The sequence below is a fragment of the Mustela nigripes genome, chromosome 3 (genome assembly GCF_022355385.1).
Source record: "Mustela nigripes isolate SB6536 chromosome 3, MUSNIG.SB6536, whole genome shotgun sequence".
Lineage (NCBI taxonomy): Eukaryota > Metazoa > Chordata > Mammalia > Carnivora > Mustelidae > Mustela > Mustela nigripes.
The window spans coordinates 165,829,159-165,901,247 of NC_081559.1; positions in this window are offsets into that span (position 1 = coordinate 165,829,159).

A 72,089-nucleotide genomic window follows, 5' to 3' on the forward strand; every position below is an offset into this window, starting at 1 on the left:
ATTTACAAGTGATTATACGTTGCTATATACTCAACCCATGTGTCCTGGACTTCCAACACAAATGTGACTTTTTTTCTATTTTCTTTTGTTACCACGGACAACAATTTTGCTAAACTCTCTAACACATCCCAACAAGTATCTTCTTTCCTCCAATGTCCAATAACACTTTCTTCTGTCTGCACAACCTTTCCCTATGTCCCTGAAATGGTTTCGGCTTTTACTCAGTCTCCTGAAGGCCCGTTTAGATCCCACCTAACCCAGTCTAAAAGCCAGTGCTGTGTTTTTGTCATGGAGATTCCCTATTTCCAGCTTCCATGTTTCTCTATCACGTGGTTTTACATACAACTGTTCCAACCCATACAGGTCTAGCTGTTTCACTGGCTTAGAACAACTGCTTTATTATACTTACATATTCTGCGGGAAAGGCATTCGGTCAGGCACAATAATAGAGCAGTAACTCTTCTCTCCTTCATGCTGTCTGGGTCCTCATCTTTAAGGACTCAGAAATTGGGGGCTCTTCATGATTGGGTACAAGAATCATCTGGAAGGATATGCATTCCTAGACCTCGTGGTCATTGCTGACTTTTGGCTGAGTCCTCAGTGGAAGACCAATGACAGGAAAACCCAGCTGATCCCACAGTCCATATATGGTACACAATCTTCTCTTTTTCCGGTGAGTTCTACACACTTCTGCAGCCCCCTCAGTGTGAGCGGCTCCCCCCAGGAGAAGGAGCCATAGTTCAGCTAATGAGATTCACCGTTACCTACTAAATTTTCTTTTAGGTCAGTTCTTCTCTCAAATGATTCTAAAGCCAGTGGCATTTCAATATTACAAGGGGAAGATGTCTTTAATTTATAGTATTATTCTTTTAAGGCAGTCATTAATCTATAAAATCTAAGATTTTATTACATCAGATTTAAATGTGGTTGGATCTAAGAGGCTTCGTGCTTGCTTTATTCTCGCCAATTCTCATTTGCTTTATGTATATCCTTCATTTATTTTCTCAATTCTATAAGAGGAGTCTTTCCTTCTTTCTAAAGAGCCTATCTTTAAATGGAGATCTTGAGTTTCTGAGAGATTAAATAACCTGCCTATAGTCATATAATAATTGGTCTACTCAGGTTCCTCTCTGTTGAGGTTTATGCTTGGATCACATGGGAGAAACTATACTGTGAGAGATTTAGGACCCACAGTCTTTGAAAGGAAGTAGTAAAGAAATGGTTGCCTAGGTCGGTATTTTTCTTAACAAAGTCACATTCAAAACAACTTCCCATTGATATTTGTTGACATTCTCAGAATATTTTTTGAAAAAATTAAAGATGTTTGAGAAATTTTGGAAGTCAGGATAAGGAGTGGTTTAATTAGAGTAGGATTTTGTAAATGTAATTGGCTGTGTGATTTTATAGCACATAAGCAGGCATTTAACATACCTTTCACAGAGTTGAGGGTCTAAAACATCTTCTGTGTATGGATGTGTAATTTGAAAGAGGTAATACTAAGAATTTTTTTTAATATTTTATTTATTTGACAGAGATCACAAGTAGGCAGAGAGGCAGGCAGAAAGAAAGAGAGGGGGAAGCAGGCTTCCCCTGATCAAATAGTCTGATGCGGGGCTTGATCCCAGGACCCTAGGATCATGACCTGAACTGAAGGCAGAGGCTTTAACCCACTCAGTCACCCAGAAAAATTTTCAACATTTTTCCAAGGAGAGTGGGAAGTTACTAAGAATTTTAAAGAAGGCAGAGGCATCATAATTTTTTAAAGAGAATTTGATCATGGTTACTCAATGAATAGGGTGTAGAGAGCGTGAACAAAAGGAGGGAAACCAATTATCGTGGTCCGGATGAGCAATAATTGTGGCTTGGATATAGATGATGGGAGATGGAAGCAATTTGCAGAATCAGTAGTACTCAGTGACTGATGAGGGTTATAGGATATGAGAGAAGTCAGTGTGAGAAGGTCTCCAAGGAAACAAACCATAAGAGACTCTTAAGCTCACAAAACAAACCGAGGGTTGCAGCGGTGGGGGGGGGGGGGCGTGTAGGGGGGTAGGGAGAGGGTGGTTGGGTTATGGACATTGGGAAAGGTGTGTGCTATGGTGAGTGTGGTGAAGTGTACACCTGGCAATTTACAGACCTGTACCCCTGGGGCTAATAATACATTATAGGTTAATAAAATTTTAAAAAAAGAAAAAAGAATGTCTCCAAGGTTTCAGACATAGCAGCTGGTCTGAGGTGTGCCATTTACTAAACTAGAGATTATAATGAGAAGAGCAAGTTTGGGTGCTAGGAGTCAATATCATGAGTTCCATTTTGGGTCTATAAAATATCAGATGCCGGGGTGCCTGGGTGGCTCAGTCGGCTAAACATCCAACTCTTTACATCGGTTCAGGTCACGATCTCAGTGTTGTGACATCAAGCCCTGTGTTGGATGCACTCAGCACAGAGTCTGCTTGAGATTCTCTTTCTCCCTCTGTCCATCCCCTTCCTTGTGCACAGGCTTTCTCTCAATAAATGAATGAATAAATGAATGAATGAATGAATAAATAAATAAAATCTTTAACTATATCTTTTAATATATATAATGCCTGTGAGACATGCATTTTTGCAGGAATTTATATAGTTCAGCTCGCACCAGACTCTTCTATCTTCTTCCATTCTTTGTTGAACGTTTCCCTTCTGTGTGTCCTGCTGGCTTAACCTACCTTAAGCTACACTGTATCACTCTGCTTTAACAGGGCAAAGCATGAACATATTAGTGTATAGGAAAAGCAAAGTGCTGAGTTTGGTAATATTCAGATAATAATAAAGAAATGACCCAAGTTCACGTTTAGTAAGACCTACAGATGAATCCTAACAGGTCAGCCTTGTAGCCAAGCCTAGCAAGGGGAAGAATATGCAGAAAATAATGGCTGGGTTGGGTTATTGGCTTCGGGACCACAGCAGCTGGGAGGACAGTAGTAAGAGATGTTCCTCTGCTTAGCAATAATTCTGGAGTACGTTCCTGTGGCACAGAACTGCCATCACTGTGGCTAACAGCTTTCTTTCTCCCCTTCACATTGCTTCTTTGTGTCAAAGCCTTCTGAGGGTCTTCTTTCTCATTCAGAGGAAAGGCCAGTTTCTTATCCTGGATCTAAAGGCCCCGTGGAGTCTGGCCCCTCACTTGCACCTGTTTCCTGGCCTTCGTGTTTGCTCTTTTCTCAGCCTAGAACCCTCTTCCTTCCCCTCCTCCTAATGCCTCCACTCTCTCTCTTTCATATGGGTTTTCCTGATCCTCTGTGCGCTCCTTCCTCTACCCTTGTCTGCTTGTTTATCTTCTTATCACTTATCATCACCTGCTGTATATTTACTTTTTTGATTTTTCTCTCTCTTCCTCCTACTCACCCCTTCTAGAATGCAAACTCCTTTCGGGACAGAACTTGTTTTGCTCCCAACTGTATGTCCAGTTCAGAGAACAGATCCTAGCACAAAGCAGCATATAGGTTGAGGGAGATTTTGAGTAAATATTGGTGAGTAGATTGCTAGAAACTGTGAGGATGTGACCATGGACCCGAAAGCTGCTGCCTGCCCATTCTGATTAACAGAGTTCTGTTTGTGGGTTGTGTCACTAATTGTCATACAGAGGTTTCTTTTTTAACATTCTTCTTCTTCTTCTTCTTCTTTAAAGATTTTATTTATTTATTTGACAGAGAGAGACACAGCAAGAGAGGGAACACAAGCAGGGGGAGTGGGAGAAGAAGATCTGCAGGAAGCCTGATGCAGGGGCTTAAACCCAGGAACCTGGGATCATGACCTGAGTTGAAGACAGATGCTTAATGACTGAGCCACCCAGCTGTCCCATGGTTATTCATTTTTGTAAAATTTTCTTTGTTTTGAGGCCCTAAGCTTCGTTGACTTTTTAAAATGTCATTACAGAAGTTTGTGAACTGGTTCTGAATCAATAGGCATACTTTTCATTTTTTAGTAGCTCATTGATGTTCCCATTTTCATTCTTTGTGTCCTCGGTATTCATGCCCCATTACTATACACAGCGTAGCCAATAAATAAAGATCCACCAACTTAAAGAAAATGGTTACTTAGAAAAGACCTGAGACAAAACATAAGAGAGTCTTAATCTCAGGAAACAAACTGAGGGTTGCTGGGGGGGTTGGGAGGGAGGGTTAGGGTAGCTGGGTTATGGAGGTTGGGAAGGGTGTGTGCTATGGTAAGTGCTATGAATTGTGTAAGGCTAATGATTCACAGACCTGTACCCCTGAGAAAATAATACATTATGTGTTAATGAAAATAATAATAATAATAATAATAATAATAATAATAATTTTTTAAAAAGGCAAAAGTTCGCTTTCAAAACAAAACAGTCCTTGTCATCTAATTTGTGTAATTCTACAAAGTAACCAGCAGATGGCGGGATTGTAACAACATCATGTCTTATTTTCAGCCTGTCCTGAGACTCACAATACTGTTAGAGAAATGCCAAAAATTTTCGGAAGTGAAAATTTCTGGATTTTAGCCGTTTCAGTGCCAAGGTAAGGGACATCGTTCATGCTATTTCTTGTCCATAGGGATAACTACTGAGTGTGTAGATCTCACCTGTGACCCAGAGTAAGTCTCATTTTCGCACGTTCTGTGGAATTGACTACTCAGGGCACATCGTCTTTCAGGAGCTTAAGGAAATGACAGTTGTAGTTTTGTCACTTGCTTGGTTCACTATTTGCAAAGGCTCTTCATCTTTAAATCGTGTCTGCTTGGGTGGTCATTTGAGCAGCTTCTACTTCAAAAACTTGAGATTTATACCCTTTATTTAGATGATTTTAGGCAAAAACATACACTAAAAGTAGAATATACTTTTAAAATTTGCATTGAAATAATAAGACAGTGGAACACGAGAGAAGGCATGGTCTCTTAAGAGGGACAGAACGGAATTGTTATTCTGACTATTTGACTTCAGACAAAATACTTAGCTTCTCTAACTCTCAATTCTCTCATTTACGAAATGTCAATAGGAAACCCATTTTTCAGAGTAGTTGGGACTAATACTATATGGTTTTAGTTTTTTTTTTTTTCACAGATGTATGTTATATAGGGCACTGTATATTAACCCAGGAGCCTCACACTCACATTAGAACAACATATTTGAGAGATCTGTGTACTGGGAACTTTTTACAAGGGATCAGATAGATATATTTTAGATGGGCTTAGAAGGGAGGAATTATTGTTGATTTAAACAGAGGGATCTAGGTTGGGGGGAAAAAAGAGATGCCAATGAGTAAGACCAACCTGCTTGTCAGCAGCAGCTGCGTGCTATGATTTGGGTGAAATCTCAGTTATTGTGGCTGGTCCAGCAAACCAACTGTCTTGATAGGTCAAGGACTCAGCAAAAAATGATCCAAAGGACTTGGGAGTCACCAAAAGATACCTTAGAGTTTATACATGTCATAATCTGCATGGCATTGCACACATGAATCGAAAGTACAAAATGATCTGGTTTATGGGCTCCAAAAATATGACAGGCAATCAAGAATGAAAAAACAGATTCAAGCTCCTAGAGACAGATATCTTGGTGCCACAAAAAGGAAATGCCTTCAACTTGAGGCTGAGGGAGAAAACAAGAATAAAATCTAAGTTAGTGGCAAGACACCTCAAATCCAATGCTTTGTGGCTGTTCAAGAACTACTCGTGGGATTTGCCCTGGGAGCCTCACTGGATAACAGCACCCCTCTGCCTCCTCTACCCCTACACTGATGTTCATTCAGGGGCATGAGCCTCGGCTTGAGTAGTATATGTACATTTTGGAAATATTCCCATTAAAAAAACCTTTAGGATTTTAAGTGGTAAGCTTCATTTATTTGATAATTCAGCTTAATGAAACATATCAATTTTCTCCTAGTTCTGAATTTTAAATGGCTTCTGATTTACAGAAATAATTCATGCAGAAAAGTGTCATAGATTCTTAATTAACAGATTTAAGCCTTCTGATCCATTCATGTTTACATTAATCTAATGTTTACTGAGTTCATTTTATATATGAGACACTGTCGGAATGTACTCAGAGGTCTGATCTCTCATTTTTAACAATCATTTTTTTCCTTGAGAAGAAAAATGTCATCAATGTAGACACAATTTAGTCAGGACTCTGCTGTATTTTTCAACACTTTGGGACAACTACTTAGAGCAAGCCAAATGAGCACAAATTAGCTAACAAATACCTTTATCCCTTACCTTCTATTTCATTAACTGATGTAACACATGAGAAAATGTAAATATAACATACTGTGAATCTGTGGCTTATAAAGAATACAAAAAGAGGTAAAGGAACTATCTACCCAGTGAAAACAAACATGTAAATAAGTATTTTTTCTAAGTGGATATTATCAAAGGTAGGGGATAAATAACTTTTTTTTAAACATATAATGTATTATTTGCCCCAAGTGTACAGGTCCGTGAATCATCAGGCTTACACCATTCACAGCACTCACCATAGCACATACCCTCCCCAGTGTCAATAACCCAGTCACTCCATACCTAGCCCCCTCCCACCCCCTCAGAACCCTCAGTTTGTTTCATGAGATTAAGAGTCTCTTATGGTTTGTCTCCCTCCTGATCCCATCTTGTTTCATTTTTTCCTTCCCTATCTCCCATGACCCCCACCCTGCCTCTCAAATTCTTCATATCAGAGAGATCATATGATAATTGTTTTTCTCTGACTTATTTCACTTAGCAGAATACCCTCTAGTTCCATCCACATCATTGCAAATGGCAAGATTTAGTTTCTTTTGATGGCTGCATAGTATTCCAGTGTGTATATAAACCACAGCTTCTTTATCCATTCATCCGTTGGTGGACATCTAGGTTCTTTCCATAGTTTGACTATTGTGGACACTACTGCTATAAACATTCAGGTTCATGTGCTCCTTTAGGTCACTACATTTGTATCTTTAGGGTAAATACCCAGTGGTGCTATTGCTGGGTCGTAGGGTAGCTCTATTTCCAGCTTTTTGAGAAACCTCCATATTGTTTTCTGGAATGGCTGCATCAGCTTTCATTCCCACCAACAGTGTAAGAGGGTTCCCCTTTTCCACATCCTCGTCAGCATCTGTCATTTCTTGACTTGTTAATTTTAGCCATTCTGACTGGTGTGAGGTGATATCTCATTGTGGTTTTGATTTGTATTTCCCTGATGCCGAGTGATATGGAGCACTTTTTCATGTGTCTGTTGGCCATCTGGATTTCTTCTTTGCAGAAATGTCTATTCATGTCCTCTGCCCATTTCTTGACTGGATTATTTGTTCTTTGGGTGTTAAGTTTGATAAGTTCTTTATAGATTTTAGGTACTAGCCCTTTATCTGATATGTCATTTGCAAATATCTTCTCCCATTCTGTCAGTTTTCTTTTGGTTTTGTTGACTGTTTCCTTTGCTGTGCAGAAGCTTTTGATCTTGATCTTGATGAAGTCCCAGTAGGTCATTTTTGCCCTTGCTTCCCTTGCCTTTGGTGATGTTTCTAGGAAGAAGTTGCTGTGGCCGAGGAGGAAAACATTGCTGCCTGTGTTCTCCTCAAGGATTTTGATGGATTCCTGTCTCACGTTGAGATCTTTAATCTATTTTGAGTCTGTTTTTGTGTGTGGTGTAAGGACATGGTCTAGTTTTATTCTTCTGCTTGTGGCTGTCCTATTTTCCCAACACCATCTGTTGAAGAGACTTTTTTCCATTGGACATTCTTTCCTGCTTTGTCGAAGATGAGTTGACCATAGAGTTGAGGGTCCATTTCTGGGTTCTCTGTTCTGTTCTATTGATCTGTGTGTCTGTTTTTGTGCCAGTACCATACTGTCTTGATGATGACAGCTTTGTAACAGAGCTTGAAATCTGGAATTGTGATGCTATCAACTTTGGTTTTCTTTTTCAACATTCCTCTGGCAATTCAGGGTCTTTCTGGTTCCATATAAATTTTAGGATTATTTGTTCCATTTCTTTTAAAAAAAAATTGATGGTGCAAATAACTTTTTTAATAAAAGTATATGAAAATGTGAATACTTTATAATGGACTCAAGCTTTCTGTTTCAAGTATCTGTAATACTTCACTGGAAATGAGTGACAATATCCAAGGCTAAATTCATTCCTTTGGAAACAAGAAGAATTCCGCTTAGATGATACCTGAAAATATAACTCCAAATTCAGTCTGAGAGCTTTTTCTGCCTTCTTGTTGCTGTACTTAATGGTGACTCTTAATTTGTGGAGAGTTTAAGAATAGACCCTGTTATCATGTTGAGAAATACATTTGTCACTGCCTGTCTCCTCCTTTGTTGACTTTCACTTTCTTCAAAATGTTTTTATGGTTAGAGCAGAGCTGAGTTCTCTAAGTCTCAAAATATGTGTTTTTTAAAATGATGAGAAACTACAGGAGAAATCTGTCACTAAGTCAGGTAGCACTTTATGAACATGGAATCTAATAGGCTCTACACCAATACACTCAATGGTATTTGTATATATCAAAAAAGTAACAATCTGGTGTTGAGATGTATGAGAAAAGCTGATGTCCATTGCCAATATATATATTGAATATATATATAGAATATATATATATATATTCTATATATATATATATAGAATATATATATATATATTCTATATATATATATATATACATTCCATTAATGGTCTCAACCATTTTAGGTATTGCACCCTTCATATTATAAATGATTAAACTATCACACAAGCAACTTAGGTTCACCTTTTCCAAAACCACCTAGGTGGTAAATGGCCCAGGTGGAATTTAAATTTTTTTGAGTGATTTCAAGGCTCATGTACTTTCTACAAGCACTATTTGATTCCTTGTAATACCAGGCTGCTAATTAAATTGAACTCGAGTATAATAAAGTTCCATTGCCTCTAACTATGACCTTCGGTGCCCTGCATCAACCCTAGGGAGAAGCTAATTAGATAGTTTACCTTTTGACATTTCTTTCTAACACATCTCCCCCATCTTCTGCCCACCCAGGTATTCAGGTAATAACTCCTGTTTCCAGCTAGTTGCCCATTATCCTAGCTCTATCCCTTCCTCTTTCGTGTTTGTTTGTCTAACACATCCAGTAATTTTAAAAATTGCATGTGAGTACTATTTGGTTAAAAATTGACTTTTTTTTTTTTTAGAACAGTTTTAGGTTCCCAGAAAAATTGAGTGAAGGGTCCACAGGTTTCCTGCCCTCACTCATGCATAGCCTCCCTCACACCTGACATCCCACACCAGAGTGAGTATACATTCTTATAACTGATGGACCTACATTGACACATCATTCTCACCCAAAGTCCACAGCTGAGGGTTTACTCTTGGTGTTATATCCAGATTATATCCAAATGTATGATGACAGGGACCTCTGTCATAGTTTCACACAAGGACTTTCCACTGCCTTAAGAATGCTCTGTGTCCCGCCCACCCATCTTCCTCTCCCCAGCCTCTGGTAACTGCTGGTCTTGGTACTGTCTTCCTAGTCTTGCCTTTTCCAGAATGTCACCTAGCCCTTCCTCTTTTTTATCCACTGTATACTGCACTGAACTCAAGCCTCCTCCTGGCGCCAAAATTTGGGACACTTTGGCATGTCAGAGATGGAGAAGTTCTTGGACAGAAGGACCTTCTTCTTTGCCTATGAGACAGCTAAACTGTGTCTATACTATACCTGTCACTTTACCTATATTTATACATTAAAACTAATAATCTCTGAGGAATCATTTAATGGTCTTTTTATCAAGGAAACAAATACCTGGCAATTAAAAATATTAACCCCAAGATGATGTCAGTAACCAAAATTATGAGTAACACCATAATGTGTGTCTCAAATTTTCTTGTATGATCTAGTTTTGTTTTTTTTTTTTTTAAGAATGTTTAGATTGTATTTTAAGTCCACATGCAATATATTGATATTGGCTAAATTTTTGTTATTATCTACACTTTAAACAAGGCTCCCCCAAAACGTGAGAACTCTTCTTCCTGAGAATAGAAGACCCAACTCTTTATGGCTACCTTGCATACTAGAAATTTTGATCATTTATCATGTTTGTTATTTGTTTTCTCTGGCAGAATATAAATTCTATGAGGATGGTACTTCTCACTTGTTCCACTTATCACTGTAAGCTCCAGTCCTAGACCAGTGTCTGGTGCATGTATTCTCCGTGACTTATTTGTTGAATGAGTGAATTTCCCTTGCTTCCTTCAGTTATTTCCTATTACACCCATTTGCTCACTATTTTTCCCTCACTGGCTTTTATTTCCTGGCCGTACGTTAGTTTGCCAATCATCTTTTTCAGATGTGGGTGCCGGGGTAATAACGTCTAAGCACATAGAACTATCACAAATGTGTCACGAGTGTACCCATGAAGCCGCTGCATTGGTAGTTTGTGCTCTGCTTGTATTTACAATCCTTTTCAGGTCTGAGCTGCACTTTGACCACAGTTGAAATGGGAGCACACAGTGGATGGAATTACTCAAACAGATTTTGCAATCACCATGGCGATAGCTTGAGTGATCGCTTTTGGCTTAAAAGTTTGAGGCATTGTAACTATTTATATCAATGATTTACTTTAACTTGAAGAATATTTGGGGCCTTCATCTATTGGCAGAAAGAGGTGACAGTCAAAGCTACAAACCATCTGATCCCCCAAATACACTGCTTGATATTTGCCCTTCTGGCTGTCTTAGTTTACTCCTTACTATAAAGGATAGTTTGCCTAAGTGGTCCTGTTGACCATGTGTTTAATAAGTGCATATGCCTCTTAGCAACACTTGAACCATAAACCTGGAGAGAACAGATATATGGATATCTGTTGGATATATGACCATTTATGTGAAAATACTGCCCCATCTCATCTCATTTCCAGCCCTCAAATGCTCCAGGACCATCATCTGTTGCAAAATCTCTGTAAAACAAAGTTTCAGGGGCACCTGGGTGGCTCAGTTGGTTAAGCAGCTGCCTCTGACTTAGGTCATGATCTCAGGGCCCTGGCATCAAGCCCCACATTGGGCTCCCTGCTCAGTGGGGAGCCTGCTTCTCCCTCTCCCTCTGCTTCTCCCTCTTTCTTTCTCTCAAGTAAAGAAGTAAATAAATAATCTTTAAATGAAAGACATAGTTTGTTTCTCAGGTAATTAAATAAGAACAGAACCTCGGTGTAATAAACGTTCACACAAAAGATAAAATTTATGAATTGGATTGAACTAAGGAACATTTAGCTCTCCTATGCACTGGCATTTCAGAAATTACATTGATATCTTTATAACTTTTTAATCAAATTATCATTGGACTTTTACTTTTTGCCTATGATGTTTGCAGTTTGGTACCTAAATTGCTTGTATCCAATTGTACCCAATAAAGTGAATATCATTTAGGATCCAGAACTACTAATCCATCTCTGATTACAGCTATTTGGTGAAAACCTGAAAATCTATATTTTTAAGCTAACTCTTTTGTTTTTAAAAATCTTTGTTTTAAAATGAAAAATTTTGAATTAAAAGCATGTTACTTCAATGCTTTATTTTTGCCAATACAAAAATCAAAAATGAATATTTATTAAATTATGGACAAGTAAACCCAATATAGTTTGGCTTCAGCACAAAATAATAAGATTTATAAGCTTTGAAATGAAATAGTTTACTACCTCCATCCTTTCTAACCTTCACTCTAAAAGAAGTTTAGAAAATGAGAGAAATAAAAGTCCTGATGAGCTTTAAACTTAAAAAAAAAAAAAATCCCTACATTGGATATGTCAAAATTTCCCCTTTCTACCCAGTCTTACAACACCTCCAAATGCTATCTCCTTAAGACCTGTGAAATGAAAAATAAATAAATAAATAAATAAAGCAACTTTTCTTTAATATCAGGAAAAGTAAACCATTTACACTTCTCTATAATCGAATTTTGGAGAGTTAGATGATGATTTTTGACGTCATACAATTATGCTTCTCTTCTCTCTATCCAAATTCCACTTACCTTTCAGATAAATCTGTTGAAGAGTTTATTTTTTTTAAGAGCAGTGTAGATTTACCACAGAATTGAAAGGGAGGTAAGGAGATTTCCCGTATACCCTCATTCCCACAAATGTACAGCTTTCCCCAGTATCAACACCCCCACCAGAATGATACTTTTTTTTTTTTTTTTCCTTAACCAAGGGTGAACCTACATTAACCCATCATAACCACTCAAAGTCCATAATTTATCTTAGGGTTCACTCTTGGTTAACTCTACATTCTATGGGACAAAAAGATAATAACATATATCCATCGTATAATACCACATAGATTATTTCCACCGTCTTAAAAATCCTCTGAGTTCTTCCTCGTCTTATCTCTCCCCCTCCCCAAGCTCCAACCCCTCATAACCACTGATCTTTTATTTTCTCCATAGTTTTGACTTTTTCAAAATGTCATAGAGTTGAAATCATATAGGGTTTAGCCTTTTCCGATTGGCCTCCTTCAGTAATCATGCATTGAAGGTGCCCCTCCCCCCCCAGTATCTTTTCATCCCATGAGAACTGCTTATTTTCTCAAGGTCTCAAATTTTTGTTTAACATACTTTAAAAAGCCGTTGCTAAATTACTCCTCCAGAGGGCAGTATGATCACATCGGTGGACTTGGCCGAGGCTGACTGCGGGGGGGAAAATAGGACAGATGAAATCAAATGCTATCAAGTAACGAGAGGCTGCAACTTTTTCTAATTTTCTTCCTGTCATTCTCAAGGAGAGTGACACACACAGAAGATCTCAGAGGGGATCATCCAAAAGTGAGAAGAGGCATTTTGTGCACATAGCAGTGAAGGAAAGCTAAAAAACGGGAAACAAAGTTTTAAGAGAAATGCATTGTTTCAAATACCTTCATTCCCCGTTGAAAACACTGCTTTTTCTTGAATGTTCCCGTGTTAGAAGCATTTGCTCAGAAAGTTTTCTAGCGAACTCTAACTCTTGAGTTCTGAATCAATACGAACTCCTAGGTCATCCTGTATTGCTTATACCCTATTATTTCTCACATTGAATTATTATTGTTGTTTACTTATCTGTTTCACACACTACACCATAAGCTCCGTGAGAGTTTCTGTCAACTTTCTATGCGCATGGCCTCTTAAAGCATCTGGCACGTAGTGTTTTCTCAGCAAGTATTTTATGAAGAACAGTTAACTAAAGGGAGGGTCCTAAAGGAAAGAAAGGAAAGTTTCTTTCTTTCTTTCTGTGCTTTCTCTACATAAAGCTTCTCCCTGGCTTCGGTCCGCAGAGCACCCCTAACCACTTCTGGTCTGGCACTGCCTGCTTGGGAATCTATAGATACTCAAACAGAGTCTTAGAAATGTTAATACCACACACCTATTAGAATGGCCAAAATCCCAAACAATGACACCACCATGTTCTGGGGATGAAGGTGGAGCCAACAGAAAGTCTCCTTCCTTGCTGGTGGGAATGCAAAATGCTCCTGGCACTTTGGAAGATCCTCTGGCAATTTCTTATAAAACTAAGCATGTTCTTACTGTACACTCCCACGGTTGTGTGCCCTTGTATTTGTGCATGTGAACTGAATGCTTATATCCTCACAGAAATATGCACATGGATTTTATAACAGATTTCTTCTGGCAGTTTTATAATTGCCCCAACTTGGAAACAACTGCAATGTTCTTTAGTCGAGGCATGAGCAAACAAACTGTGGTATATCCAGAAATGGAACGTTATTCATTGCTAAAAAGAAATGAGTGATCAAGCCATGGAAAGACCTGGAGGACATGTAAATGTGTATCACTAAGTGAATGAAGCCAACTGAAAAGGCCACATAACTGTATGATTCCAAGTATATGCATTCTGGAAAAGGCAAACAGTGGAGTCAGAAAAAAAAAAAAAAAATCCCCTAACCTGGTTGCCAGGGATTAGGGGAAGGGAAGAATGAATTGGCAGAGCACAGAGGATTTTTAGGGCCGTGGAACTATTCTGTGTGACATTGTAATGGTAGATACAGACATTTTAAACCTTTAAACCCATAGAATGTGCAACACCAAGAGTGAACGCTAATGCAAACTATGAACTTTGGGTGATAATGTTGAATTTGCTGATTGTAAGCAATGTACCCTTGTGAGGCATGATGCCAGTAAGTCGGGGGGACTTCGTATGGGTGTGTGGAGATGGGTATTTGGGAACTCTTTACTTCTTGTTCGATATTGTTGTAAATCTAAGGCTGCTTTTAAAATTAATTTATTAATTAAGAAACCCTAAGACACCTGCAAAAAAATTTTAGGATGCCTGGGTTTCTCTTTTAACTACACACATATACATCCTTTTGGCAATTATAAGGTATGTGGGGCACACTTCTGCCTCAGAGCTAAACTTTCTAGATACAATGTGTTAAAAATCTTTTTAAATGCATTACAGGGTTGCAGAAAAGAATGGTCCCATTTAGTTCAGAAGGATGAGAACACTCAAGTCCAGAGAGAAAGAGATGGCTGATGTTATTGCTCGCCTGGTAGCACCTGTAGGTTCCTGGTTGTCCAGTGCTGAGATTTAATCAAACCTTGCTCTAAAGGAAGAAAACACAAAATTCTATACTTGTTTTAACTTGGGAGTTCATATCAAAGGCTCTTACACACACACAGCTCCCAATGGAAACCAGGGGGAAAACACAAGACAGTGAAACTACTTGCTTGTTTTGTTTTGACTCCAGGTAAAGGAGAAATAACAAATACATACCTCTGTACTCAAAGTCATCATGAGTTAGTAGTTTAGAATTGATCCCAGGTGCCTGGTAAAAGCCAATGTAAATACCTTCTGGGAGAAGGTGTCTTAAACCCAAGTATAAAAAGTTGAAAAGTAAGATAGTGTTCTAAGGAGCTTGATTTCATGGTTTTTTAAAAAATGGAATTAATTTCAGAAAAAGTACAGGTATGTAAATTAAAATAACAATATAGAACATAAATAGTGTGTTGTTTTAATCTTAAAAAAAAACCCACAGAAATTGAAAGTATGATACATTTTAAAAAAGACTGTCAAAATAACCAGTAAGCTTTAATAATAAAATAATCTGAAAATGAAAAAATGTTTAATGATTGCTCTTGGAGACTCAATGGATGAGTTTCCTAGAAAATTAATCTGAGATGAAGAAAAAATTAGTATGCTCAAGATAAACTTAAAGAGGGGTACCTGGGTGTCTCGGTTCATTAAGCAGCTGCCTTTGGCTCAGGCCATGACTTGGGGTCCTGGGATCCTCAGTGTTGGGCTCGCTGCTCAGTGGGGAATCTGCGTCTCCCTCTCCCCTTGCTTCTCCCCCTCTGCTCATGCTCTCTCTTGCTGTCTTGTTCTCTCTCAAAAAAAATAAATAAAATATTTTTTAAAAAATAAAGATAGACCTAAAGAAAGTACTTGGAATAAGTGACACAAATGGAAAAGATAAAATAAAAAGAAATAATAAGGTCTGATATACTTTTAATTATAGTTTCAGAAGGAGAGAAAAAGATATGTCAAAGGATCAATATTTGGAAAGTTAGGGGCTCAGAATTTTCTAGAATCCATGAAAAAATCTCATTCTTCTGATATAAGACAGGCTAACTGTCCAATCCAATCCAACTTCTAGTCATAACAAGAAAAGGAAATCCACCCCAGACATGTCACATTGTAGCCTTTAAACATCAATGACAAAAACAAGATCTTAAAAGTACCTGAAGTGGGGGGAAAGGGAGGATATGGCAAGAGGACATGAAAGGTACAAAAGAATGATAAAATTTATGGCTGATTTCTCAACAGCAACAACAGAAGCCAGGAGATGGTATGCTAATATCGTCAAAATGTTGAGGGAGAAATAACCATCAACCTAAACTTTACTAAACAACATAACTGTCATTCAGAATAAGAATGCAATGGAGTTATTTCCAGTCCATGAACAAAACGTGTTGTGGGAGGGGCTTCTAGTTCCAGTTTAGCCTACATTGGCCCACCAATTCCTCTGCTTCTTCTTTTGCCCCTTATCGTTCCTAAAGGAACCAGAAAAAGAACCTAAAGAAACCTGGAGTGACAGCTGGAGACAGAGGCTCCTTCTAGCTAGTTTATGTGTAGAGGAGAAGATTTGAGCCAGGGTAGGAGGCAGCTGTCAAGGTGGTATAAAAAAAATTTTTATACACACACACACACACACTCTCACACACATGCAGACACATATATATGTATGTATGTGTTTATGTATTTTATTTTTTGTAAGAGGAGAGAAAGTAGATTGTTGGAAAAGTGTTCTTGCTTCTCCGAGCTCTTGCCTTGGGACATAGTGCCTGACCCACACCTGCTCAGACCCCTGATCCAGGTCCCCTCAAGAGTAAACTCAAGGAAGGTCAAAGGTCATTGGCATGTGAGATGCTAGAAAAATGGTTAGGGGGGAATGATTTTAATTTTGAGTTCATAAAGCTCCCTATCTATATTTGTTTCTGTTGCTGCTTGACAATAGTAGGCTTAATCCATACATATTTGTTACCATTTTCCAATTTTCTGTAGGTCAGGAATCCAAGCGTGGAGTGGCTGTGTTATCTGCAAGGCCATGCCCAGGTCGCTGGTTGGTGGTGAGGTCCCATCTGAATCCTCAACTACATAGGACTTTTTATTTTTTTTTAATCATTTCATCATGATCTATTTCAGAAGTTCAAGATGGATGAATATTTAGGGGTTTCTTTTCCCCATCTTTTACTACTACCAACAATAAGACAATGAATATCAATGTACTTAGGTCATTTTAAATATGTGTGAGTGTATTTGCAAGAAGCTTCTCTGTATGGAACCATAAGATCAAAAGGAATACATATTTGTGCTTCTATTTAAGATTTTATGTATTTGTTTGAGAGAGGGAGAGAGAGAGAAGCAGATTCCCTGCCAAAGAGGGAGCCCAATGTGGAACTTGATCCCAGGACCCTGGGACATGACCCAAGGCAAAGGCAGACACTCAACAAGACTGAGCCACCCAGGTACCCCCATATTTATGTTTTGATAGGTAATTACCAAATTTTCTTTCATATACTACACTTTGTACCCCCACCAGTAGTGTATTAAAGAATCTATAGCCCAGACTTTTCAAAGAAGTGTGTCAGCAAACTTTTGAATTTTTGCCTAGGTAGCAGGTGAAAAATAGTACTTTTTTTGGTTTGTTTTTTAGCATTTCTTCTTTGAACATTAAGTGAGATTGAGCACTTTTGGTATTTTATGTCTTTGTACTTCCTTATGAAATCTCTGTGTATCTTCTATTTTTCTACTGGTCCATTAGTCTTCTATGACTTAATTTCTGAGTTCTTTTTATGTTAGGGAAACTAACTACTGTCTGGATATGGACTTTAAATTTTTAATTATTTATGATTCATTTTTTGACTTTTATGTTTTGTTCCACAGAAAGTTTTTGCTCTTGTGTTTCAAATCTGTAAATCTTCTCTTTTAGGGCATCTGGACTTTGAGTCTCATTTTGAAATTTATTTACCACCCCAAGGATATAAATAACTTAATTCAGGGTATACATATGGCTTCATTTTTTTATATTAAATGATTAATCCTTTTGGAATTGTTCTGGTATATAATGTGAAATATGGGTTCAATTTTTATTTTTTATTTATTTAATTTATTTTTAAAAATATTTTATTTATTTATTTGACAGAGAGAGAGAGAAAGGGAGAGTACAAGCAGGGGGAGGGGCAGAGGGAGGGAGAAGAAGGCTCCCCGCTGAGCAGGGAGCCTGATGTGGGACTCCATCCCAGGACCTCTGAGCCTAAGGCAGTCACTTAACCAACTGAACCATCCAGGAGCCCTCAATTTTATTTTTAAAAGACTATCCAGTTGTGCCAATATGATTTATCAGGTGAAGCATCATTTCTTCCTTGGTCTGAGATGTCATTTTTATCATATATGGACCTCCTGAATATATTTTGATTTATATTATGAATTTTTGTTCTGTTTTTCTTGTCACATTATATTAAACATGAAGAGTTAATTATGTTTTATTATATGATATGACTAGTTTCTCTCATTGCCTTTCCTTTTTCAGACTTTTCTTATCTCTTCATGTTTGTTTATCTTTCAGTATAAATTTATAATTAATTTATCTGGTTAGAAAAACTTTGTAAATTTATACTGGGATCTCATTTTTATTACATTGATTGCAGTTTATCTAAAGGTTCTTTTGTAATATTCAGAAGTGGTTTAAAGTTATTCATATAGGTCTTCATTATTTTTTAAGTTTGTTTCTAGACATTTTAATCTTTTCTATTGCTATTGCATATGATTCTTTTTTCAATTAGATCTTCTACTGGTTTATACTAACGTTTTTGATATCATTATCAAAATCATACTAATCATATATTAAAATCATACTTTTTTCTGTTAGTATTTCTATTTTAGTCCTTTTATTTTTTTCTACGCACATATACGTATCTTTCTACTTACTTAGAATTTTATATGTTTACAATTTTAAATTTGTCTTTTTAAAAAGATTTCACTTACTTGAGTGAGAAAGTGTGAGAGCCCATGAGCAGGGGGAGGGAGGTGGGAGGAAGAGAGGGAGGCGTCAGGGGAGAGGGAGAAAATGACTCCTCACTACTCAAGGAGCCTGACACAGGGCTCAATCCCAGAACCCCTGGATCACGACTTGAGCCGAGGGTAGGCAATTAACCCACTGAGCCACCCAGATGCCCCAAAGACTTAAAAGTCTTTTTTTTTTATAGTTAAACTTATGTCTTGAGTATTGCCTCTAGCTAAATACTCTTTGAAAAATGGTTTTTGAACGCTTACATAATATTCTGAATATTTTTAAACATCCGTTTAGTCAGACATGTTTCCAACTTTTTCTTTTCCTAATAATGCTATAATCCACTTCTTTTTTTTTTTTTTTAAAGATTTTTTATTTTTATTTATTTATTTGAGAGAGAGACAGTGAGAGAGAGCATGAGCGAGGAGAAGGTCAGAGAGAGAAGCAGACTCCCCGTGGAGCTGGGAGCCCGATGCGGGACTCGATCCCAGGACTCCAGGATCATGACCTGAGCCGAAGGCAGTCGTCCAACCAACTGAGCCACCCAGGCGTCCCTATAATCCACTTCTTTGTATCAAATTTCTTGTATGCATTTCTGATTCTTCTTTAAGATAAATTCCCCAAGAAGATATTGTAAATGAGTTAAAAATACCATATTTTAAAAGTCTTTGATACATGTTGCCAAATGTATTTGTGAAAAGGTGATCTAGTTTGTACTTTTATTACCTGGAAATAAAAGTTTTCAGAAACATAAATTAAGATGTGTGACAGTAATGAAATTTGAAAATATATTGAAAGTGGAAAATAATATTGAGCACTTTCTAACTGCCAGACAGTGTGCTAAATGCTTTGCCTAGAATAGCCTATTTAATTCCTCCCCCCGCCATAATCCTATGAAACAAGCAATTTTATTATTTCCATCTTCCACTGAGGCACTGAGATTAAATCACTTTGCCCAGACTACACATCTAGGTAGGGGCAGAGGTGCGGATTCTAGCCTCAGAGCCGACCTCTAGGGGCTCTCCTATGCTGTTTTTGTGTAAGGCTTGCCGATCTTTTTATGTCATGTTACCCATCAAAAATTGAGTATTTCTGTAGCGCCCTGGAGTAAATGTGAGAGCCTGCCTGAGCCAGAGGCTGTTTGTCCAGGACAGTAACTGGAAGGCATCTGCTTAGAACCAGGTCTCCACCTGACCTTTCTGAGAGCTGAGGGAATTAATAATTGATATGTCTAAAATCTATTATCAGCACACTGCTTAGGAAGCTCTGCTTTATGGTAGTATAAAAATCCTTTAAAACTGAAAATTAACAGTAACAATGACAAATATAAGTTTCCCAATTCCTTTGAGTCAGCTATAGGTTATAGTTGAAACTGTTTTTCTCTTAATTGAAGTCTGGTTGACATAAGAAATTAAATTGAATTTCAGGTGTACAATATAGTGATTCAACATTTGTCTCTATATGGCCAAGTGGTCCCATGATAAGTCTAGTTACCATCTGTCACCATGGAAAAGTATGACAATATGATTGACTATATTACCTAAACTGTGTTTTACATCCCTGTGATTTATTTATTTTATAATGGGGATTTTGTACCTCTTAATCTTCTTTACTTATTTTGCTCATCTCCCTACCCACTTCCCCTCTGGGAACCACAAGTTTGTTCTCTATATTTATGAGTCTGTTTCTGTTTTGCTAATTTGTTTTGTTTTTTAGATTTTTACACATAAAGGAAATCCCATAGTATTTGTCATTCTCTGTCTGACTCATTTCACTTAGCCTAATACACTCTAGGTCAGTCCATGTTATTAAAAATGGCAAGATTTCATTCTTTTCATGGCTGAGGAATATTCTATTATGTATATAAGTAAATACACACACACACACACACACACACATACATATGCCACATATTCCTTATCCACTCATCTAAGGGTGGACACTTAGCTTGCTTCCACATCTAAACTATTATAAGTGATGCTACAATGAATGTAGGCTGCATATATCTTTTCAAATTAGTGTTTTTATTTTCTTCAAATAAATATCCAAAAGTAACATTGATGGATAATATGGTTCTTCTATTTTTATGTTTTGAGGAGCCTCCATACAGTTTTTCATAGTGGCTGCAACTCCTACCACTAGTGCATAAAAGTTCTCCCTTCACATCCTCAACAACTCCATCTGTCTCTTGTCCTTTTGGTACTACCCATTCTGACAGGTGTCAGGTGATATCTCACTATCACTTTGATTTACATTTCCCTAATGATGAGTGACATTGAACATCTTTTCATGTGTCTGCTGGCCATCTGTATGTCTTCCCTAGAAAAATGTCTATTCTGGTCTTCTGTGCTTATTTTCAATCAGATTGCTTGTTTGTTTGGTGTTGAGTTGTAGGAGTTCTTTATATATGTTGGATATCAATCTCTTTTCAGAGCTATCATTTGCAAAAATCTCCTACTATTCTGTAAGTTGCCGTTTTGTTTTACCGATGGTTTCCTTCACTGTGCAAAAAGTTTTTAATTTGATGTAGTCCCACTTGTTCATTTTTGCTTGCATTTCCCTTGCTGAGGAGACAGATCCAAAAAAATATTCTAAGACTGATGTACATGAGTTTACTGCTTATGTTTTTCTTCTGGAGTTTTATAGTTTTAGGTCTTACACTTAGGTCTTTGGGTTTACTTTTGTAGATGGTATAAGAAAGTGGCTCAGGTTCATTCTTTTGTATGTGGCTGTTCAGTTTTCTCAACACCATTTATTGAAGAAACTGTCTTTTTACCACTGTATATTCTTGCCTCTTTTGCTATAGAGTAATTGAACAAATAAGCATGTATCTATTTCTGGGCTTTCTATCCTGTCCCACTGATCTGTGTGTTTGTTTTTGTGCTGGTACCATGCTTTTTTGATTACTATAGCTTTGTATTATAGTTTGAAATCTGGGAACAAGATACCTTCAGCTTTGTTTTCTTTCTCAAAATTTCTTTGGCCGTTTAGGGTCTTTTGTGGTTCCATACAAATGTTAGAATTATTTGCTCTAGTTCTGTAAAAATGTTATTGGCATTTTTAAAAAAGATTTTAATTTATTTATTTAAGAGAGAGAGTGAGTACACACATGAGCAGGCGGGGGTGGGGAGGGTCAGGGAGAAGGCAAGAAGACTCCCCAGTGAGCAGAAATCCTGATGCAGGGCTGGATCCCAGGATCCTGAGATCATGACTTGAGCCAAGGTCACATGCTTAACCAACTTGAGCCACCAGGCACCCCTATTGGTATTTTGACAGAGATTGCATTGAATTTATAGATTGCTTGGGTAGTATGGACAGTTTAACAATATTAATTCCATGAGCATGGAATATATTTTCATTGGTGTCATCTTTGTTTCTTTCATTAATGTCTTATAGTTTTCATGGTAAAGGTGTTTCATCTCCTTGGTTATTTTTATTCTTATGTATTTTATTCTTTTGGACACAGTTGTAAATGGGATTGTTTTCTTAATTTCTCTTTCTGATATTCCCATGCTGTTTTTGTATGTTCTTTATACCATCTCTTATTCATGTAGCAGTTTTTAAATTGTTTTTCTGTTGAAGTTTTACAAGCTATATACACTGAGTTGTAATTTCTCATTTATGATTTCCTTACATGTAGTGGTTTTCTTTTGTCTAATTTTATTGTTTTGTAACTCCAGAACAATGTTAAATAATACTTTTGATATGGTCTTGTTTTGATAATGATTTTAGTAGAAATAGCTCTGGTATTTGTCATTAAGAATGTTGGCCTTTGGATTGAGAGAGAGAGAGAGAAATCGTGTTAAGGAAGAGTCTGTATATTCTTAGTGTGTTAACCATTTTTATCAAGAATTATTATTGAGTTTTGTCAAGTGACTTTACCACATCTGTTGAGATGGTCAAGAGATTTTTTTTTTCATTTGCAATATGATTACTAGATTACTTAATATTGAACCATCCTTGCATTTTAGAATTAATCTTACTGTTTCAAGATGTATTTTTTTTTAAGATTTTATTTATTTATTTGACAGACAAAGATCACAAGTAGGCAGAGAGGCAGGCAGAGAGAGAGGAGGAAGCAGGTTCCCCGCTGAGCAGAGAGCCCAATGTGGGGCTTGATCCCAGGACCCTGGGATCATGATCTGAGCCGAAGGCAGAGGCTTAACCCAGTGAGCCACCCTGGTGCCCCAAGATGTATTATTTTTTTTAATATGCTGCTATATTCTGTTTCCTAGTATTAAACTTGGGATTTTTTTTTTCATTAATAAACATAAGTGACTTTGGTCCTCTTTATGTCTAACATTATCACATTTGAGGATTAATTAACGTTATAGTCACTTCACAAAAATATTTTGGAAAGTTTTTTCTTTTAGTGTTCTTTGAAGCAATCTAAATAACATTGCAAGTAATTGGCTCTTTGAAAGTTTGATAAAATTTCTATTTGAAACTCTCTGAAACTTGTGATTTTGGTGGGGTACTCCCTAAAAAATTGATCTTCTGTGGGAATCAGTCTACTTAAACCTTATGATTCCTCAAGAATCTTTTTGTAAATTCAAACTTCCCTGGAAAATTCTACATTTATTCTTGTTTTCAAATTTATTTTGCATAGAATTATGTAAAATAATTTTTTATGGTTCATTAGGATTTAAAGTGCCATTGTTAATTCTACTTTCAAATTTATTTCTTTGAAATAAATTTCAAAACTCAAGCCTGTTGAGTGACTAACATCAGCTCAGGTCACAATCTCAGGGTTTTGGGCCCTGAGCCCCTTGTCAGGCTCCTTGCTCAGCAGGGGAGTCTGCTTCTCCCCTCCCCCTGCTCATACCTTCTCTCTTACTCACTCTCTCTCTTTCAAATAGATAAGTAAAATCTTAAAAAAAAATTATTTGAGAGAGAGAAAGAGAGCAAGCATGGAGGGGTGGGTAGGCAGTGGGAGAAGGAGAGAGAATCCCAAGCAGACTCTGTACTGAGCATGGAGATGGATACAGGGATAGCTCTCATGACCCTGAGATCGTGACCTGATCTAAAACCAGGAGTTAGATGCTCAACAGACTACACCATTCAGGGACCCTCATTAACTCAATTTTTGAACTCAGAAAACTGAAGTTGATACAATACTGAGTTCCTGTTTACACAGTTAAAAGGATACAAAGCCTCCCTTCAAAGCTAGCCCTTCTGACTAATTTTTGCCTCCATTCTCCTAAACTTGATTGTACCTCCACCTGATCTTCCAACAGCCTGTCTTGCTAGGACACAGAAATGTAATATTGTCAGAGAGTGATAGAGTCTCCCTAAAATAATGCTACTTTTGCTATGACAACATTATGAGTTCTGTCAAATTTCCCCACCAAAGATATATTCTGACCATCCTTTACTGAAATTAAGCAGCCTGAACATAGCTATGGGGACACTAATCAAAATGACATCTTGTCATGTACTGGGCTAAAGGGATTGATTTCTTCTTTAAAATTAAAAAAAAAAAATCAAATTAGATTACATTGCAACCTTTGCAGAAGGGTATTTGCAGGTAGATAGTACAATTCAGTACAACCTGCTAAAAATTTACTTAAGAAAAGACATCCCACAGAATACTGCTAACTTATTCCTCAACCAGAAATAAAGGCTTATTGCAATCAATGTTTCATTAAAACAGTCAGTATAAACAATATGTAGTTTAGAGAGGATACTCTTGGAAACAAGGTTTGTGGGATGGATTTTGATATCTCAATTCATTTGAATTTTTAGGCTAACATAAAAATTGATTACAACAGGGGAAACACTATAAAATGTGTCTTGTAAGTATAATGAAATGACAAGTTGTGCTCTACAATTAGTGCCAGGCAATTTCCAGTTCTAAATTCAGGAACACTGAGCGCAGGAGTGTATACTGCTCTATACTGTAAGCAGTCTTGTGAGCCTGAACTTGCAGCAACCTTAAGTATCATTTGTTACTGAGTATCATTTGAGTATCGTCATTGAGTATTGTCATAAAGTATCATTTGTTCTGGGCTTAATTCAGGAGGCTGAAAACTCCAGAGAGTCTAGATTATCTCTCCCTTACTTAGCTGTCCAGCTTCCTGGTAGGCTTTGTATGTTCCCTAACCTTCAGTCCCTGCAGATGACTTTTCAGTTCCATGAACCTATTAAATTTTACCTGCCACAGGATCTTTGTCTTTACTGTCTTAATTTTCCTCTGGTGTAATCTTTTCAAAGATCCATGTGACTGGCTCTTTGATTACTCAGCTCTCAGTTCAAATGTCACCTTCTCAGAAATGTCTTCCCTGACCACACAGATTATTGTCCCAAAGGAAAGTTAAGTGACAATGATCTGTAGTGGATCTTGTACTTCTGGGAGTATTTAAGTTCAAGGTACATGGAGATTTGACTAGAAGGCAGAGGATATGAAAATCCCTGATTTTGTAATGTGTTTGGAATGAGAAAGATTTCCTGTTGAGAAGAATCTATTTTAGACTTTAAAAGAGGTGCTAAGTTCTTTTATGAAAATCAATATAATAAAAACAGGATATTTTAAAGCATGAGTTTAAAAGGCTTGTATAAAACAGAATAAAAACATGTTAAAAACTGCTTTTTATATTTTATCATTTTATTATAAATATTTTTAAATTGATACTACATTGAATTGTTCATGTATTTTAAAGACTTCCTTGAAAATATACTTAGCACAGTCACAGAGATTTTGATGGGGATTTCAAAAGATGTCTTATTCAACCAAATATTATCCAGCCAGGCAAAAGATTACATCACATTTATATGCAGTATTAGCTATGCTACTAAAATAGAAACCACATTATAAAGACTACACTTTCTTGTTTTGTCATTTAATAATTCTAGCATCACAAAAACTATTATGCAGTACCTCAAAAGTATTATAGGGTCATCATTTTTAATATTAGTATGCTCTTATAATAGAAACATGAAATGCAGAAAAGAATTAGGGACTAAAACAGCCTCACATATGGAAATAAAGACTCAATAACATTGGAGAGGAGGCCATCATGTGAAGGTTCTAATTGTGTAAAGAATAAATTCCTGGAGCTGAAGAGGAGGTGACATGGACTACACTTTTCAAAGAACATTTCAGAGGATTTTTAGGACCTAGCTAGGGATGTTGAAGGAATATGAGTAGTGGATAAGACGTGAAAGGAGTAAGTTTCCTTCCTAGACTTTCTAGAGCTTGCACTTTTTATGTTTGCATATATTAACAAAGTTGCATATTATACATTCCAAAACGGGGTTTAAATTGTTTTGTTTATGTTATATATTGCTTAAATATTGTATATTGAGTATATATTGTATGAATATAGACACACAAGAGCTCCTCTCTATGTTTGACTTTTTTTTCTATTTATTAGAAGCAGTTTGCTAACATTGGGAGGCAGCACAAGATTCAGCTCAACCAAATTGTCATGTAATGTCTTGTACAATCAGTGGGCTCTAATATGAGCTCTCCTTTCCCATGGAGCAATGTACTTGTAGTGGCTACTTTCCTGTTAACCCATGGCTACTCTGTTTGAGACTATACTCAGTTCCTTGTGTTTGGCAGAAGTCTGATAGCCAGACAAGTGGGATTTATTATACAGCAAAAACAAAGTTTTAATTGATGCTAGAAATCAAATGCCTAGATATTATCATCTCATAAATATCCAGCTTAAATAGTGTAGTTCAAGGATCACAATTTATGAGTAACTTTATGAGATCAGGGTTAAAGTAATTGCTAAAGAATCAGTTCCAATAAGACATGTAAATTTAGGTCCCCAACAGATTAAGACCAAATCTTCTGATACTGTTAATATTTTGAATCTGACATATTTGGCATTTTTCCCTATTAATAATTCAACCAGGAAACACTTTTACCCCTTATGTTATAGAATAACATAATAATTTTTTGTTCTGTACTTTAGGTTGCCTACCTGTATTTAAGTGGATTTTTTTTGTTCCAGTAGTCTAAAAACTATTATATCCTGTTTCCCTTATCTCATTTCTCAAAGGATATATTAATGTGCATGCTATAATTTTTAGATTAAGTTAAGCTGTATTAAAAACAATAAAGTGCAAGTGTATTTAAAAATAAACAGTGTTTTAAACAGGTTACAGTTATAGAAAAGGCATTTTCTTAATTGTATGAAAATGAGATTCAGATCTAAAATTTTATTAATATGTCCATTCCTTTATTATTACATCAGGTGATTTAAAATTCATTTAATCCCACCAATGAATTTCCCAAATGAACAGATACTTGGGGGATACTTTTCTCTGAAAATGGAAACATCTTGATAATGTCTTTGGTAACTTGCAAATATAGCAAATTCCTAATCACATAAAAAATGTTTTTTCTCTTACCCTTGGTGTTAACTACAATATAGCATTTCAATATATTATATTTTAGCATTAATATATATATTTTTTATTTTTTTATTTTTTTTTTTAAGATTTTTTTTTATTTGTCAGAGAGAGAGAGAGAGGGAGAGAGAGAGCGAGCTCAGGCAGACAGAACTGCAGGCAGAGGCAGAGGGAGAAGCAGGCTCCCCGCCGAGCAAAGAGCCAGATATGGGACTCAATCCCAGGACGCTGGGATCATGACCTGAGCCAAAGGCAGCTGCTTAAGCAACTGAGCCACCCAGGCGTCCCAGCATTAATATATATTAGCAACTGAATTCAATTGTATTGAATCTTATAAAGCTCCTCTTGTTGAAAACCTCACATAGAATGTTATAGCCAGTACCTCTTTGTATTCATGCTGTTCAGTAAAATGTATAATCTTGATATCTATTTATTTCATTAATTGTTTAAACTAATATCATGTACCTTAAGACCAAAGTACAATGCAAAAAAATTAAGGTCAATTTAGATAATTTAATTAGTTCAATTCAACTTACATTTATTAAGCATATACCACATACCCTGTACTGGGCTAATTTAAAACACACGGATATATTGTTACACTCGGGCTGTTCATGGTTTTGTGGAAGAGACCAAAACATAGAGAAATAACTGCAATTCTCTCCATTAAGTGACACGATGGAAGTGTGCACAGGGTCAGAGGCTGCCTGTAGGGAACCCACTTTATCCATACTGGAGTGAAATTCACAGGGGGTGAAAATGCTGTGAGCTGAGTTTTCAAGGATGACAAAGATTGGAACCATTAGTTCTGCAACCAATAGTTTATATGGTGTGGGAGAAGAAGGGGACCAGTAGTCCAGAATGAGGGAGACACATGTAAAAAGACTGGGGGTAAGACATAGCATGACATGTGCTGAGAATTACAGCAGTTCCATATTACTAGAGCATCATTTCCACAGTCCTTAGATTTTTGTTTCTAAGTTTGGAAGGCTCTAGAGTGATTAAAGGTCAGAATTAGACAAATCTGGATACAAATCATATGAGCTTTCTGACGTAACACTTATCTCACTTAGGGCAAGTTATATATTCCCAAGCCTCCCTTCCCTTGTCATAAGTAAGTTTAATAATGCCTGGACCCTGGGGTGATTGAAAAGAATAAAAGGCATAATCTATTTCAGTATTGACTTAGAAAAGTGCCTAGAACACAATAGGCTTTCAAATAATAGTATCCTTGAGTTTATTCATGTTAGTATTCTATATGGTTGATGCCTATTATAGGTATTTTATGGATTTGTTAGAGGATCTTGATAACAGGTCAAGATCACAGATTCTTATTGCTGTAAACCAGGAAATTTTTCTTTCATGACTATTACTGATATCCCTATGCCCACTGGGTAAATATTAGATTTTAATCCTGAAAGAGGCTGTATAAGTCTCTAACTCTTGCTAGAAAGTAATAGCAATGTTGCCTTACCTTTGTATTTTACTATTTCAGAGCACTCACACTTAACATCCACGCAACAACAATCTGTGAAAAATATGCAAAAAAAAACTACCACCAAAATGAGTCCCATTGAATAGATCAGCAAATTAATCAAGCAAGATCAGTAAATTGATAAAACTCTACGTATTTTAGCTCTTGTTCTCACTCACTCAACACACTAGTCATATTGCTTTCTTATATGAGAAACTTCTTCTTATTTGAATTTCTTGCTTGACAGTATTTTTGCTGCCAGAATAAGGTGGTGTACAGTTACATGAAGTCATCTTATTCTGTATAACAATATCACTGGTATATAGTGATCTTAATGATCTCCAGTATGATTGCATTGAAGGTATGTCCTCTACAAATGTGCACACTGATGCTAACTGACAGAAAAAACAGCAACTTAAAGATTAGGAGACAAGAAAATCCAGTTCGTATTTGCTTTGAACCAGAAGGATATCTTATATTTCCAGTATAAAAATATTTATGGAGCTTCTTTTATGTACAGGGAACTGTACTAAGTAGCAATAGGACATATACAAATGTCATAAGCAGTAGAGAGCTGTTAAGAGATTTATATATAAAATGAATCCCTATTGCATGCAATAAAAATCTTTACAGTTGCATAGCTTTATAGCTTTATAAAATGCTATAAAGCAAGTGCAATAGCGTGGAGGGAGAGATTAGAGATTCAGATGAAGAAGAGATCTTATTCAGTCTGGGGTAATCAAGAAAAGCTCCTTAATAGAGTTGAAGCTTAAGATGATTCTGGAAAGAGAGATGACATTTCTAGCCATGGAACTGACAGAAAAAAATAGCTCCCAAGACACAGAGGTGGGAAAGAGATGCATTGGAGAAGAAACTACCCAGATTGGCTAGAGTATAAGGTAGAAGAACCGTGGAAAATGAAGTCAGACATGAACACTAAGGATGTTATGGAAGATATAAAGGTGAAGAAGTTGTACCCAATTTCTTAAGTAAGTAAGGGAGGTCAGCACAAGCTTCTGAGGATTGAGATGATGTGGGGAAATGACTGAATCTGATCTATTTTGAAGATTTCTCAACAAGGTCAGAAGCTAGATCCAAAGGAGAAAAAGACCTTCTAGGGCCTCTGGCAGTAATGAGGGCATGAGCCTGGGGAGTGCAAATGGAATGAAGAGGTTAGGATCAAAGCTGGGATTTCAGAGGAGTAGCCACATAGCTTCATAAATGACTGAATGAGGTGGTGAGGATGGGAACGCATGGAACACAAGGCTTTAAACTTGATGACTTCAGTATCTTCTCATGGAAAAAAAGGGAAATGGAAAGTGAGGAGCCACTGCTCATCCCTCCTTGTACTGACCAGATGTTTCCATTTCAAACACCTGACCAACTAGGTTAGGCTTGCCTTTCTTCTTCACCATACTGTGCAACTTTCCTAAAGCTTTGAGCAGGGCTCAAATGTGATGACTTTCCTAAATTGAGAAGACTTCTTTACTCAATGTTATGAGTAGCTCTGATCCCGAAACATGCCCTCAAAACAGGTAAGTCAGTAAGAAAAGAGTTTGTGGAGGATGTGATGAATTTTATTTGGACATGTCATGCTTCTTTGTTCTTTGTATAATAATATTTAGGGAACTAATATCATCTCTGAAAAGTAGTGCATGATTTTTTTAATTTTTAATTTTTTATTAACATATGATATATTATTAGTCCCAGGGGTACAGGTCTGTGACTCGCCAGGTTTACACACTTCACAGCACTCACCATAGCACATACCCTCCCAATGACCATAACCCAGTCACCCTATCCCTCCCCCCCCCTTCCCGGCAACCCTCAGTTTGTTTTGTGAGATTAAGAGTATTTTATGGTTTGTCTCCCTCCCGATCCCATCTTGATTCATTTTTTCCTTCCCTACCCCCACAAACCCCCACATTGCCTCTCAAATTCCTCATATCAGGGAGGTCATATGATAATTGTCTTTCTCTGATTGACTTATTCCACTCAGCATAATACCCTCTAATTCCATCCACATCATTGCATCATTTCTTTTGATGGCTGCATATTATTCCATTGTGTGCATGTGTTTGTGTGTGTGTGTGTGTGTGTGTGTGTGTGTGTGTTATACACAGCTTCTTCTTTATCCATTCATCTGTTGATGGACATCTAGGTTCTTTCCATAGTTTGGCTATTGTGGACATTGCTGCTATAAACATTCAGGTGCACATGCCCCTTTGGACCACTACATTCGTATCTTTGGGGTAAATACCCAATAGTATGATTGCTTGGTCATAGGGTAGCTCTATTTTCAACATTTTGAGGAACCTCCATGCTGTTTTCCAGAGTGGTTGCACCAGCTTGCATTCCCACCAACAGTGTAGGAGGATTCTCCTTTCTCCGAATCCTCACCAGCATCTGTCATTTCCTCACTTGTTAATATGAGCCATTCTGACTGGTGTGAAGTGGTATCTCATTGTGGTTTTGATCTGTATTTCCCTGATGCCGAGTGATGTGGAACACTTTTTCATGTGCCTGTTGATCATCTGGATGTCTTCTTTGTAGAAATGTCTGTTCATGTCCTCTGCCCATTTCTTGATTGGATTATTTATTCTTTGGGTGTTGAGTTTGATAAGTTCTTCATAGATTTTGTATACTAGCCCTTTATCTAATATGTTGTTTGCAAATATCTTTTCCCATTCTGTCAGTTGTCTTTTGGTTTTGTTGACTGTTTCCTTTTGCTGTGCAGAAGATCCAGATGAAGTCCCAATAGTTCGTGTTTGTCTTTGCTTCCCTTGTCTTTGGCAATGTTCCTAGGAAGAAGTTGCTGCGGCTGAGGTCGAAGAGGTTGCTGACTGTGTTCTCCTCAAGGATTTTGATGGATTCCTGTCTCACATAGAGGTCCTTCATCCATTTTGAGTCTATTTTCATGTGTGGTGTAAGGGAATGGTCCAGTTTCATTCTTCTGCATGTGGCTGTCCAATTTTCCCAACACCATTTGTTGAAGAGACTGTCTCTTTTTCCATTGGACATTCTTTCCTGCTCTGTTGAAGATGAGTTGACCATAGAGTTGAGGTCTATTTCTGGTCTCTCTATTCTCTTCCATTGATTTGCGTGTCTTTTTTTTGTGCCAGTACCATACTGTCTTGATGATGATAGCTTTGTAATAGAGCTTGAAGTCTGGAGTTGTGATGCCACCAACTTTGGCTTTCTCTTTCAATATTCTTCTGGCTATTCAAGGTCTTCTCTGGTTCAATATAAATTTTAGGTTTATTTGTTCCATTTCTTTAAAAAAAAATGGATGGGATTGTATTAAATGTGTAGATTGCTTTAGGTAGCATAAACATTTCCACAATATTTGTTCTTCCAAACCATAAGCATGGAACATTTTTCCATTTCTTGTGTCTTCCTCAATTTCTTTCATAAGTACTTTTTGTTTTCTGAGTACAGATTCTTTGCCTCTTTGGTTAGGTTTATTCCTAGGTATTCTTATGGTTTTGGGTGCAATTGTAAATGAGATTGACTCCTTAATTTCTCTTTCTTCTGTCTTGTTGTTGGTGTATAGAAATATAACTGATTTCTGTGCATTGATTTTGTATCCTGACACTTTACTAAATTCCTGTAGAAGATCTAGCAGATTTGGAGTGGAGTCTTTTGGGTTTTCCACATTTAGTATCATATCATCTGCAAAGAGTGATAGTTTGACTTCTTTGCCGATTTGGATGCCTTTAATTTCTTTTTGTTGTCTGATTGCTGAAGCTAGAACTTCTAGTACTATGTTGAATAGCACTGGTGATAATGGACATCTCTGCCATGTTCCTGACCTTAGCAGAAAAGCTCTCAGTTTTTCTCCATTGAGAATGATATTTGCGGTGGGTTTTTCATAGATGGCTTTGATGATATTGAGGTATGTACCCTCTATCCCTACATTTTGAAGAGTTTTGATCAGGAAAGGATGCTCTTCTTTGTCAAATGCTTTCTCAGCATCTATTGAGAGTATCATATGGTTCTTGTTCTTTCTTTTATTAATGTATTATATCACATTGATTGATTTGTGGATGTTGAACCAAACTTGCAGTCCTGGAATAAATCCCACTTGGTCGTGGTGAATAATTCTTTTAATGTACTGTTGGATCCTATTGGCTAGTATTTTGATGAGAATTTTTGCATCTGTGTTCATCAAGGATATTAGTCTGTAATTCTCTTTTTTGATGGGATCCTTTTCTGGTTCTGAGATTGAGGTGATGCTGGCCTCATAAAATGAGCGTGGGAGTTTTCCTTCCATTTCTATTTTTTGGAACAGTTTCAGGAGAATAGGAATTAATTCTTCTTTAAATGTTTGGTAGAATTCCCCTGGGAAGCCATCTGGCCCTGGGTTCTTGTTTGTTGGGAGATTTTTGATGACTGCTTCAATTTCCTTATTGGTTATGGGTCTGTTCAAGTTTTCTATTTCTTCCTGGTTCAGTTGTGGTAGTTTATATGTCTGCAGGAATGCATCCATTTCTTACAGATTGTCATATTTGCTGGTGTATAGTTGTTCATAATATGTTCTTATAACTGTTTGTATTTCTTTGGTGTTGATTGTGATCTCTCCTCTTTCATTCATGATTTTATTTATTTGGGTCCTTTCTCTTTTCTTTTTGATAAGTCTGGCCAGGGGTTTATTAATTGTATTAATTCTTTCAAAGTACCAGCTCCTAGTTTCGTTGATTTGTTCTATTGTTTTTTTTGGTTTCTTTTTCATTGATTTCTGCTCTGATCTTTATTATTTCTCTTCTCCTGCTGGGTTTAGGCTTTCTTTCTTGTTCTTTCTCCAGCTCCTTTAAGTGTAGGGTCAGGTTGTGTATTTGAGACCTTTATTGTTTCTTGAGAAATAAATATATGTATAGTGAGAAACACTATATATTTTCCTCTACGGACTGCCTTTGCGGTGTTCCACAGATTTTGAACCATTGTGTTTTCATTATCATTTGTTTCCATGAATTTTTCAATTCTTCTTTAATTTCCTGGTTGACCCACTCATTCTTTAGAAGGCTGCTCTTTAGTCTCCATTTATTTGGGTTCATTCCAAATTTCCTCTCAAATCATGAGCTCAAATTGTGGGGCAAAGAAAGGGGGTAAAAAAAGTACAAAAAAATTTTAAAAGTGAAAAAAAAGAAAAATATAAAAAAGAAAATGTATATATTAGAGTGGTGAATGGAACAGAGTCACCCACTTAATTTTGGTAGTATTTTTGTCTCTTAAAAGAAACTACCTCCCCAAATTTTAAAGAATGAAAATATCTATCTTCTATCTATCTATCTATATACACAAAATACCAGTAGACATGATGGGGATGGAATATGACTATAAAGATGAAAAAAAATTTTAATTTCTGAAAAGGAGTTGATAAGATAAGTTTGTTAGGAGAATAAAGAAAAAGAAAGCAGAGAGAATTTGCTCAGGCTGGAGACTAGAACAAAGACCTGTGCTAGATTTAGAGTATATTTTGATCTATTAGAAGAAGTCATATCCCAAAAAATTTTTAGAAGAAAAAACCCTATGTGTATACAAAAAATAAAGTTAGATACGATGAAGGAGAAAATATGACTATAATAATGAAGGTTCAAAAAGATTTTTTAAAGAAAGGTATTGTTGAGATAAACTAGTTAAAAAAAACCCCAGGAACCACAGCATGTGTACCAATGTTAAAAAACCCCTTCTCAGAACAGCCGAGCCACACCGCCAGAAAAGATGGCCAGCCCACCCCTTCCTGGGACAAGACCTGCAGCCAGCTGGGACGTGGCTGTCAAATGTTCCCTAGAGGAAAGAGTAAAAGTTTAAAAAATTGGAATAAGAAAAAAAAATTAAAAAAAATTAATTAACTTTGCAAGACTAAAGAATCATGGGGAGAAAGCCATGAATTCCATGCTTTGCTTTCCCCTCCTCTGGAACTCTGCTGTTCTCCTTGATCAGTGAGCTTTGTGGGCTGGATGTTCTTGCTGATCTTCTGGGAAGAGGGCCCTGTTGTAGTGATTCTCAAGTGTCTTTGCCTGAGGCAGAATTGCACTGCCCTTGCCAGGGGTTGGGCTAAGTAATCTGCTTGGGTTCATTCTCTGGAGCTTGTGTTCCCTGAACGCTTTCTGTAGAGCTTTGGAGGAGGGGAATGAAAATGACGGACTCTCAATCTCCAACCCAGAGGAGCCGAGAGCTCAGGGCTCAACTCTGTAGTGCACCCTTGGAGAAAAGTGCTCAATCACTCCCATCTCCTTGGTCTCTGGCCACGCTCCGAGCACACCCAGCCTGTGACTGTGTTTCTGTCTCTGGCACACAACCCTATTTGGAGTCTCCAAACCCAGCAGATTCCTGCCTCCAGAGAAGGAAGATGAGGTTCTCTGGATCTGCCACTTGTGGGGTCCCTGCTCAAAGAGCAGGGGCCTAACTATACCATGGATCACAGTTTAAGGTATTCCTGAGCTGAGAGCTCACTCCCCAGCTCTGTCTCTGTAGCCAGCTTCCCCACTCTAATACCTGCAAGCTCTGCTACATTAAGACACCCCCAATCCTTCTGTGACTCTGTGGAACCTGAGACCACATTGTACCCATGAGCGCTCCTCCTACACTTAGCCTCTGAAGTGATGTCCCTCAGTGGGGCAGACTTCTAAAAGTTCTGATTTTGTGTTCCATTCCTCTGCCACTTGCCAGGAGCTGACTCCTTCCCCCATGTTCTGTCTTCCTGTCACTTCAGATTCACTTCCCCACATGTCCTACTTCTCAGAAAGTGGTCAATTTTCTGTTTCTAGAATTTCTGCTCTTCTCCTCAATCTCTTGTTGGATTTGTAGGTGTTTGGAATGGTTTGATAACTATCTAACTGAACTCCTGCAACCTGATGTCATCTCAGCCTGCTTTCCTCTGCCATCTTTGTAATGCATGAATTTTATCTTAAATGCCATCTGGCTCAGTTATCCCAACCATTTTCATAAGAGTGTAGGGCCAGTCATTGAGTGGGATGAGGTGTAGCAAAAAGTGAGAGTGGGGGCACCTGGGTGGCTCAGTCAGTTGGGAATCTGCCTTTGGCTTGGATCATGATTGCATGGTCCTGGGATTGAGCCCCACATCAGGCTCCCTGCTCAATGGGGAGCCTGCTTCTCCCTCTGTCACTCCCCCTGTGTGTGCACTCTCTCTGTGTCAAATAAAGAAATCTTAAAAAAAAAAAATGGGAGTGGATTCCTGGACCAGTGGCAAGAGACTACCAGGACTGCATCCTACTTCACTGCCACCAAAGGCTCTAAGTCTTCTTCACAGACATGCTGGTAAATGAATGGTTATTCACAAAGCTATGAATCTACTTCTAATAATCTTTGCCACTTAAAAGTAAATATTTTGAGGGACACTTATGTGGCTCAGTCATTAAGCAACTGCCTTTGGCTCAGGTCATGAGCCCATGGCCCTGGAATTGAGCCCCACATTGGGCTCTCTGCTCAGTGGGAAGACTACTTCTCTCTTTCCTACTCCCCCTGCTTGTGTTCTCTCTCTTGCTGTGTCTCTCTCTCTGTCAAAGAAATAAATAAAATCTTAAAAAAATGAAAAATAAGCATTTTGAATTCAGTCTGTTTTTACACAATGTTTTTACACAATGCCAAACTACACACTGCACGATTTCACAGAAAATGCTAATTTTATAGTCAACATAAATCCAAAAAGAAATAAAAAAGAAAAAATCTGAATTAAATCTTTCCTATTTTATGACATTAACAAATGAACTTAATTCCCTGGGTTAACTGTAAGATAGAATGTATAAATGCAGTTCCTACAGATTAGCAGCTGTTTTAACATACAGTATCTCATTTGGCCTTTGCAGTGCTCATGTGCAGTATCATTATTAACTTTTTATTTTTAAAACAGGAGAGAAAACTTAGCTTCAGTGAATAATACATCTGTTAATCTCCAAAGTCTGTCTCTACCTCACTTGTTCCTCATTACAAAGTCCACTTTTTTTCCATTTAATTTTTAAAAGATTTATTTATTTTTATTTGATAGAGAGAGAGAGATCATGAGCGGGGGTGGGGTAAAGGATCATGAAAGGGGAAAGATGGAGAGAAAATCTTGAACAGAATCCCCACTGGTCCCAGAGCCCAATGTAGGATTTGATCTCACAACCCTGAGACCATGACCTGAGCTAAAATCAAGATTTGATCACTTAACCAACTGAACCATCCAGGAACCCCATATGTTTTTTGTTTTTTTTTTTTCATTTTAGTGCATACCCTAACTTTGTACCTAGCTATATAAGAGTTTTAAAATTATAAAGCATGATATAAATATGATAGGGAATATTACAAATATTCTAAATGGTTTACGGACCCCTAGTGCCTTCTATATACCTGTTGGTTTTTCTCTAAATAACTCATCTATTTAATCCTGGAAATTCAAATCATACTGAAACTTTCAACTTCTAAGAGCTAAATAAAAGTGGTTTAGAATAAGGAAGTCACTGAGCATTTGCTGCGAGCACATAATATCATACACATGGCATGGATCATGGTAAAACCAGAAACTTGGGATAGGTAGTTGCTTTTAAAGAAGGAAGGAAGGACAAACAAATGAAAACTGCCCACTAACAAGCATATTGCATTATTGGACATATATCCACATGCATGCATCAGTTGACACAAATGTAATGTTGGAACAATTTCCCTGAGACAACAGTAAGTATTTTTAAAATGCATCAAATTCTACACTCTATTAACAGTCCCCGCAAGCCTTAACTTGGCAGTCCAGTAGTAACTCAGCAAGCTACTGAGAAGCTAGGATTGCTTCAAGGTCAAAGAATCAGAATCTTTAGGTGCTAAGGTTGTCTCAGAAAAACAATTCTAGGTCCAATTAACTTTAGGATATGAGGCACTCATGCATATTTATCCTAAATTTATAAGTAAAATTGCTTATAATTATCCATTGGATACACTTATTCTAGCCAGACCAGGAGATTATGGTATAATCCCCACTTGGGTTATTTAGTATCACAAAATAACAAAGAAGAAACTAATCCAAAATCCTCCCTACCACTTTTGCTTAATTTTGAGCTCTTCTCCACCCTTCTCCCCCAACAATATATTTTTCCATGTCTGGATAATTTCATCTAGAATAGTGCTCTGGAGTCATCAGCAAGATCACTGTGGGTAGCCTATGCTTTTCCCTGCATGAAATTCCAGGGAAGGTATAGACTTTTCAAATTTAGTATCTTTCCAAAACTCTGAATCCATGTGAGTTAGAAATACTTCTTTAAGCTTTTCATTTTTCCACAGATATGTATTGAATCAGATACAAAATATACACAGATAGGCAGGCATACATCTCCCAAGATTAAATGTTGAATCTCAAAGATAGTAATTTCTAAACAGGCTCTAACCCCATAAGAAGCACAGAAGCATTTTCTTAGCTGTCCCTTAATTTGCGTAGTGGTATGTTTTACAATGGAGTTTGTGCTTGAGAATATGGAGCGACACTGTGTTCAGCCATCTTCCCTAACTCTTTCCCACTTTGCCACCCAAGGCCTGTTGGCATAAGAAGCATATTCCTACTGCTGAGCTATATACCTTTAGGATATTTACTTTCTCAGCTCCACATAGGCCCAATTGAAATACTGAGTTTTATGGCTCATAGGCATTTAATCAAATTCTTAAGCAGGCCCAACTTCCTCCCTGTTGATGTCTTGGAGGACAGAGCATTTCGTTCATAAACTTACTCCTTTATTGTTTTCCTTCTGTAAGTGCCAACCTGTAAAATGGTGACATATTTCCCAGAGCACTAAGATCTATGAGTTCCATATGCCTTCATAGGTAACTGTCCACCTATCTGCACTACTGACCTATTTATTGCTTTATGGGAGTTAGTCTTATTCTCCCAACCAAACAAAGAAATCTTTAAGAACAAGAACTGAGAATCATACTTTAATATCTTCAAGGACAGTGCAGTTCATGGCGTCTCCCCTGATGTCACAAATGTCTCCATCTACATAGCCTGGAACTATAGCCTCTAGCCACACGTGATTATTGAATGCTTGAAGTGTGCCTAGGACAGCTGAGGGACTGTATTTTGATTTTGTTTATTTTTAATGAACTGAACTAGTTCTATCTAGCTAATAGCTAAGATACTAGACAGCACTGCCCTAGAGCATCCAGTTGACATTCATCATATAGCAAGTGCTCAGTAAGTACTGGCAAATGAATAGAATTTTATTGACTGTGTTCTTCTATTTTCATGCACAGATTTTTATCCCCTTTGGAATTTTACCAGTAATTGGTAGAAAAAAAATTTATTTTCAGAAAGAACGAGAGAAAAGAAGGAAGGAATGAAGGAAGAAAGGAATGAGGGGGGAAGTGAAAAAGTGAGAAAGGAAAAAGAAAGAGAGGAAGGAGGGAGAGAAAGAAAGTGAGAAAGAAAGAAAGAAAAAGAAAAAAGGAAAAGGAACCAAAGTATTGAAATGAGATACTTTAAAGAAGAACCTCAACTAGTACCCTTAAAAATCACTTTAAATTAGTGGTTACTTCCTCCATTAGAGTCCAATCTAATTATTGTAATCATGTTCAAAGACTTCTTAGGGGAGCTCAAATTTTAAAGTGGTCTCATTTTGACCATAGTGAACTAAGTTATCAGTCATAGGAGGACAAATAATTTCATTCCAAATTGCTCAATCAAGTTTAATCAGCCAGACCCAAAAAACATTCATGAACATGTTCATAAAATGTGAATCTGAATTGACTAAGAATTTTTTTTATGTTCTTTTAAAAAATATTGATTGACATATTCTGATCAGAACTTTATCCTGTCAACTCATTCATTTCCTTCATAAACGATTGAGGAAACTTTTTGTTAATTAAATCAATTTTATTGGAAATATACCATTACCCTTGAGACTCATGTAATATTGTAGGAAGTACAGAAGCCAGTGAGAGTGAGAAAACTAGTCTGATTCTGTACCTGTGATGTACACCGAGTAGAAGAGCCTGGACATGATGTATAATTTTTAAACTGTGTTTTGAGAAATGGTTGAAACCTTAGTTTTCATGAAGGCTGACTTATGCCTAAAATCTCCAATTATGCCATAATCCCCACTATCAAATGCGTTTTCCTTCAAACAGACTCATTATCTTCATTGCTTATATATCTTAATAGAAATAAGTTAAAATTTGAGTTTATAATTGAATGTATATCAAAGAAATGTCACCTGCATCTATTTTAGATGGGGGGGAGGAGTAGTTCATGTAACATTTCATTTGGACGTGTTCCACTGCTAAAATCTTTCACAACCACTGGCCTAGAAGATATCTTGGGGCTTTCAGAGCTGCGACATGGTTCTCTCTTCTGAGCTGGTGTCCTGGCTCCTTCTGTGCTCCCTTCCAGAGTTTTGTCTTTCCTGGAATTCAGGAAGCTTTAGGAACTTGAGTCCTGAATCTTTTTTTTTTTTTTTAAATTAACATATAATGTATTATTTGTGTCAGGGGTACAGGTCTATGAATCATCAAGCTTACACATTTCACAGCTCCCACCATAGCACAAGCCCTCTCTTAAATACTGTTCCTTTAAGTCCAGAGGGGAGGAGACTTGGCAATGGGCTAGGGCAGTTACAGATCTAGGTAATATACTGCAAATCACATTCTTAAGATTGCATGACTAAAGGTGATATAATGGAAACCAGTCAAATCCAAGCAAGGTGAGGACCTGAAAGCAATGGGGTGGTAGGACAAGACCTAACGACGACCTCAAACATACCTGGAAAATCATGATCTCTGACTCTAACCATATGTGAACAACAGAATACCTTGGAAAGAGTCCCTCTCACCATCAGTGCATTTTTCCAAACTGGATAAATATTTGAGATCCCAACTGTGGCTTTCCTCAAAGTTTGGAATTTCATATAGCATAGATTCAGCCTCCCCAAAGACATGAACTATCATACAATACTAACTTATGCAGAAAAACTCTATAGGCCCAACTTGGATCAGGAACTCACTATTGAACCAGTCAGCTATGTTCAGTGGTGAGGTGGTGTTTTGGCTTGGTTTGGTTCAGATGTTCATATTTTGAACTGGTACAGGCAAGGAAGACAGAGTTAAATAGCAATATGATGTGTACTTGCCTCTTCCCTCGGGCTTTAGACTCTCTGAGATCACAGATTGCGTTTTATTCCAATTCTTTAGCATAATGCTAGAGATATAGTTGACGTCAAATGAGATGACATAACTTGGTTTTTGATTTTTCATTTTGTATTTGGGTTACTATTCTAGCAACCATCACAGCTTATTATATAGTTTCACATGTATTTCAAAGACCACAGACCTCATAATGATTTCAATTTGTATACAAGTTGGGGTCAAGCCCCCATCACACTCTCCAAGGCATACATACCAAGGCCTTACATGGTTATGCTCCCTGATCCTATAATTTTAATTGCATCCCCAGGAGCCCAGCTTGACATCCAATTTGATTTGTACATAGAAGATTCCCTAAGGCAGGCAACTCCAATGAATTTTAAAATCCATCTTCCCTGATCAGCCAATGGAACAATTTTTTTTTAATAGAGAGAACTTTTTAATTTTTCCAGAAAATGACTTACTCTTCTTATATTTTCTTTCTTTAATATTTCATGTGTTTTATGTATTCTTTCTGGGAAATAGCCATTGATCATTTTCAATGTTTATTTCTGAATATTTATCATTTCAGTACTTTTATTTTTATTTCTTTTCCACATACTCTTACCCTTCTCCTTGGAAACCAAAATGTTTACAGGCAAGAAAACATCACTGTGTGAGAAGACAATCCAATGAAAATCACAATTGCCAAATTAAATTCAGTTCTTCCTAAAGGCCTGGAGACATCTTAAGGTCAAGTATGACAAGAAGTCAAAAAGTTCCTTTTTTAATGATTATATCTTCCTTTCCTATTTAGGATGACTTGACAGGTAGAGCTGCTTCTGTAACCAGTGTGTGTCATATTGAACAAAAATCCTACACTTTCTGTTTGGTGCTATTTGCCAGGCTTACAGATGAAAAATCAAGCATTTTTCTAATGTACAGAATTCACCAGGTTTTACTGTTGTTAATGTGTGGAGACCTATAAACCCCAAGGAATTGGCCATGAATTTAAAGATAAACTTATGAAGTTTAAAAAACCAAACAGGGGGGCACCTGGGTGGCTCAGTGGGTTAAGCCTCTGCCTTCGGCTCAGGTCATGACCTCAGGGTCCTGGGATCAAGCCCCACATCGGGCTCTCTGCTGGGGGGGGCGTCTCCCCCCCCCCCACCTCTGCCTGTTGCTCTGCCTACTTGGGATCTCTCTTTGTCCGATAAATAAATATTAAAAAAAAAAAAAACAGGGGCACCTAGGTGACTCAGTGGGTTAAGCCTCTGCCTTCAGCTCAGGTCATGATCCTGGGGTCCTGGAATTGAGCCCCACATCAGGTTCTCTGCTCAGCAGGTTGCCCGCTTCCTGCTCTCTCTGCCAGCCTCTCTACCTACTTATGTTCTATCAAATAAATTAAAATTATTAAAAAAAAAACCACCAAACAGTTTACCCTTCAAGATGGAATCAATATTGGAACAACATAAAATATTGAGGTTAGCTCTCTGCAGTCATAGTGATCTCCTTATTAATACTAACCATGTGCCAAGCATAATTCATGTACCTTTCTCAACTCCCTCTTATGTCAAATATATCTATTAATCTCTTTGTGCCTCCATTTCCTCATCTATAAAGTGATGACAATAACTACCTAACAGATTACTCTGAAGATTAAGCATAGAGGGGCGCCTGGGTGGCTCAGTGGGTTGAGCCGCTGCCTTCGGCTCGGGTCGTGATCTCAGAGTCCTGGGATTGAGTCCTGCGTCGGGCTCTCCGCTCAGCGGAGAGCCTGCTTCCCTCTATCTCTCTCTCTGCCTGCCTCTCCATCTACTTGTGATTTCTCTCTGTCAAATAAATAAATAAAAATCTTAAAAAAAAAAAAGATTAAGCATAGAACACTATCCCTAGCACTTAGTTTCAATAATCATTATGTTATTTTTACTGGATTCTAGGGAGGAGAAATGGTATTTGACTACCATCATGGTCTAGAAGAGGAACAAATTTAATGATTTCTAAGGACTACAAAAGTTTACATGGGTAATGAGTGGCAATCAGGATCTCATAAGTTGATGGCAGTTTTTCTTAAGAACATTAACTTTATTCAACTCTACGCTCACCAAGCAATATTTTAGAGTTGCCTCATGTGACTAGGCTGCACAACTCTAAGGACATCATTTGCACTGTAGTCTAGATGAATGAGTTCTATGTACAACCTGCATACCCTACAAGGTCGCCCTTCTTCTTATGTACTCATTTGGAATTCACCCAAAGACAGAATGAGATTTTCTGGGACTTTTAGTTTCATGAGTTTGCTTTATGTGGTTCAGTACTAATAATTCTTACCATCTCTAAATGAAATGATGTGATCGAGTCATTAAATTTAAAATCTGAGCAAGGCATTATTAATACATAGTGACCCAACTTAATAATAACAGTACAGTCGACATCAAGCTGACTTCTCTCTTTTCATCATTTTTGTTTTGTTTTTTACACAGTGTTATGCGTAAACTTCTACTGAGCACTACCTACCTAGTGTACTAGTCTAGGTCAGGTCCTGGTTTGAAAGAAGTGAAGAAAGCAAATGTGGAACCTACTATCTGAACAGTGTTATTACCCTAGGTTATAAATATCTAGTAGACCCTTATGTAAGTAGGATATAGCACTGTTACCCTCCAATGTGTCTTAATGAGGGTGTTCTAGAATTTGGAGTGAGATATTTCTTCATCATCTGGGAATGTCCCGTGTAAATGAATAGGATCCCTGGTCTTCAGGCTCTAAGTTCTGTTAGCAAAGTCCTGTCATTGTGACAACCAACCTGACCCTAAGACATTTCCAAGTATTCTAGTTGGCAAACGATGGTACTAATTTTTCCTGACCCCCATGCCACCCACCTTGCTGAGAACTACTGAGATAGGAATTCATCCATATTCTGCGGTAACTTAATTCTAGGTTGTACAGAGAAATGGGGAAAACCATGTATTTTTCTTTGTATCTTCTCCCCAAATGCCTTGATTATATGACTAGATTGTAACAAGATCCTTTATTTGTTTGGGGGTTTTTTCCCCTCTTGAATAAAGTACTTTGTCGTGGTATTAAACTTTCTTGGTCAGTTTAATGATAAGATGTTTTATCTGCTTTCAGAATCTTCTGTCTTCTTGATTTAATTTTTTTTATATAAAGTCAATAGACAATGTCAATATGATGTGATAGAAAATATAAGGGATGGTGTTGGTTGGTCTTAAGCTCATTTAATTCTATTACCAACAAGCAGTGCTGACAAATAATAAAATATATTATTTTAATATAAATAAAAATATAATATTTATTGATCATTTACTTGGTATCTAAGCAAATATTTTGTTTTTACTTTATTAACAGAGAATCTGAACCAGTGTTCTTCATTATCTTTTGACTTTTTCTTTTTCTCTAACTTCTTTCGGCCTTCACTACATTTTTTAAACTTTCTTTTCTGCTTTTTCCAATTGTTTTAATTATTATTTTTTAAATTCATACTTTTGTTTAAATTTATGTCCCAAATATATAAATGAGAGTGAGCTAAGAGGAATAATCAATGTGAAATACTGAACATTTGGGTTCTTTCATTCTTATTTAGAATATTGGGTCAGTAATTGTTAGATAAAGCGTGTAATCTTATTTCGAGAGTCCAGTCTACCAAAAGGGGATAATTATATCTGTAGCATGATTTTTTTCATTTGTGATAAAGTTAGTACTTAGTATTTAAATACTAAGTACTTTAAATACTAAGTACTAACTTTATCCCAATGAAAAAAATAATTCCAGTATTATACTTTGACCATTGCATATAGAAATTCTGTATATGTATATGATAAGCTTACTTTTATAAACATGAGTTTAACTGCATTATATTTAGCTTCTTACTGTGGTTTCTTTGATCCAGATACATGGCTGGTGCGTCAGACACAATTTAATGTACAATGTGGTTAAAAAGGTATGCACACATAAACTCTACAACTACCTCATGCCTTGCTTTGTTGGCTTTCTAATTACTTGGCAACTGCTGAATGAGCAAATGCTCAAAGCTCATTAATTTTCTTCGCTATTACTTTCTAGTATTTTTCAGAAAGCTTATAATTTTCTTGTCTAAATGTTTCAAGTATTAGAAGCCATTGCTGAAGTTGGAATGATAATATAAATAGCTACGAAAATTATCCCAGTAACCAGATATCATTTGTACTGCGGAACATCCATTATAAGCAATTTTGCTCCGATAGCTAGGGAATGTCAGTGACCAAATACTAAGACATTTTGTGTCCCTTTCCTTCTTTCCATTCAAGTCCCAGTCTGCTGAAGAAACAGCTTTAAGCTTTAATTTAAGCTTTCTGTTGGCCTTAAGAGATGTATTAACTTTGCAGCTAATTGCATGTATTTTTAAACAACTCATGTAAGCTCTTCAAACTATAGTTAGCATAGGGACTATCACATCTCACAAGATAGCACTTTCTTTGTTACTTTTCAGCCTGAGATGGGCTGTAGCAATTTTCAAAGTGCCTGCTTTTCCCTGAAGGATATTGTTATCTACATCCATGTCTAACCGCCCACCACACATCTAATATTCACTTTTTAGTTTGGTTTACATTCTTTTGGAATCTAGGAAAGTAGTTTTAACCGAGCATAGAGTGAGGATATATTAAAGAAAATGTACTTTTAAAAAAAGTTCTAGATTCCGGACAAATTGTAGGGAAATCAGAGGTTTAGATGAGTAAAATCGATGTTTTTCCAAAATATCTATACAATCACCTTTCAGAACTGGGTGACTTTGAGGAAAATATTTTCAAACCTACAGGTGTTCGAGTTTCCATTCTCATAAGTCTACCTGACATTTTGAAGTTGCTCAGTAAACATTTGCTGTAGGAAAACATGAAATTCAATAGTGAAGAAGTAAGTTCTGAATGTAAGCAACATTTCTATCACTTACTAGCTGTGAAACATGTGACAATCTCACCTCACAAAACCTGTTTTCTCCTATGTATAATACACATACCTCTAATATATTATAGATATGTATAATGCACAGACATATATCAGAGTGCCCCTATCACATAGGTCCATTGAAAGGATTACATGGCCTAATGTTTAGTGATCACCCAGCATGGCCCTTGACATATTAATGCTCAACAAAATTAGAAAATAGAGAATAGAAATCCTAATACTCATAATGGGTTTGTTCAGAGGAAAAGTAAGAGCATAGAATCTTGTGCTTTCTCTCCACAGCTCTGAAACTGTCATGACTCAACTCCAAATGATTTCAGTGTGTGAATCCCTTTATGCTGAGATTCTGATTTGTAGAAAGGGAATAACACCAGCCCAATTAGGGTCAAGTGTCCATCAATCAGGATGGCCAGAAAGACAGAGACATATGGTACTGTTATAAGGGCAGGAGCATGTGTTTCTGGATCATTGGCATCAAAATCAGGAATGATTGACGACACAGTAGCCATCTCAGTATTGTCTAGTGCTGGTACTGTGTTAAGGTATTGTTGATTTCAGGTAGTAGTCCAGTGTTTTGTTATTAGACTCATACCCACTTAATGTTCTACTCCTATTAATGACCAGAAGGAGGTCATTTATTAACTTTTATAGTTGGTATGAAATTGTGGGTTGGTTTAGAGAGGATGCAAAATACAAGATTAGAATAAATTTGATATTACTGAATTAAAGAATCAGGGCCAAACAGCTATAAAACACAAACCAGGGAGTGTGGATGCCTGGGTGGCTCAGTTGGTTAAGTTTTGGACTCTTGATTTTGGCTATCATGATCTTAGGGTCATGAGATTGAGTCCTGCATTAGGCTCCTTAAGGGCATGGGACCTGCTTAAGATTCTCTCTCTCTCTCTCTCTCCCTTTTCACTTGTACCCCCTCCAAAAAAAATTAAAAACCCACCAAAGAGTAGCAGTATCATTAGAGAGAAAAATAGAAAGTTATTTAGGCTCTATTATAGAGTGGGAGAAAAGGTTTTATTTTTCATTTGGCTTTGGATATTTTTATGTTTATAGTCAACATGATTGTTCATGGTATTCTGGAAAATTACTTCAAATAAAATAATGAAACTAAATTATGAAACAACTCAGAAATAGGAAACAATCCAGGGATTCAACCTGTTTCCTTTATTAATATTAAAATAAATCAACTATTCAAAATTCTGTCTTTCAGATATTTCATAGATCAAGACATATGTCAAGAATGTATTTGAATTTGAAAGTGCTCTTATCAGAAAAGTAAAAAACAGCTATAATGAATCCAAATCTATGATTTTATTTCATCAATGCAGAATTATTTTGTCAACAAATAAATTTTTGAAAGTCATGAAAATTTCTACAAATGTTAAAAATTTTATTTTTCAAGGATAAACTTGAATTTAGGCAATTCACATCAGAATGGTCTATTTCTATATTATAGCTAGGCCATTGGCCATGATAATTCATTGACAGTGATAAGTATAGCTAACATGCTTTTGCTTTTTTGTTTTTTGGGTTTTCTTAAAGATTTTATTTATTCATTTGATACTGAGGTTGGGGGGAGAGAATGAGCAGGGGTACAGGCAGAGGAAGAAGCAGACTCCCGCTGAGCCAGGAGCTCAGTGTGGGGCTTGATCCCAAGACCTAGGGACCATGACCTAAGCCAAAGACAAACACTTAACCATCTGAGCCACCCAGGTGCCTCACTAAAATGCTTTGTTAATGTCAAACAAAATATAAAAATATGGACATTTTAAAAATATAAGAACTCATTTGCTTATTTTTTTACAGATTAAAGTCAACATTTTAAAATGAGATCAATCATTTTGGTAATGGATTTATGGAGTTTTTATAATTATAGATTGTAAATAATAATAAATAGTGATTTAGCATTTCCTCTCTACTCAACTGCTAATCTTGCTTAATTCTCCTCCACAGCCCTGCATTCCCATTTTTCTTTCTTTCTTTTTTTTTTTTAATATTTTACTTATTTATTTGACACACAGAGAGAGATCACAAGTAGGCAGAGAGGCAGGCAGAGAGAGAGGGGGAAGCAGGCTCCCCGCCAAGCACAGGGCCCAATGTGGGACTTGATCCCAGGACTCTGAGAGATCATGACCTGAACCAAAGGCAGAGGCTTAACCCACTGAGCCACCCAGGTGCCCCCTGCATTCCCATTTTACATTAGAGGAAACTCCAGCATAGAGAGTTTAAGCAGCTTGCCCTAGATGCCACTAGGAAAGGAGAAGTTGTTATTAGAATCCAGACAGTCTTTTTTTCATGACCTATGTTCTTAGCCTCATATCCTAGGATTATTCAGAATATACCCAACCAAATTAAAGTAACACATCCAAACAATAAAGCCTGAAAATCTTGGCAAAAATACTTTTTTGGCATTGAGAAATTAATATTTACCCCCAAACTACAACTGAACGCTTCCATCTTTTCTTTTATACCATATTCAAGACCATTTTGAAAGCTGTAAATGCTGAATTTACCCAGAAAATTATCCAAGAGTCGATTGTTACTGCAATGTCTGTCTCTAGTTTTGTTGCAACCAAGGTCTTTTGCTGTAAATATTACAAACCTCAAATCGGTGACTCGCACATCCAACCTGACTACAACTCAATCTCATTTAGTTCTGGGTTCTGGAAACCGTGCCCAGATGCTCAGCTGCTATTCAGTTGTGACTTGAATGCCTAAGAGTTTCAATGAGGAAAATCAGGGTAGAAAAAAAAAATTCATTGAAAAAAAGATTAATTCAGAATTTCAGGGCAATTTCTTCATAGACAGGATCAGATGCTGCACCTCTCTGTGATTCTCAAGGGACTGAACCATTTCCTACATTCCCTAATCACCAGATTAGTCAGCCTAGGGAAGGATTTTGATCAATGCCCTTTCCTACAAAATCAGAAGAATCTTAAACTCCAGTGAATCACGGAGTCTAAAACATGAGTCATTTCTTCTAAGTAATACTGAACAGAACACACATTCAAACACAATGGAAGGCGATAGATATACTTACAGATTTAGATATAGATATAGATATACATTTAGATATAGATATACATTGCATAACATGTTTGAATGGAAAAAAGTTTGAGGACTCAGTCACAGGTTTCCCAGTATGTGTTTCTAGCTGCAGAAATATTCTATTAAATAAAATCATGACCTATATAGAGCAAGTTCTTTTTTTTTAAGATTTTATTTATTTATTTGACAGACAGAGATCACAAGTAGGCAGAGAGAGAGGAAGGGAAGCAGGCTCCCCACTGAGCAGAGAGCCCGACGACGCGGGGCTCGATCCCAGGAGCCTGGGATCATTACCTGAGCTGGAGGCAGAGGCTTAACCCACGGAGCCACCAAGGCGCCCCTATACAGCAAGTTCTTAAAGATTCCTTCATGACTGTCCCTCTACCCCATTTCATGCCTCCCTGTGGAAGAACAGTTATCAATGCAGGTGGCCAGATTAGTATGTTGTTTGTTAATGAGCACCATCACGTGACTTGCTCTCACTTTCTGTTCTCCATCCAATGAATCTGCTGCTGGTCATTCGGCCAGCTCTTGGACATTTGCTTCTGATAAGTTCCTCTCCTCTTTGCTGGAGTGTGGAAAGTCTTATTTGGGCCCACAGGAGGGTGGAATGCTTGCCTATTGCTCCAGCCCGCTTCATCTGTGTTCTGCATAATGATTTAGGGGATGAGCCTGCTAAAAATGAAGCTGTTTTGCTTTATTTGATGATTGTTCCTTGTTGGAAAAAGTGGGACCATGTTTCTCTGATTTGGATCCTTGATTTCCCGAAGGTCCTGGCCCGATATATCTCTGACTAAGACAGTTTTAGCATTTCCTTTAGCTTGACTAAACTTTAGACAAGCTTCTTTCTAACTCTAAGCCCTGACCTCTCTCCTTTTTTAGAGCATTTACTTTAGGAAGCTTGTAATTGTAAATTCTTTTTCTGTCCCTTTGAGATGTAAAAAGCCTCTTGCCAGTTTTACAACCCAGAAATGTCTTTCTTAAGGATCTGGAAACCATTTCCTTGAAATGTAAACATGAAAGGAGCTAACACCCTTATCTCTCACTCTTAATAGCAAACACAAATGGCCTCAACACAGAGGAAAATATTTATTTGCAAACTCAGAAATAACTCAGTGTGCTCACCGTGTCCCATTGATCAACCTTTGGAATGGCTGTCCTTCAGTACTTTTCCATTAGCTCATTCCAGCATTGAAAAACCCTCCTGCTTTTTATTTTAGTGGAGTTGAATTCAGTTTCTCTCTCCTATTCCAATACCCTGAATAGAGTTTAATTTTGTCCAGTGCAACTTTTGTTTTAACACCATCTGACGAAAATTATCTTGTGCTGCTCTGGGCTCTGTGAGGATAGGGTGGTCTAGTTCAATTTTCAGATTGTCTGTGGAGGTAACCTAGATGAAATTTCCTAAACCCTAGGACTTAACAGAACATAATTTGGAAACTGCTGGATTCCAGCTTCCTCAAATGAGAAAGGAGGGATTTATCAGAATTCTAATGCTGTCCCAGAGCCTAATCCCAGTCTGGTACCAGCTCGACAACAGAGGCTATCTTTCCCATACATATTCCGACCTCTGGATCTGAGGCTGTTTCTTATAGATATTGTTGTGCCCAAATTCTGAGCCCCCCACCAAAGATGACTACCAGAGTCCAGAGTCAAAGCCAAACAGCAAGGGTCGTTTATTACAAGTTCGAACCTGGACCTCTGAGCACTCGTTGCCGGTGACACTAAGAGGTCCTGAGCTCAGGATCACAGCACTTTTTATACACTATTTGGGGAGGCAGGGACTTAGCATACATCATAGTATCTCATAACAAATCACTACATACCGCGGGAAAATCAAACAGCAACTCCATAATATGACTGGCGTGCTACAGAGCGGGAAAAGGCTGGGAACAGATTATTGGTTAGGTCAAAGGGCTGTCATTCTTCAAACGGCTTGGTTAGCACCGCTAAAGTATGTGTCCCCTCAGGATTGGCCGGGGTCTCCCTGTCAAGCTGGGGGTGCCAGATGGTTATTATCTCCCGTACCCAAAGCTGGGTGGGGGGTCCGGGAGCAGTCACTTTGTCATGTCCAATTCTGGGTGGGGGTTTCTCTGGCGCCAGATGGCTGTTATCTCTTGGCCCAGAGCCGGGTGGGGGTCTAGGAGCGGCCACTCCTCGAGGTTCGATTCTGGGAGGGGGTTGTGTGGTTACAGAGTGCCTATAGAAAGTTTGCTGGTAATTTTCCACCTCCTCATGGGTTAGCAAGCGAAGGTACAGAAGCAGAAATAGCAGTTATGGTTATAATTTAGGCATCTCAATATTACATTCCTCCAGACTCTTTTTTACTTGGTCTCCACTCTGACATAATATGGAAACTCCACAGAAGCGATGGTCATAGTTGAAATGTTGAAGGTGTCAAAGCTCGTGCAATATTGTACGGGGGAGTCAGTCGAAACTAAAGTAGGATATAAACTCTCTGAGTGGGTCTGTTGAGCAGGTTGAGCCAGAAATCTAGTGGTAGCTATGAATATGAATTGATATATTGGAAGGGAGGGATAAGAATAGAGATCATTGTTTCTGAAAAAGTAGAGAAAAACATATTACCTCTTCCTTGGACTGGTCCGGGATGTCTTTCTAAGTTCTAGAGAGAAACTGTGGGAAGACTCAAGAAAAAATAGGGCCTTTGGGGATATAAGGCTCAGCAATTCATAATGAAATATTCTTCATGAAAAAGTATAACAATGTGGCGACACAAGTCCATGAAACTTGAGTTCTTACTCTTAATGTAATAATAACATAAAAAGACTGGAACAAACTCAATTATAGTGATAAACAAGCAACAATTCTACCAAGGAGCTGGGGAACAAATTTTTTTTAATGATACTTGACTTGCATGATTTGACCTTTAATAAAGTTATATAATAAGATTTCTCTGTGTGTAGAGAAATAACAAGAGAGAAGGACAGGCAAGTGAAAATGAATAGGAATTTAATGTATTTGTCCATGGGCTTACTTCCTCTTTTGCTAGCACTACCCAGATTGTGTTTCTTGGAATACCAATATTTCAAGTCAAAAATGTTGGGACATAATGCTGTATGCATTTACTTCCTGGATAGGTAGGTATGCACACATGCCATGTAATGGAATGTTGTGGACTTACTCTAAGTTACCCCCAGGATCTCTGTCTCCTGTTGTCCATGCCCTGTGTCTCCTCCAGTTGAGTATGGACCTGTGACTTGCTTCTAACAGAATATGGCAAAGTGATAGCATTTTACTTCCATGATTATATCACATTACATAAAATGCTACCTTGTTATCATCTAGGATGATTCTGGTTTGAAGAAATAAATAGCCACATTGGGAAACGTAGTGTCAAAAAAACAGCAGGCAACCTCTAGAAGTTTCCTATAACCTCTGGAGGTAGAGGTGGCCTCCACCTCAAAGCCAGCAAGAAGGCAGACCCTTAGTATTTCAACTGCAAGGAAATGAATCCTGCCAGTAACTTGAGTGACTTGGAAATTTATTTTTCCCCATTCACCCTTCAGGATAAGAATGCAATCTGGCTACATCTTGATAGTAGCCTTGTGAGACCCTAAGTTAAGGAATCAGCTGAGATACATGGTGAGATGGTAATGCTGTAGTATTACTTTAAGCAGCTAAGTACGTATTAATTCATCATGCAGCAATAGAAGAAAAGAATACAGGAACTGAACAGTTCTGCAGTAGAGAAATCTGTTGGCTAATTAAATATCTCTAAAACTTACTTGGGAGGAGTAAATTACATTTGGCTAAGAGTTTATCGTTGTGTATTTAGTACCTAGGACAGTGCTTAGAACATGTGGGCCATAAGTTCTTGAACAAATAAAGGAGTAAATACACGCATGCATGAATGGGCGGACTCCAACAATAATTGGGTCCTCAGTAAGGATACTCGCCAATACAAGTTACTCTTCCTGGGTAATTTTCCATTGCCTATAGTTCCATTTACACCATATACTCTAGTGGCTCCCAAATATACACTTCACCAGTGATCTTTTTCATGTGAGATATATATATATATATATCTCACATACAGCCATATGACTTGGTGTAATATATCCCTTCTGTAAATATATATATATATATATATTTTTTTTTTTAAACTTAACAGTATGTGAAATCCCCATTGGATTATCTCGCAGATACTTCAAAACTAACACTTCCCCAAAAGAAACCTTTCTGCCACCTCCGTATCACTGTCCACCCGACCACACACAATAAACCCCAGGAATCATGTTAGACTACTTTCTCTCATGTACCTCTCCTGTTCATTTCTTCACCATGTCCTATGGCTCTGATCTTGGACCTTGTTAACTGCTTGCTCTGTGTCCAAGCCTATGTAATGTAGAGAGAAAATGTGCAGTCTTGCTGTCTGGTCTCATTTTAACTTCTTACTTTGTCTCATACATATGGGCTTTAGGGGGGTCCTCATATGGCAAGTGCAGTCTTCATACACAGAATTAGGGGAACCTTTCTACCTGCTCTTTGTTCAAGTTTTACAAAAAAAAGTTACCATATATACATGGTGTGTGTATATACACACACACACCTATAAAGGTATAGGTATTGTATATGTTTATATATATATATACACACACACATATATGTGTGTGTATATGTATATAGGTCTGTGTATATATATGCAATTTATAATCATAACTGTTTAGTTTTAATTCTGTGTTCAAATATATACAGAGCTGAACTTTCATGGTTTACATTTTTATTTTTCATTGCACCAAATTACATATTCAAATAGATTTATCAAGATATATATAGATTATGTATTCCTGAATATTTACATAATGGGCATTCTTTCCTTGCATTAATAAGACTATACAGAACCCTAGTATATGCACATTCTGTACAGATAGTTCCACTTTCATCTAAGAGCTATTATTGCTCACAATTTAAAGATAGACTAATTTTTTCACTTCTAGGGAACCTCTTCCTGCTCTAGATATTTGAAGAATTCTTTCCTTATTCTTAGAGTTCAGTAAACTCATCAAGATCCTTCTGAGTGTTATTTGTCCTTAATACATTTTCCTCCTGTGTTAAGCCTTATTGATCTCCAGTTTCAGGTCCTCATTCAGTGGTTTCCCTTATTTTATTTTTGAACTTTTGTCTGTGTTACATGTTCTTGTTCCAAATTCAAGCATGACCATTAGTATCTCAAAGATTTCAGATTTCCATTATTATGTACAATTTGGATTATCATCTATTAAATCATGTTCTTTGAACTACGAGATTCTCAAATCTGTCCTCCATTCAGAGGCTTTTACATTGTTACTTTTCTTTTCTGCTTCCAATGCAGTTCTAAGATCATCAAGGTCATTTTCTCTCTTAATTTATTTCATGCTAACTTCTCTCTGTTCCAGTTTATCCCTTTATGATTACACCTCATTTCACAGAGTTGATATTTTCTTTAATTTCCTTTAAGAAGGTGACATTATTCAATCTTTCTTTTGTTTTCTGGGGGAAAAAATCTTTTTTGAACATAAACTTTTTATCAATCAACATACCCTACTATTTTAGGCTTGCTTTTCTTTCTTTCCTTTATAGACTTACTGCATACAGACATTCTCACTTTTCCTCTGTTCAGGTGTAACTATTTCTATCTGGGTCTGTAATGTGTTCTTAAATGTTGAGAATGGTCATACCCAAACTGCCTTCTTTCCTTGGGGTCGATTTGAATTCTCCTGTTATGGTTTGACTGGGGCTTGGATATTGGTGTTTGTGTCAGGTCCATCATTTGGGCAGGAAAGAGAGAGAAGGTGGGATGACCCTGTCAAGATACTTTAACTCCGTGTCTTCCATCAGAATGTATTAATAAGAGTTTGAGGGCTCTTTGCTTGAAGGGGCTGCCCATTCTTTCTTTTCCGGGTTTGGCTCTGAACTACACCAATGATTCTCTGTTGAAACGATGGCAAGTTTCTCCAGTCTGTTGCTATGCCTTTAAGAGCAGCACTTCAAGTAAGATATTCTCCACATTTCCCCTGGCCTGCCAGTATCCCTTCCTTTGCAGGAGAGTGGTGTGATAAGCCTTCAGCACTTTCACAGTGTGTGAGTGGGATGCATGATAAATCTATGTCATGGATTGACTAAATGATCAAAACATGACGGCTTATAGATTGAATAAGGAGAAATGAGAGACTAGACATAAGTTTTGTTTAACAGAGAACTAACAAAATTCAAAGTCTATATGCATGAAATAGAGTTCAATATTTTTAAAATGATTTACTTACATGTAAGATGATGAGAATGAGACATACTTTAGGATTATGTGTTACGAAACTCTTATGAAGTGGCAAGTATTTTAACACAAGCCAAAAGAAGTGTTTACTGAAAAAAATAGCCAGTTTTAGCTTTTTATTTTTGTAAGATGTCTCATTTCAAATTTATTTTTTATTTGTCTGAATAAATAAACATATCGCAGCTTTGAACAGTTAAAACACATTTTAAAATTCTGGTTTATGAGAATTCCACACATCTGAGTTGTTACTATATATTATTATAGAAATTTTTAGATACTGTTGGATAGTGATTATAATCTTTCATCTATGTTACTTGGTGGCTTAAAAAACACCAAATTAAAAACCTATCTAATTATTCTGATTTATATACAATTCATTTATTGATGTTGGAATGGCATCTGTCTTCCACTTCCATTCCATATGTCCTCCAACAGGGAGAGGGGTAAATATCTTCTGGAGGGGAATTGGGCAGAGGGGGAAGAGTCAGATGGGACAGGAAAACAACAGGAGTAAACGAGGAGGTGTAAGTTGAGTCTCTCATTCCCACTATTATCTGTCCCCAATAGCCTGGACATGGAGCAAACTTCAGCAACCAGAAGACTTCTGGGATCCCTTCTGTAGTCTTGGGAGTTTCCAAACAGCCACAGAACCCAGGATTGTTGCCATCAATAGTTAAGCTAATAAATAGAACTGTCACCAGGTGGCACTAAATCATAAACAGGAAATGGACTGATTGAGATGCAATTTCTTGAAAGCTAGAGGAGTTTACCCCAGCCAGTTCATTGACGTTGAAAAAAATGCAACTCCTTACTTTATGCAGTTTAATCATGTTGTATCCTACACATTGCCTTATGGCAGTAGTGTAAGGTACTTTCCAATACCTAATCTCATTTGATGGAACAAACCTAAAGAGTAGGCTAGGTTGGTATATTATTGTCCCTTTGGATGAGGAAATTGAGGCAGAGATCAAATGTGACATTGAGTAAAACAGCTCATACTGATATTGATTTATGATCCTTTTTATTCAAAAATCAATTTTTAAATAGAAGTCTTTTTATTATTCTACTATAAAACCCCTGAGTAAATCATTACATCTTAACTCAGGTAAATGGTTTCCGAGGCAACCACTATGATACAGCTCATATGCCTTGTTCTCTTGCCACATAGTATCCAACAGATAAGATATCAAGGTCAGAATAGCTACTAGTTATATGCCCTTTACACTGCATACCTCAAATAGCAGCTGTCTCAATCAAGCTATCAGCATCATGATAATACCCTGTCATTAGCTCAGAGGAGAGAGCTTATCTTACTGTTAGCTATATACAGCAGACATAGACCCAATTTATGAGATAGCTATTTCATATTCTAAAATATAATTTGTAAAGAAGCAACATGCATAAGGACTTATGCTAGTTTTATACTAGCTAGAATTGGGTTTTCACTCTTTTTTTTTTTTTACATGTTCACAGCAACACTATTCTTTTTTTTTTTTTTTAAGATCTTATTTATTTATTTTACAGAGAGAGATCACAAGTAGGCAGAGAGGCAGACAGAGAGGGGACGGGAAGCAAGCTCTCTGCTGAACAGAGAGCCCAATGTGGGGCTCGATCCCAGGATCCTGGGACCAGGACCTGAACCAAAGGCAGAGGCTTTAACCCACTGAGCCACCCAGGTGCCCTGGGTTTTCACTTTTTTTTATCCCACTCCCACTCTGCTAGAAATTGATTAGATATAGTTTAAAGAAGTCTTAATAAACTGAGATCCATCATAATTTTGAAATTAGACTCATAATTAAAAGCTATCAATAAATTTAAGCTGTCATGCTATTAATGAAATTAGAGTGAGCCTTATGTTGGCTTTGACCATTTTTCTCTTAAAGGGTTAATATTTAGCATTGATTAGAAAAGGAGTAAATGGGCCTAAAATTTGTCTGTACCACAGTGAGATGCCAGATGCACTATTTCATTATGCAATAGATAATGAAAAAAAAAAAAAACCCACAAGAATTTGGAAGGAATATTCAACTGCCTAAGTGTCCCTTAATTTGAGCAAGGTAAATACATTTGTTTTGAAGACTGAATAACGAGTCTGTTGAAGGGTTTTGAATTAAAGAAGGAAATTAGTCTAATAATGGAGATTTGCACTTCAAACATTAGTCTAGAAGAAATAAAAAATAGGCAAGCATGTCCCCAATTTTGCATTAATTATAAACTCATATAGCAGCACCCACGAGGCTCCAGACACTGAAAAATGAACACTCATTTGTGTCAAATCTATAACTTGTTTATTTGTAGGGGAGATCTTTTCCTTATGAATGGGCACTAACACATTTAATACTTCAAAAATAGCTCATGGCAAGAGGAAAGTTTGGCAGCATAAATTTTCATTTATTATTTCAGTAAACTTGGAGGCAAAACTTACCTTTAATATTAATCTAACATATGAATCTTAAGAACGAGTATTTCAAAAAGAAGGTACTGTTCAAAATAGAAGAAAGACAAAAACCATGAAAATACATTTCATGGATTCAAAGATAAACTTTTTCATGTTCAAGTATTGCTGAAATCAAAATAAATCTACAAATCAATAATCAATGTTGTGTCATAGTGTAATTGGAAGCATTTTTTTTTTTACCTCTAATGGTGGTACGAAAAATTATTGTTAATCTTAAATTAATGACTTTTAGATTCAATGAAAAATGTGATGTTTTCTGTTTTTCTTTGCTTAAAATGAATGGATATTTCTCTGTTACTTGTTTGGCCTCTGCTTTTTTCCTAGCTTTTAAAAATACTGTAAATGATTCTACTTTTCCCTATTATTTGCATAACTATTGTTGGGTATTGTGTGTGGATATATACATGACTATTTTGCGTATACATCTTTTGTAAATATACAATTTTAAGTTAGATATATTAGGGATATGTTGAAATGAAAGAACTTGAAGTTACTTCACTAAGGGGAAGGGGCAATAATGGGAACTACTTAGTATAACAGTGAGAAAATTCATAGAGTATTTAGATAGTTGTGTTATTGTACTCATTAATAGCTCATTGCACAATGACTTGGAGACTGCCATCTTGACACTGACTGAAACACAAACATGAAGTTTAAAAACTTTCTTGGATGTCATGTTCCAAAAACTTTCAGTCATCTTATATTCCTTCTCCATTATATCTAAATGATATCAATAATAGTACTGCCAGTTTCCAAAAGCTACACCTCTTCGGTATGAATTTTTTTATAATGTAAAATGATGATACAATTTTTTCTGTACCACCATGGTAAGCAATTATTTATCACATATATTGACTGCTATAATTCAGTCATTTCATTTTGTTATATCACTTGTATTTTCAAAATTAATTACAGATGCTACTGGGTCAGCCATAGAGAAAGAACTATGCAGTTTGCTTCTTCTATAATTTCTCGCTGAACCTGACTCAGTTCAAACAATGTTCTTTATGTGGCTAATGGACTTGGAGGATCCATGTCTTCAGCCTGTTTGTAAATAATGTAAGAATAAATAATCAACCCATTTTAAGTAGTTGTCAAACCAGTTTGTATGCTATTTTCTAGCTATTATTATTCCAATATTCACACTAAAATTCTCATTATTCCAATATTCATATTTCATTTGATTATTTTGACCCTACATACACAAGTATTATTTGATTTCCCCTTATGTATTTTATAAATTAAAATGCTTTAAATTTTAAAAGGCATGCAATTTATAACAATTTTTAAGATGAGGAAGATAAATCAAAAACTACATCGACTTTGGCCACAAAGAAGGGAGATAAATGTATTCAGAAAAGGGATCTGATTGTTTCCATAACTAAGCATTGACTTTAGTTCTATGGTTTCTGGCACTCAGGCTCAAAAATATAATAATAAAAAGAGTAACATTCATATTATCTGATAAATGTGTGTACCTTCTAAAGAAAGAAAGCTTTGACTATGAAATTCAAAATAGAATTGTCCGTTGGTTTCTTACAGATAAGTAAATGAGTAAAGTCATGAAACTCAACACATGAATAAAGCAGAACTGATATGTATAAATTATACTTTCTTATCCAGTAAGAGCTTCTGTTAATTTATTTTGTTGAACAAATATGTTGGACATCATAGCAAAATGGTCTTGAAGTATAGTATCCTTATTCTCAATAAAATTCAGGATAGAATTTTAAAATGTAGATATTCAGGATAGAATTTTAAAATAGATATTCAGGATAGAATTTTAAAATGTAGGTATTATCATTAATAACTCCATGGCTGTCACAGAATTTGAACATATACATGTAAGTATAAATACACACACACATACACACACATTCAATTTCTATCACAGAATTATACATACATACATATGTATGTTCAGTTTCTATATATGTTCAGTCAACACACACACATACACACACCATTCACATTCATGTTGCTTTCACCAAAATGTACAAAGTAGCAATTCACTTTTGTTGAAATCTTAACAACTAAAATGTGACTAGTTAAAAGTGAATCTCCAGGAGTGCCTGGGTGGCTCAGTGGGTTAAAGTCTCTGCTTTTGGCTCAGGTCATGATCCCAGGGTTCTGGGATTGAGCCCCGTGTCGGGCTCTCTGCTCAGCGGGGAGCCTGCTTCCTCCTCTCTCTCTGCCTGCCTCTCTGCCTACTTGCGATCTCTGTCAAATAAATAAATAAAATCTTAAAAAAAAAAAAAGTGAATCTCTAAGCCCTATCTTTCCCAGCTGAAGTCAGAGAACCTACTGAACGCTATACAGAGTGGAGGTCTTCTGAATCATTGAGGACTCTTTTGACCTAAAATAAAAAGCTTTTAGATGTGAATGGTCCACCCAGGTGTAAACCTCTGCTTCTGAAGTTCAATGTCTCATTAATTCTTGGAAATCTCAAGATTCTTAAAGTCCAAAAATAAAGCGAAGCTGTCACTTAATGTCAAACTATTGACAATAACTATTAATTCTGATGGGTTTTGTAATTTCAAACCATGTCCAGATCAAACTTTTATTTTTAAAGACATTCTGATTTCAATTTGCATAATGAAGTCATGGGCCATACCAATTTCTCAGATCAGTTACAATAGGAGAGATTTCAGGTGGGAAGCTCCATGGGATCTTAGCAGCTCAGACTGCCTTATATTAAAACAAATGAATGGCTACAAAATTTGACCCCATATAAGACATAGCACATTCCAAAACATAGTACATGGTATTTAATCAATAGAGTAAGCTTAGTTCTGGTCCAACAACTGTAAATTTTCGAGATGTGTGAGAATAGTAAGGTTACCAGGTGGGACAATCAACAAGATGTTATAGGAGAATTAAAGGTACTTGGCACCAGGCAAGTTAATGATAGAATCAGAAAATGGGATTTGTTCATTCACACCACAACTCCAGTCACTGGCTGGAAAATGTCCTCCTACCTTCATTAGCTAGAAGGATCCATTCCACTAAGAGGACACTAGCAAAGATTAGGCAGGATATCGGGTTCCTATACATATGGATTGAGACTTAGGAAACAGTTCAGTCCTGGAAGGAACTCCGTGCCAGGGAGAGAAAAAAAGTTCATATGACTAAGGTTATATTTCAGGCTCTAGGAATGCTCATATGCTAGGTCCTGATCTCTTGGCCCCAAGATTTTCTGCAGGGCCTGCTAGATGATCATGCTGAAATGCCCAATATACTGACTGTTGCTTTTGGCTCAGAAATCATGCAAGACTGAACGTCGAGGTAGAGACCTTGGTGGAGTGATTAAAAAGGTAGGGGCTGGCAAATTTTAGTGAAGAGTTACAGTTTTCCTAACTCATTAACAAGAACAGAATGTCGTAATTGTGTCCAGTGCATAAAACAAAAGCCCAAAAAAAGTAGCTAACTGAATGTGGCTTAGTTTTTCCTGCTTAACATGAAACTAGAAACTATGTAGTCTGGGGTGCCTGGAAGGCTCAGTCAGTTAAGTGTCTGTCTTCAGCTCAGGTCATAATCCCAGGACCCTGGGATCTAGCCTCCATCAGACTCCCTGATCAGCAGGGAGTCTGCTTCTCCCTCCCCCTCGACCCCTCCCCACTACTTGTGCTCTCTCTCTCTTTCCTTCTCTGTCTCAAATAAATAAAATCTTAAAACAAAACCAAACACTAATATGTAGTCTAGGTTGGATGCATCTGGTCCACTATGCCATCAAAAACTCACTTGCCGTGCTCGCTTCGGCAGCACATATACTAAAAAACTCACTTGCCTTCCAATCTCCATATCTGCTGTTCTTAACATGAATCTTTTTGCCTCCTGTTTACAAGATGCCTGCCCATGATCTCCATATTCCTGGCAGGAAAACTTCCTTTTTTTTTTTTTTTTTTTGTTCATCAGAAGAAGCCATCTCTAACATCTCATCTTCGAGAAATACAACACATAGAGAGAATCATTATTGGTCCTAGTACATTACTGCCCTGAACACAGTCGGTTATGTTACTGGAAAACAGGAGTTAAGTGGCTATCAGGTGGATGCCTTCATTGTCCGGCATGAATTGCTCATATACATTTGCAATGTATTTTGGTATTTGGAATGTAAGAATTCACGATGAAATGGATGGAGAAATTATTGCAGAAATCCTAGCTAGGAGGATATCATGTAAAAACAGAACACTAAACCTGAAATCATTTGGGGCCTACCTATGGAATTATAATAAGCAATAAATAGTTTTGGCCTTTATAAGCTATTAAAAAACATGAGTATATGGATGTAAATGAAGTTACAGATTTGGTTCTTAATTTCCAATATAAAGAAAAAAGGTTATTTCCTATCTTTGAAGCATCATGCTTCATACATTGTTTTGATGGAAAAGCAGGACTTATAAATTTTAAATAGGTTTTTCTTATTTTGGAAATAGTAGCGTAATAGAATTTGAGATCTCCTCTGAGAGATAACATTGAATTTCTAATGCTATGTGGAAGAGATTGTGGGAATAAAAACATCGTAACAATCAATTACATTTCTCAGAGAGATTAAATAGACATATAGACATAGCTTTGTAATAGCACCTCTCAAAATAATGCTATTCCAGCTTATACCTTTAAATATTAAAATACCATCACAGAATATAATATTTAAAATCTAAAAGAAGAATGGTGGTGACATTTGATAACATTTCAAGGATACATATGTGATCTAAGATCAAAGCTGAGTTGGTTGAAGGAAGAAATTGAGACATTTTAGAACTTTGCAGGACCTGAAGGATATAGAATCCCTCTCTGCTTCCCAGAAGACTGGAATGAAGAATGAAAACAAAGGAAACAAACAGATCCAACACTATTCTTAGTCACTTTGCTATAAAGTGATAGAAGACAAAACAAGATTTAATCTTGTGCTGATAGATTCTTTCCTCAGAGATGGTATCTATTGATTATCTTTATTGTTCTGTTTGGAGAGACCTTGACCATACAGTCACACAAGAATGCTGAGCCACTCAGCTCTGGAGGCTGAGGTGATGTGATATCAAACAAAATGGGAAATATAGTATGGTAGGAAGGTTTTTGCTGACAGCAACCGAGTTGGTGAAATGTGTGTTTCAGGACATAAATCCGTTCACATAAGGATTACTTGGCAGTATATACAAAGGGCATTGTCCATCAGACAAACAAAAAATACTCTGATCTGAGTAGTGCATTTTGCAGAGGAAAATTCTCTATATGTGTCTTGTGATATTTTTCACCTGATTGACTAAAACTTATTACATGTAGGTATGGAATAAACTAATGGAAACTTATAGTTTTACCATGATGTTTTGAATGAGATTGTGTATGGAAAATGCTTATCTTGGTCCCACTGGAAGTGAACATTTAATAAATGGCAGGCATAATTAATCTTTCATTAAGAATATAAATTATTCTTTAATTATTTAGAATATTTTCATGCTTGTTCTGACTGCTTAAAGTGGTTTCTCTTTTTGTTTATTTTCCAGTCTATTGAATTTACTTAGCATACAATACAATGCACATATTTTTAAGTGAACAGTTCAATAAGCTTTGACAAATATATATACCAGGTTACCACTGTTCCAATCTACATATAAACCATTTCTGCCACCAAAGAAAGTTTCTTCATACCCGTTTCAGTCAATCCTCCATCCCCAAATCATCAATTCTATTTCTATCACATTTGAAGTTCCAGAATTTCAAGTAATTGAAATAGCATTATACCTGCATTTTTGTATCTGAATTAATTCCCTTGGTGTCGTATTTAGAGATTTATTTACGTTGTGTGTGCCAGTATTCTGTTCAGTCTTATTGCAGGGGAGCCTTATATTATCTGAATCATCTCTAGTTGGTTTACATAGTCACATGTTGTTGAATGTTTTGGTGATTTCGTGTTTGAAAAATGAATAAAGCTAACATGAACATTTTCACTTCTCTTGGGTTAATAACTAAGAGGGGAAATGTTGGGCCATAGGGTAGGAATATATTTAACTTTATGAAAAATTATCTATTTTCTAAAATGTTTGGACCATTTAATTACCATCATCAATGATGGTTCCATTTTCTTTAATTTTTTAAAATTTAAATTCAGGTTAGTTAACATGTAGTGTATTATTAATGTCAGGGTAGAATTTAGTGTATCATCAGTTGCATATAACACCCAGTGCTTATGACATCATGTTCCCTCCTTCATGTCCATCTTCCAGTTACCCTATCCCCTCTAGCAACCCTCAGTTTGTTCCCTATAGTTAAGAGTCTCTTATGGTTTGCCTTCCTCTCTGTTTAATCCTATTCTATTTTTCTTTCTCTTCCCCTGTGTTCTTCTGTGTTAAATTCTGTGTATGAGTGAAATTACATAGTATTTGTCTTTCTCTACTTCAATTAGCATAATACCCTCTAGTTCCATCCATGTTGTTGCAAATAGCAAGATTCCATTCTTTTTGATGGATAAGTAATATTCCATTGTGTATGTATACATGAATTCTTCTTTATCCATTTTTCTATCTCTCCATATTTTGGCTATTGTGGACATTGCTGTTATATACATTGGGGTCCAGGTTCTCTTTGAAACACTGTTTTTGTACCCTTTGGATGAATACCAAGTAATGTAATTGCTGGGTCATAGGGTAGTTCTATTTTTAACTTTTTGAGTAATCTCCATAGTGTTTTCCAGAGTGGCTGCACCAGCTTGCATCGCCACCAACAGTGTAAGAGTGTTCCCCATCTCCATATCCTTGCCAACATCTTGTTGTCTCCGGGCTTGTTAATTTTAGCCATTCTGACTGGTATAAGGTAGTATCTCATTGTGGTTTTGATTTGTATTTCCTTGATGGTGAGTGATGTTGGGCATTTTTTGGTGTGTCTGTTAGCTGTTTGTATGTCTTCTTTAGGGAAATGTTTATTCATGTCTTCCCCTGCTTCTTGACTGGATTTTTTGTTTTTTGGGGGTTGAGTATGATGAGTTCTTTATAGATTAGCCCTTTATCTGATAAGTCATTTACAAATATCTTCTCCCATTCTATAGGTGCCTTTTAGTTTTGTTGATTGTATTCCTTTGTTGTGCAAAAGCTTTTTATCCTGGTGATGTCCCAATAGTTCATTTTTGCTTTTGTTTCCATTGCCTTCATTGTCTAGCAAGTAGTTGCTGTGGCCCATTTGTTTTAAATTTTTATCAGCATTTGCTCTTGTCAGTTTTTTATTTTTTATTTATTTTTTTAAAAAGATTTTATTTATTTATTTGTCAGAGAGAGAGCGAGCACAGGCAGATAGAGTGGAAGGCAGAGTCAGAGGGAGAAGCAGGCTCCCTGCAGAGCAAAGAGCCCAATGTGGGACTCGATCCCAGGACGCTGGGATTATGACCCGAGCTGAAGGCAGCTGCTTAACCAACTGGGCCACCCAGGCGTCCCAACTTGTCAGTTTTTTAAAATGAGTATGAAGTGTTATTACATTATTGGTTTTGTTGATGACTAATGTTGTCTATCTGATGATGTACATATTGGCTACTTATATGTCTACTTTTTGTAAAGTTTCTTTTTGAGACTTTTACCTATTATTATTGAGTTGTCTTTCTTTATATGAATTGCTATGTGTATTTGAATACAAGTCTTTTGTTAGATAAATGTTTGCAAATGTTTTCTCTCTTTTGTGGCTTGACTTCTCATTTTTTTTAACAGTGTACTTTGAAGAGCAAAAATATTTAATTTTAATGAAGTCTAACTTTTCTATTTTTTTATAATTAGTGCTTTTTGTGTCCTGGTTAATAAGTCTTTGCCTACTCCAAGTTCATTGTTTCACAATCTTTTCTCTTTCTATGTTATGATTTTGAATTGTATCGACGTACATTCAAATTCATTGATGTTACTACTCTTGTGTCAAATATACTTGGAAGGTAAGTACCAGGTGTTTTTGTTTTTTAGCCCAGTCCCCAATTCACCATGCCACCAAGGGGGCCAATTGTTTTAATTATATTATAAATTGAATTGTATCGGGATTTGGTTACAATAGCTTCTAAAACTTTTTGAAAATTAATTCAGGCTCTTCTTCCAAGAGGCACTGGAACTAAACATAATGCTGCTAGAACTCAAAACAACATGACTTTGAACCTGCTAGATGGACGTTGATCCTGCAAGATTTGGCAGATCTAGAGATCCCGAGGCCAAGGTTTTTGTGGACTGTGAGATTTTTCTACCATAAACTATGGGATTTTCAAGGCCATGATGCTGTGAGTTCTTGACACGGCACTGGCAAAACAACAGACTCTGGACTGGAGAAGCTGGGTTCTGTGAAACTCAGTGGCAATGAGATGATAAGACAAGAGACTCTCTGGATGTAAGAACTAGGATACTTTGAAACCAGAAAGATTAGAAAGATTAAAAAGATTTTTACCCATTATTATTGAGTTGTCTTTAGACAACTTTAGACAACCATTAGAAAGATTTTTGGCTTTCTAATCACCCCTAGCCTCTGATAACTCCACAAAATTTCTGTGTAAATGCATTACTTGTCAAGAGAACATTATCCATGAATTTGAGCTTTTTCCAGCTTAAATTCTGACACACTAGCCCATAGGTTTGTCAGAAGTTTTCCTGGTTTTTCCTCATGCAAGCCAAGATTTTTATTTTACAGATGCTTGTTCTCAGTCTGTTTTCTACCATCACTGCAACTTTAGCCATGTATTTTAGGTATGAAGGGCTCCTCCCTCTGTTCCCTTATTACTGAGAAAGAGCTCATCCCTCTTAGTTCACTGCTTTTAGGTTTTAGATTTCTTTGTGTCCATATCTCTTTGATGAAAATATTTTTTTTTAGTGAAATGTTTACATTTATGTGGGAATATGCACTAAAACAGATGAGTCAATGAATCTTTGCCAAAGCAGAATCACAGACTGTTATTGGAAAGGTTTGATCAGCTAGCAGCAGTGAGCCCCAAGCAAGAAGACTGGGAAAAGCCCAGGAGACCCCAGTCCAAAAAGTCTCTTTCCATGGGGGTGATTGGGTGGCTCATTCAGTTCGGGAGCTGCCTTCTGTTGAGGTCATGATCCTAGGGTCTTAGGATTGAGCCTTACATCAGGTTCCCTGCTCAGCAGGCAGCCTGCTTCTCTTCTCCCTCTGCCTGCTGCTCTCCCTGCTTGTGTTCTCTCTGTCAAATGAATAAATAAAATCTTTAAAAAAAAAAAAAGCCTCTCTTCATGAGACCCCCAAGTCAGTTCTCCTACATACACCCACATAAATTCAGGAGTATGGGCCATCTTCACTGTCAAATACTTTTAGTTTTTTTTTTTTAACTGCAAAGTCTAACATAAAATTGGTATTGTTCATACACCACCACATAGAGATTTTATATGAATATTTTATATGAATATGAAGATTTTATATGAATATTTCTACCTATCTCTCTCTTTCAGAATATGTAAACTTGTTTTTGCAATAATTTTTTTATTTTTTCAGTAGGAGTAAAAGGTACTTTGTATCCTTCTACATCTTAATTGCTCCTGGATATCTAGGTTTCCCAACTTTGCTGGTGCTTGGAAAATGTACCCATTTGCTCCAGTCTTTCACAGGGAGTCCCCTGATGTCAGTAGTTGAGAAAGATTCATCACAGAACATGGGACTCTTAAACTGGTTATTTCAGTTGGGCTTTCCTTGTCTATGTGGGGAATGGTGACTGATTTTTGTGCCAAATCTGGATTTTAAGCATAAAAGTTTTAGCATTATACTTCTGCCAATGGAATCAATCTCTAATTTAAAATTGAGGCTTCCATTTTTCTTATGTCATTTCTTTTGTCATTTGAACCAAACATTGCAAAAAGAGGAATTTACAACTTATGTGTAGAATATCTTTTGGGAATAATATTCCCCTGGCAGAGCCTTATTGCTTCTTAGTTCATTTACAATCACTTTTTTAAAATTTTCAGTTGGACATTGAAAACAGAGCTATCTAGCATAGCTGCTATTGTACTATCTTTTAAAGTTATATATGGGATCCATTGTAAATGGGTTAGACCTTGAAAGCTGGAAATAGGAAATGAGCATTGTGTCATGGAGAAAAGAGGAGTTAATTACGGCATGTGGACAGCATTGTTAGGGTAATTACTGACAGAAGACTTCAGAAAAGAAATAGAAAAAGGAAGGTCATTCCTGAGCTTTCTTATAAAGCATTTATCATTTCACAACATAGAACAGTTTTAGTACATCTTTTTCTGATGTGATAAAATGTTAGAGGCAGATGTCCTCAAGATGCTATGTTAAACAATTCCACTGCCTTTTTTTTTTTTTTAACCACTTGCAATGTTCATAATAGTGACACTCCAGAAGAAAAATTACAGGTTTATCTTGGGCTCCCTCTCCGCATTAGTCCCAGAAGCAATATGGCATATATAATATTCCAGACTTTGTGTTAGTTGATTTATATATAGACTTCTCTGTTTCTGATTGAAATTTCTGAAGGAAAAGCAATTTTAAGATGGCCACCAAGGACAGGGTCTCAATATTCAATATGAAGGTATTATAAACAAAGTCTAATATATTCATTGAAGTTCTGAACATTTGGGATTTATGTTTCTAAAATTTATGATGGACACTGTGACTTTGAAATTGACTGTAGAGTAGGTTAATGAACAATGAAATCCCCCCATGACCGTATGTTTAAGGGAATGCATAAACATGCACAGATGAATTAGTCTTCTGAGGATAAACGTACTTTTTCCTACGATACGGAGTTTTCAACATTCTGTAGTTTGAATTTTTGCTGAATAATGGGCATAAAGATAAAGCATTTGAATTCTGACTTTTTATAGTTATAATTATTGTAGTATACACTGCTACAAGCATTGATTCAAAGACATTGTCATCTTTTTCTTTGAATGTGTTTCATTTGTATCAAATTCTTTTTGAATTTTATCTTCTCCTTTAAGAATAATGATAGGCACAAACATCTGATAAATTCTCAATTAAGTAAGTGAATTTGAGAAAAATGGAAGATATGTCCTCCTTGAGTAGGTGATAGAATTTCATGAGCAAATATTTGGTGAGTCAGGTTTTAGTCAAAAATATTTTGACATGATGTCAGACAACTAGGCTGAGTGATGCTTCAGGGGCTGTAGTATAATCTAGAGAAGTACCTTACTTCTTAAGATAAATGGATTAGGAAAGAAATCCAGGATCAAAATTATGTATTGGGACTAGATGGGATAACAAAATGTAATAGTAAGGACCAGATCTAGCCTCTCACTGAATCAACCAAAAAAGGAAGATAAAAGAAGCAATGTTGTTTTTCAAGACACAGGACATGAACTAATAAAAGACAGTGACGTTGAGAAAGGGGAAACAAATGAGATGAACTCTACTGTTTCCTAGCTTACTGCCTTGAGTGTCCAGTCCATGACACTATAAGGAAACTTGGGGGAAGCTAGACAGACTCCCTTCCTTGAGGGGATGAAATCAGGATCCCAGGAGAGCAAGTTCTTGGAGTTCATAAGACAAAGTAACAGAAAGGAAATAGTCTCATAGAGAGAGAACACCAGGGATTTGTAGAAAGAACCTTTTTAGTATTCAGTAGAGTACTACCTGGCTCTTCTATATAAGGAAACTACTCAACAATGGGAAAAAAATCCATCTGAGGGTTAAAACTAACAGGCTCTGGTGCTCACATAGGGCCAGGAATATGTCCACTCCTACTAATGGATCAAAGAAAAAATCAAAAGGAAAACAGAAAATATTTTGAACTGAATGAAAATGAAAACACAACATATCAGTGTGAGATGCTTTTTAGGGAGTACCTGGAGGAGATTTGGGGCACTTGATGCCCATATTAAAAAAAAAAAAAAAAAAAAGATCTTAAAAGATCTTAAGTTAATATTAACTTCCTTTTTCATAAACTAAGGAAAGAAGACCAAAGGAACTCCAAAGTAGCATAAAAATCACAATGGAAATCAATGAAATAGAAACAGAAAATCAATAAGGGAAATAAATGAAGCTTAAAGCTGATACTTTGAGAAGATGAATGAAATTTATAAATCTTTATTCAGAGAGAATGTAAATTAACAATATTAAAGATGATAGGTGGAATTGTTACAGATTTTAACAATATTATCAGGATAATAAAAGAATGTCATAAAAACTTTATACCCATAAATTCAGCAACTCAATGAAATGCATAAATTTTTTGAAAGACACAAATTACAAAGCTCAAGAAGAAATTGGCAAACTGAATAGCCCTTTATCTATTAAAAGAATTGATTTTGTGATTAAAAACTTCTCTTTGGAGAAAATACAATGCCCAGATGGCTACACTGATAAATTCTACCAGAAATTTAAAGGAGACATAATAACAATTCTATACAACCTCATCCAAAACATTAAAGAAAAGGAGATTGTCTCAGTTCACTTCATGAGGCCAGGATTACCCTGATACCAAAATCAGAGAAGGACATTACAAGAAAACAAAACAAAACAGCAATTATAGATTGATAATCACATGAACATAGATGCAAATATTCAAAAATCTTATCATATCAAAATCAGACATATTAAAAGGATATGTATCATGTTCAAGAAGATTTATCCCAAGAGTGCATGGTTGGTTTAACACTTGAAAAGTAATCAATATAATTTACTATATTGGCCAGGTAAAAAAGAAAACCATCTCAGTGGTTGTAGGAAAAGAGCATTTGACAAAACTCAGCATCCATTCATGATAAAAACTTGGCAAAATAGGAAAAGAAAGGAATTTTCTCAACTTTATAAAGGGAACCTATGAAATATATACAGCTAACATTATATTTAATGGTGAAAGACTGATTGCTCTCCCTTTAAGATCAGGAATGAGACAAGGATGTCTACCCCCACTTCTTGTATTCAGCACTGGAGATTCCAGCAAGTGTAGTAGTAAAGAAAAAGAAATGAAAGATACCTGGATGAAAAGTAAGACATATTTCTTGGATACAATGGACTAATTCATCCAGTATTCATAGACAGTATGATCATCTATGTAGAAAATCCAGTAGAATCTACAATAACTTTCTTGAACTGGTAAGCAGTTTAGCAGATTTCAGGGTACAAAGTCAATATACGAAACAACGAAACAACTGCAATGAGTAAGGAATTGATGTTAAATAAGTAATACTATGTTCAATGGCATCAAAATATGAAATATCTTAGGATAAGTACAACATAGATGTATAAGACCTGTACACTGAAAACTAGAAAATACTGTTAAGAGAAATTAAAGACCAGGGTGTCTGGGTGGCTCAGTTGATTAAGCATCTGCCTTCAGCTCATGCAATGATCTCAGGGTCCTAGGATCGATCCCTATATCAGACTCCCTGTTCAGCAGGGAATCTGTGTGTCCCTCTCCCTCTGCTCAACCCCCCTCCCCCACCCCTCCCTCCCTTACCCATGCTCTCTCTCATTCACTCTTTTTCTCAAATAAATAAATAAAATCTTTAAAAAAGAGAGAGAGAAATTAAAGACCTAAATAAAGGAATTCAGTGTTCACAGAGAAGACCCACTGTTCTTAAAATGCCAGTTATTTCCAAATTGACCTATAGAGTAAATGAAATTCCAATCAAATGCAAAGGAAACCACAGACTGAAAAAATAATTGTAAAGCATACATCTGATAAAGACCTGGAATTATGGACTGACTTGTGTCTCCCCAAAATTCGTATGAAGGTTAAATGAGGTCTTAAGTTTGGGGCTCTAATCCAATTATCACTGCTGTCCTTATAAGAAAAAGAAAAGACATCAAGGATGTGCATGCACTGAGAACAGTCTATTAGGACATAGTAAGAAGACGGCCATCTGCAAGCCAAAGAGAAAGACCTCAGGAGAAACCAACCCTGCCATCAACTTGATCTTGGACTTCCAGCCTTCAGAACTGTAAGAAAGTAAATTTCTATTGTTTCAGTCACCCAGTCTGTAGCATTTTGTTATGGCAGCCCTACCAGTGAACACATTTAGTATCCGAATTAATTTTGAACACTTAAAGTCAATAATAATAAAAGAAACAATCCATTTTTTAAAAAAGGGTCAAAAATTTGAATAAGCAACTGACAAAAGTAGATATAGGATGGCAAATAATCATATGAAAAGACCCACAGTATCATCAATCAATAGAAAAATGAAAATTAGGGGTGCCTGGGTGGCTCAGTGGGTTAAGCCTCTGCCTTTGGCTCAGGTCATGATCTCAGGGTCCTGGGATCTAGCACCACATGGCGGGGGGGGGGGGGTCTCTGCTCAGTGGGGAGCCTGCTTTCCCCCTTCTCTCTGCCTGCCTCTCCACCTACTTGTGATCTCTCTCTCTTTGTCAAATAAACAAATAAAATCTTTGGGGAAAAAAATGAAAATTAGAACCATAGTGAAATATCACTACAAATCTGTTAGAATGGGTAAAAATTTAACAGACTGACCATACCAGTTTTTGGAGAAGATGTGGAAGAAATGGGACTCTCATACACTGATGGGAATGTGGTCCAGGTATTCTAGTGTCAGGAACCAGTCTATGGTACTTTGTTATAGTATCCTAAACTAAGAAAATGGATATGTTCATTATCCTTAGAATGTGATGATTTCGTGGGCATATGAATAGCTCAAAGCATATCAAGTTTTTTTTACTGAAGCTGTAAATTATTGTGTGTAAAATTAAATAAAAAATGTACTGGTACTTATTTTGAATGGAAATTTTTAGTTGTTTAAGTTTAGCAAATAACATAATAGAGTAGCTTCCTGGCAAGCATGAGATGTTTAAGCAGATCTTCCAGATATTAATTAAGCTTCTGTTTCAGATTAATTATGCCTATTATATGAAAATGGAATTTTTTGTTTTATGACATGAATTAATGATATTTTATAATCTTTCCTGATGACTCAACCTCATAATTATTTCTTTCCATAT